This window comes from Urtica dioica, chromosome 10 (genome assembly GCF_054948205.1).
Source record: "Urtica dioica subsp. dioica isolate 48M chromosome 10, U.dioica_male_clone48M_v1_H2, whole genome shotgun sequence".
Classification (NCBI taxonomy): Eukaryota; Viridiplantae; Streptophyta; class Magnoliopsida; order Rosales; family Urticaceae; genus Urtica; species Urtica dioica.
The window spans coordinates 1,348,193-1,417,710 of NC_142765.1; the positions used below are offsets into that span (position 1 = coordinate 1,348,193).

At 39.4% G+C, this 69,518-nt stretch overlaps 3 protein-coding genes, 1 long non-coding RNA gene and 2 pseudogenes across 5 annotated transcripts; 3 read left to right on the forward strand and 3 right to left on the reverse strand.

The window, feature by feature from the left end:
* Positions 1 to 12,157: 12,157 nt before the first annotated feature.
* On the forward strand, positions 12,158 to 14,363 carry LOC149382887 (pentatricopeptide repeat-containing protein At3g53170-like). Its single transcript, XM_089628878.1, has 4 exons — positions 12,158 to 12,216; positions 12,523 to 12,582; positions 13,396 to 13,711; positions 13,837 to 14,363. The coding sequence occupies exons 1-4, from the start codon at positions 12,158 to 12,160 to the stop codon at positions 14,299 to 14,301; spliced, it is 900 nt and encodes a 299-aa protein (XP_089485004.1). The 3' UTR covers positions 14,302 to 14,363.
* A 2,004-nt stretch (positions 14,364 to 16,367) lies between these two features.
* LOC149382888 (uncharacterized) lies at positions 16,368 to 52,498 on the forward strand (annotated as a pseudogene).
* LOC149382889 (uncharacterized) lies at positions 43,828 to 45,365 on the forward strand. Its single transcript, XR_016301811.1, has 3 exons — positions 43,828 to 43,914; positions 44,043 to 44,104; positions 44,823 to 45,365. It is a non-coding gene; the product is annotated as an uncharacterized LOC149382889 (long non-coding RNA).
* Positions 52,499 to 54,348: 1,850 nt separating the features above from the next.
* LOC149382890 (purple acid phosphatase 17-like) lies at positions 54,349 to 57,654 on the reverse strand (annotated as a pseudogene). The gene is made up of 10 exons (XR_016301612.1): positions 57,111 to 57,654; positions 56,883 to 56,978; positions 56,494 to 56,631; positions 56,134 to 56,296; positions 55,859 to 56,027; positions 55,645 to 55,707; positions 55,180 to 55,538; positions 55,001 to 55,109; positions 54,760 to 54,890; positions 54,349 to 54,680 (listed from the first exon to the last, which is right to left on the reverse strand). The product of XR_016301612.1 is annotated as a purple acid phosphatase 17-like (transcript).
* LOC149382891 (putative disease resistance RPP13-like protein 1) lies at positions 57,133 to 59,236 on the reverse strand. The gene has a single exon (XM_089628880.1). It carries the CDS (start codon positions 59,185 to 59,187, stop codon positions 57,133 to 57,135), a length of 2,055 nt encoding a protein of 684 aa, XP_089485006.1. The 5' UTR covers positions 59,188 to 59,236.
* A 4,979-nt stretch (positions 59,237 to 64,215) lies between these two features.
* On the reverse strand, positions 64,216 to 65,406 carry LOC149382892 (putative disease resistance protein At3g14460). The gene is made up of 4 exons (XM_089628881.1): positions 65,078 to 65,406; positions 64,515 to 64,843; positions 64,364 to 64,401; positions 64,216 to 64,251 (listed from the first exon to the last, which is right to left on the reverse strand). Exons 1-4 carry the CDS (start codon positions 65,404 to 65,406, stop codon positions 64,216 to 64,218), a joined length of 732 nt encoding a protein of 243 aa, XP_089485007.1.
* Positions 65,407 to 69,518: the final 4,112 nt, after the last annotated feature.

Consider the following 69,518-nt stretch of genomic DNA (forward strand, 5'->3'; position numbering starts at 1 on the left):
ATCTCTAAGATTCCACAACGGTACTGTACCGTTGTGGAATCCCTAAGATTCCACAACGGTACGAGTACCGTTGTGGAATCATTACACAGCGGAGGATTCCACAACGGTACTGTACCGTTGTGGAATCCCTGTTTGTAGTAGTGATCATCTTCCATATCATTGTCGCTATTGTTTATCGTTGAACGAAAAACCTCACCATGGTAATACCATCTTTGATAGGAGGTCATTATTCCGTAGACAAACAAATGAGTTCGAACAACATCAAGAGAAAAATGACTATGATTTCCACATCGAACACAAGGACAACGAATAGATTTCACGTCCTCCATATTCTCTCTAACGAATTTACAAAACTCATCTACACCTCCTCGAGATATCTCATTTAATCTATTCTCCCACATCCATTTTTTCATCTTCAATGATAGAAAACCCTAGATTTTAAAACAAAAACCCATTCTAATTACCATATTATACTAGAGAAGCATATTCAAAGCAAGTAGGAGATTATTACTTACAAGACTTGGATGTGTAGTTGAGAGTAGTAACCAAGGATGGAGCTGAACGGGTCGGAAACAATCTGGCCGCGGGGCGTATGATCAGCTCGCGAACTTTCGCCGCGGCCAAATATATACCTGGCCGCGGCGAACTATTACACAACGGGACAACTGTCCCGTTGTAAAACTATGGAAACAATCTTGCCGCGGCGCGAATGATGTTGGCCGCGGCAAGATGAGTTCGCCGCGGCCAATACTATACGTTGCCGTGACTAAATAGTTACAGAGTCTCGGTATTTCTGGGGTGCAATCTTGCTGCGGCGACGCCTTATGTTCGCCGCGGCAAGATGAGGTCGCCGCGGCCAACTATATACTGTGCCGCGGCGAGATTGCACAACGGGACGGTTTGTCCCGTTGTGGAATACAATTCGCCGCGGCGACGTCTGACGTTCACCGCGGCGAAATGTCGCAGACTGGACACTTATACATTTCCCTCTCGATTTTTTTTCAAAAATTTCAGAAATTCTTTCTCTCTCTCTCTCTCTCTCTCTCTCTCTCTCTCTCTCTCTCTCTCCGACCCAAACCCACTATCTCTCTCTCCAACCCTTACCGCCGCCCCCTCCTTCTTCCTCTGCCGCCGTCGCCGCCCCCTTCTTCTTCCTCTGCCGCCGTCGCCGACATCACTCTCTCCTCTCTCTTCTTCTTCCTTTGCCGCCCTCACTCTCTCATCTCTCTTCTTCTTCCGCCGCCCTCACTCTCCCCTCACTCTTCTTATTCCTCCGCCGCCATCACTCTCTCCCCTCTCTCTTCTTCTTCCTCCGCCACTCTTCACAAACCCACTCTCCGCCTCCCTTCTTCTTCTTTCAAACCCACTCTTCACAAACCCATCCTTCACAAACGCCAAACATTCCCACCTACACAAGCCGACGTCTCCGACCACAACACACAAACTCCATTGACTCCCACGCCCCGTGCTCGTCGTCTTCACTCCGAGTAAGTGTGTTTTTTTTATTTAATTTGTAATTTTATGTTGAAATTAGGTTAGAATTGTGTATTTGTGTCTAAATTAATGTTGGATTTGAGTTAGAATATTTGATTACCTTGAGTATGAGTTGGAATTGAGTTAGAATATTAGATTGAATTTCGGTTTGAGTTTGTGTTGATTTGTTTTGAATTGAAATTGAATTTTGGTTTGAGTTTGTGTTGGAATATTAGATTGAATTTCGGTTTGAGTTTGTGATGATTTGTTTTTTCATAGATTATGTCTACTACTAGTACCGTTAGCGGTAAACGGAGATCCACCAATATCGATGGTCCCGGGAAAAGAAGAAATACTCTTATGCCCAAGGTTAATAAGTGTAAAACTCTTGGTAGGAAAATAAATGTATTATTTGATGAAAAAAATCAACCAATGAATAAGGAGGGAGATGAGTTGTCGAGTTATTTCGGCGTTTTAGCTAGAGAACACGTTCCGATTACGATGCTCGATTGGAGACTAAAAGAGCATAAACAACTAAAAGAAAGGATTTGGAATGAAATATGTGAAGCTTTTACGGTTCCTATAATATATAAGCATAATTGTCTTATGAGAGTTGGAGAAGCGGCGAGATTATTTTGACACGAGCTATACAACGATCATGTCAAAGATATCGTCAATGATCCAAGCGCCTTGAAGAGGCCGGAATAAGTTTTAAAACGCTATGGAAATATCACCGAAGAGGATTGGATAAAATTCGTTGAGTATAGACGTTCCGAAGTGTTCAAAAATTCATCGGAAAATGGGATAGAACTAGCCGGGAAGAACGTGTACAAATCTAGAACCGGTCGTAATGGATATCGCAAACTTGATAAAAAAAATGGTTAGATTTATTACATGTTTCATTTTGTTATCCTTGTTTTGTAATATAGCATTTAATTAATTAATTTGTGGATTGTTTGATATATAATATATATAGTACGAGGAAACGGGTCAATGGCCTACAAAGGAGGTATTATGGGTTGAGTCGAGAATGAAGGACGAAATCAACTACGAGGATGATAAATATAAGTCAATGGGAGAAAAAATCGTAAGTTTTTTCATTTTGAAATCATCAATTAAATATTATAATCTTATTATGAATTATATGTGAAGGGAAAGTTAACTCAAGAAGTTACGGATGAGTCAATGGGAAGTGTCTTGCAAGACGCTTTGGGAACTAAGGAACATTCCGGTCGTGTTCGTGGACAATCTAAATACTCGTCAAGTTGCAATTCCATATCTCGCCCTTCAAACTCGACCGATGAGGTAACTAAGTTACGTCGAGAAATGTGTGAGTTAAAAACTTTCATCATGAAAGCTTTAACTCAAAATGGTTTGAGCCTCAAAGATGCTAACGACGAGTTGCCGAGTGCTCTACGTCCCACAAATGAAGATGTTGAGTATGAAAACAATGTTGACGGTGAAGAGATGGCTAAAGGTGATGATGAAGAGATGGCTAAAGGTGGTGATGAAGACATATAAAACAACTTTCTTTTATATGTTTTATCTTCTATCAATATATAATATTTCATTTTATTAACTAATTCAATATTTTTTTTTCGTAGTTATCTACAATCCATATTATGCAAAAATAAGCGGAGTGAAGTAATGTGCTTTGTAGAAGCGGGTTTGAGTTGCTACCTCCAAACCAACAACGATGAGGCCCATTTGTCCGAACGAGTCAAGCAAATCGGCAAAATGGTTAGAAATGTAAAACCAAGACAACTAGTTTTGATGCCGTACAATTTAAATGGTCATTGGATGCTTGTTGTCTTCGATCTTTGGAAAGATCAAGCGATGTTCTTCGACCCGTTGAAGAATAAAATCCCAACCGATTTAAGAAACTTGATAAAAAGGTAAATTAATAACATGTTATTTGACATATTTCATTTACACCAATATTTGTTTTCTAATTTTTTATTGTTGTGCGTATAAGGATTTTTTTTGGATTTCAAGCTTGAGAACCAAGGCGCTCGAGACAACGGCCAATCAACTTTAATCACTTGTGCTTCGGCTCCTAGACAAATCGGAAACACGGAATGCGGGTATTATGTCTTAAGTTATATGCGTGATATTGTTGGAGTTGGTCTAGATAAACTACAATTGAAGAAGTCATATACACCGGATAACTTAGAAAAAGTTAGAGAAGAGTGGGTATTTTACGTACAAAGTTTTATAGAATGTGAATATTAGTTTGATTTTGGATGATGTAGATATTTTTTTTTATCTTTTGGATGTTTTTTGATATATACTTTGTTTTGGATGTAATTGATATGTTTGGATATTTGGTTTTGGATATATTATTTCATTTTCAGGTTTTTTAATTGGAAAACGGTAAAAAGAGCTCTCAGGTACAATTTGGCCGCGGCGTGTGATATGTCGTGCCGCGGCAAATTTTCCTGGGAATACAACCCGCCGCAGCGAAACATGTACCTTGCCGCGGCGAATTTTTTTAAAAAAATCAACATTAACTCGCCGCGGCCACGTTACGTGTTCACCGCGGCGAGATATTCCACAACGGGACAATTGTACCGTTGTGGAATACCTCGCCGCGGCAAACACGAAACGTGACCGCGGCGAGTTAGGCGAAAAAAAAAACTTTATGTCGCCGCGGCAACGTGTATCGTTCGCCGCGGCGACAAATTCTACAACGGGACATTTGTCCCGTTGTGTAATAGTTCGCCGCGGCGAACAATACACGTTGCCGCGGCAACTGAAATAAATTTGTGGAATTTTTCCACAACGGGATAGTCCCGTTGTGAAATCATGGAAATTTCCACAACGGGACGAGTCCCGTTGTGGAATCATTACTTTTCCACAACGGGACGAGTACCGTTGTGGAATCATTCCACAACAGAGGATTCCACAACGGTACAGAACCGTTGTGGAAGCTTTCCACAACGGTTCTATACCGTTGTGGAATCCCCAGTTTGTAGTAGTGAAGATAACTTGAATGGTCTTGATTGGCGAATCGTCGAAGAGTGTAATCATCGAAATGTGTGGGATATTCCTGATATTGACCTCATTCTTGATCAATCTTCGTCTTCAGTTCAGTTGTCAGTAGAACCGTCAGATTTAGATTCACTGTCGACGCGTCATCAGTCTGCGATACCAGAGCCCGTGAGCAACGAAGGAGTGAACTTGGAAAATATTGAAGAAGAAGAGTTTATCGATGACGAAGAAACTGAGGACGAAGATTTGATGGAAGAAGATGATTTGTCAGACGACGATGATTGATAGTATATAACGTTTTTCATTTACTTACTAAAATAACTTATTTAAATTATTACGAATGCATAACTAAATATAGTTTGTTTTGAATTTCAGATGGCTGCGGCTACAGGAGCTGGAGGCAGCGGAGGTGGGGATGACTACTTATCCCGTCTCCCGAATTATTGCGAGTCGGCGCCCGTACGCGATGGCGTCGAAGAAGAAGACGATGATATCGAACCGGCCGTGCGTGGGCCGACGGTCGGGCTTCGATCTGAGCGTGCACGGCGCCTCGGGGTGAAGGAAGTCGTTATTTATAACGAGGAGTTTCAGTCGTTCTTGCAACCAGAGCGAGAGATGGATCCGGATCTCGCGACGTTCGTGAACACGCTCGGGTTGGTCGTCCGAGACAAGATCTCGCCTACGGTCCCAACGTGGACGAATGCGAACGTGGGTAATTACAATGATAGTAAAATGTATTTTTATCTACTGTCTTTTCTTCATTTTCAATAATTTATGTTCTATATATTGTGATGGTGTTTTAGGTTTAGTTTTGAATATTGACTGAATAGACCTCTTGACCATTTATTTGTGCTACTAAGTTTTTTTTAGATTTCCATCATTATTTTAGTTCTATATTGTGATATTGTTATGAGTTTAATTCTGCATGCATATGGATATATATCTTTGATATTTTATTTGTGCCTGCTATTTTATTTCTTAGATTTTCATAATTTTAGCTTTATATTGTGATACTGTTATGGGTTTACTTCTTAATATATATTGAAGAGATATGCTGACCATTTATTTGTCCTAATAATTTTTTTTAGATTGGACTTGCTAGCTTACGGGTGCTGGTCTTGACTTTGGTTGTCTGCCTTAGAGCATTTTTTTTGCTTTATCACGTTATATACACGTAAGTTATTTACTTTATTTAGTAGTGAAAATTAATGGCGTAGATTATATTCTTTTTGTTTAGATTTATGTTACTTTTTTTATAAAAAAAATTATGTTACTTGCACAGCAGAAATAACAACTAAAATAAAATACATATTATAGGCAATAAATAAATTTAGACATTCACGGCTCAAATACTTTTTTAGTCACAATGCAGTCGTATAATTATTTTTTTAAAACTAATGCACTCATATATTTAGTAATTATTTCATTCACAGCTCAATACGAATTATGTCAAAAAAAACCTTAATATGTTTATAGTCAAATAAAGTTGATGATTAATCTGCTTCGTGTTTTTAATAATACATCTTAATTAAAAATACATTTGTACTTTCAACCTTTAGCAAAATATGTAATAGTGCTTAATTCCTCTATTATAATATAAGATGGTACTTTTATATGATTTTATACATTTTTAGTTCTTTAACTAATTGTTCTCACATGTTAATTTTTTTTTCTTGTACTTTTAAGCCATGGGAAAAAAACATACAGATACAAGTCATTCTGATTACTTGAAAACCAAACGTCTTAAGCGTAACAAAACTCAAACATATTTTTCGATGAATACTGATAACTCTACTATTGACTTCCTAGCCCCTAATATTGAAACACCCACTTCTTCCCGTGACAGTCCAACAACGGTATCGATGGATGTTGATATACAAATTATACATGAAGAACTACCGCCATTGGAAAACTCATACTTAGATTTGAGAGATTGTAAATACTGTTGCGAGTATTGTGGTGCATTGTTTTAGTTAGATGAAAGTTTAACCAACAGTAACCCACCAAAATAGGGCTGTGACCCGAACCCGCTGAACCGAGTAAACCGGCACTCCAATCCGCTCCGCTGACCCGACGAACTTCGACCCGCACAGACCCGATCAGTTTCGGATTGCACCAAACCGAACCGTCGGAGATCGTTGGACGGTTTCGGTTATCACTGACGGAGCAGCGGGTCAAACCGACCCAACCCGTATTGAAGAAGCCCTAAACCATTTTGTTTCCCATTTTATTACCTATATGTTCGTCGAACTTTTCTGACTCTGGGCGTCCAAATTTCATCAACGATTTGTCTTTGTTTCCATAAGTTAATATTCCTGATCTTTTTCCAAGAGTTTTTATTTTGAACGATGTATTCTCTGGTTGTGTTATTCGTAAATAATTCTTCCTTATAATTTTTTTTGTCAGAGTTTGATATGGGTGTTAACACACAACCCCAATTCGTCATCGTCGTCGCACTTCTCTGACCTTGACTGCCCGAAATTCGTCGACAACTATCTTTGTGTAAGTAATCATTTTTTTGAGCTCTATGTGCTCGATGTAATGACTATTTGTATTTCTGAGATTCATTAGCAATGTATAATGAATGTATAATGAAGTTTGTATTTATGAGACACATTACTACAATTCTATAAGTTTTAGGAGCTCCATGTGTTCGATTTAAGGTCTGTTTGAAAGCGTGGAATATAGTCAGCTTTGGCTCCACTATATCAAAGATCTGTTTCCTCATAATTTGGCTGAAGTTGTTTGTTTTCTCTTTGTTTCACTGCGTTACTTATAATCAGTTGTACTCTAATATTTTTGGTGTTTGTTTTCTCTTTGTTTCAGTGCGTTTATTCTACCAAACTATCCTCTGTATTTGGCTATTTTCTTTGTCTTTGTAACTCATAAATCATTCAACTATGGTTACTTATAATCTATTGTACTCTAATGTTTTTGGTACAATTTTATATTTTTTTGATCGAACTTGGTTACTGTTTTATGAGTTTGTAGAACTCTGTTTCTTTTGTTGTACTTTAGTGACTGTTTAGAGAACAAAGTAGCCATAAGTTATGAGATGAATATGAATATTGCAATATCAATATTGTGACTCCAATGTCTTTTTCTTAGATAAGTCTTTCACGATCATTTTATTGTAATATATATTTATTGTTTGTTCCTTTAAAAAAATATTTACTCTTTGTTCAATGATTTGTCTCTGTGTGTTTAGAAGCAAATATTATTTGTCTCCATTCAATATTAAAAACAAAAGCAAAGCTGGATATGCTATTTGTCATCATTTTTGGATTTTTTTTTACAGCTGTACACCAGAGCCATCTTTGGCTATTTCGACCCAGGCGAACAAGGAGGAAGTTGATTCTCGGTCTGTGTTTGTGGGCAATGTGAGTCATCGTCTTAATACATTGTGTAAATTAATAATTTTTCATGACTAATTTAGAGTAACATTGAGAGCCAAATGCTATGACAGTTTACACCAAGACCACTAATAATTGTTTCTTGTTATTTTTTATTTCTTAATACAGACCTTTGATTACAATGGATACTTTTTTTGGAGCCAATTTCAATAAGAGATCATGATAAAGATGATTGTTGCGATAATTTTATAACTAGTACGCAAGTGGACGTATCGAACAAGTAAAAGTGTTACGTAAGTAACGGATATCGATCCCACAGAGACTAGTTACTCTAGCGACGTTAAACAACCTAAAGCAAATTGATTTCACTATATTAAGATGGGAGGTGCAAGAATTAACTACAATAAAAATAACAAAACAGCAACATAAATTTAACACGAAACTTCAAATAAGAGAAAATGGGGGTCACGACTTCACTGGAAAATTAAGACTCGGGGGTTTCGGGTTCCTACAACTTGACCTACTCTACTCATGCTAATCTCATTCTCCCTATGATATTACTAGCCTCTCTCGAGTGATCTAGCAACCTACGCAATTGACGGATTATATATCCTCTCGGCCTCTAATCCTATTAAAACAATCGCGAGCAATAAACACGAGAATTCAAACGATTACATTAAGCTTAAGCCGTCTAGCAACCTAAGAACAAAACGAAGCATGAATTATGAGCATGAGTTTTCGCCCTCTCTCGAGTGACAGAAAACTCCCAAAAACAATCCTAAAGATGGTCAATCTAAAGAACGCATTAAGAACACATCCACACAAGCATGAACAATTAAGTAAATCAAAGCATAATTTCACCCTAACGAAACCCCCTAACCCAATTCACCCCGGCTACATCGCAACCCCGCTAAAAATCTAGCCTCTAATTGAATCCATAGTTAACAGCATAATGATCAAAACAATAATCAACATAATCATAAATAAGAAAAACACTATGAGATTCATGACGGGAAGAATAAAATAATCAATTAACGAAAAATTAGAGGAGTAGAGAGTAAGGGAAAGAAGGAAAAACTATTAAAAACGGGAGTTCACGGTTGCTTGTTCGTCGGATCGTCGACTCAACTTCGCTCCCAAACAAAAGCTCTCAAAGAAAAAGTGTAGCCAAAAGTAGAAAAAAAACTAGAATGAATTAATTAGGTTACAAGAGGTGTTTTTAGCCCTGAATGTGTGTTTTCGGAGTGATCTGAGCCTTCCAATTCAATCCAAGGGTCAAAAATCTTCAGAAATCGTTAATTTCCTATTCCACTAATCCGAAGGCGCGCGGCGCGCGGTAGTTGTTGCGCGGCGCGGGACTCAGCTCCAGGTTATGCGCGCTCCGCGCATAAGACTCTGTGCGATTTCGTGGTTTGTGTTCCCGTATGCGCGGCGCGCGACTAGAGGCACGCGGCGCGTGGTCTTGGATTCTGTCTTCCCGCGGCGCGCGGTGGAAGGCGCGCGGCGCGCGTAGTCGCCAAGTTTCTTGCCCATCTCATTTTTTACTCCATTTTGACCATTTTGACTCCGAATCCCATCATCTTTCCACGAAATTGATTGAAGACGCTCTAATGCTCCTCTGAACCTGAAATTACTCAAAAACCTACTAAAAACCATTAAAATACTTGAGAACTCGTCGGTTTTTGGTTCGGGAAATAGGAGTTTTACGCGTGATTAACGCACCTATCAATGATGAAACTACAACAGTCAAAGTAGTCAAACAATTTTGGGGAAGAGAAAGCCTAAAAGAAGATCCGAGGTATGAAACCATTTTGTCAAAACTTCAAATGGTTTGAGGGCTATTTGTAATTATTGTCTAGAGGACTTTGCTTGTCATGGAAAGAAGTATGGTACGAGCACTTTGAATTCTCATATGGGAAGGTGTAAAAAATTTCCGGGAAGGCAAGAGAAAGAAGATCCAAAGCAAACAGTTTTGGTACACAAAAATGAGAGTGGTGACGTGGTTAGTAATTTGACTATGGCTAACTTCACCAAGGAAAAAGGTAGGAGGGCTTGCGTTGAGTACATAGTTGGTTCCGAGTTACCGTTCAAGCACATTGAGAATCGTTTTTTCAAACAATTTTGCTTCACCATTCAGCCTAGACTTGCTCTTGTTTCTCGAGTTACAGTGGCTAGAGATGTGTATCAAACATATTTAGAAGAGAAAAAAAGTATGAAGACAATCTTGCAGAAGTATAGAGTGTCTCTAACTACAGATACATGGAGGTCTATTCAGAATCTAAACTATATGTGTGTAACCGCTCACTTTATAGATGACAACTGGAAGTTGCATAAGAGAATCGTCAATTTTTTCCTTGTTCCCAACCACAGAGGAGATACTATTGGAAGGGAGCTCGAGACATGTATCCGCGAATGGGGAATTACAAAATTAGTTGGGACGATTCACTTATGGAAGCTGCATTTATCTCAACATCAGCACAACTAAGACAACTATTTATTTTGCTTCTATTATTTTGTAATGTAAATGATCCAATAATGTTGTTCGATAAGTATTGGAAACTTATGACAGATGATATCATATTTAAAATTCGCAAATTATTTAACGATAACCATTTTCGTATACCAGATCATGAATTGCATGATTATGTATTGTATGAATTAGAAAAACTTTTGAATATGAATTCATCAAGTTTGACAAACTATAATCTATCTCTTCCCAAAAAATCATTACTTGATGACTTAAATAACAAATTTTTAAGAGATGAGTTAAACTGCGATACAAATAAATTAATAGAAGAAAATTTGAAATTAGTTGATCAGTTAAATGATGAACAAAAAGTCATCTATGAGAAAATTTTGAGTTCTATCACAAATCACAACCACAAACTATTTTTATTTCTGGGCATGGAGGAACCGGAAAAACGTATTTATGGATCACTATAATTACTAAATTGAGATCAAATAATCAAATTATTTTAGCTGTTGCATCATATGGAATAGCATCTTTATTATTACCAAATGGGAGAACAACACATTCTAGATTTAAAATACATTTATCTGTAGATAATTTTTCTACCTGTTATATAAAAAAACAGACACAGTTGGCAAAACTAATTGAAAAAACATCACTTATACTATGGGATGAGGCGCCAATGAATAACAAATATTGTTTTGAAGCTATAGACAAATCATTACAAGATTTGAGAAATAATTATGACACACCATTTGGAGGAATGACCATAGTATTAGGTGGAGATTTCTGTCAAATTTTACCTATCATATCATCAGGGTCTAAAGAACATATAATTGATGCAACTTAGACTAACTCTTATCTATGGAAACATTTTGATATATTAACATTAAAAAAAATGCGACTCTACCGACCTAATATGTCTTTAGAACAGAAAGAGGAAATTAAAGACTTTTCCACATGGATTTTAAATATTGGAGATGGTACTATAGAAGGAATCAAAGATTCAAAAAATGAAGATGCCACGTGGATACAAATACCTGAAAGATTTATACTACATTATGATTCTAACCCAATTGAAATAATTTCTCATTCGATATATACCGACTTGCTTACTAAATTCACAGATATTGAATATTTAAAACAACGCACAATTGTTGCCCCAAAAAATAGTACCGTTGATCAAATAAATCAGTACATATTATCATTAATTCCTACAGATTCAAGAACTTATTATAGTTGTGACACAATATCACCATCACATGGAAACATTGACGAGCTAAATCTTATATATCCAGAGGAATTTTAAAATACTCTAACTTTTAATGGGCTACCACCACATGAATTAACTCTAAAAATAGGAACGACAATCATGCTATTACGAAATCTAAACCAATCTTTAGGACTATGTAATGGAACCAGGTTACTAATCACACAATTAACAAATAGAATAATTGAAGGAGAAATCATCAATTCTGATAATAAGAATGAAAAGGTATATATCCCTAGAATAGAGATGACGGTACATGAATCAAAATGGCCTTTTGTTTTGAAAAGAAGACAATTTCTTGTTGAAATTTCATATGCAATGACAATAAACAAAAGTCAAGGACAATCTCTTGATAAAATTGGTTTGTACATAGAAAATGAAATTTTCACTCATGGTCAATTATACGTAGCTTTGTCAAGAGTAAAATCACCAAAAGCGTTATTTGTATTAATTCATGAATCTATGAACAAATATCCGAATCATGTAAAAAACATTGTTTATAAAGAAATTATCTATAATAAAAATAGCAAAAGATGCATTATGTTTCTTATGAAATCTATATTCGTGATTACATATACCATTATTTTAATATGACAAACAATGACAAAACCAATTAAATCAATAAGACCAAACCGACTGTACAATATGGTCAAACACAGGTTTGTAAAAGTTAGGTAAGCAAAGACCTCATTGTTTCATGGATTAGAAGTCTTGATCATGTTACGATCGAGTAAGGGGGTAAGTATTTAATATTTATATAATTTTCAAAGACACTCATCACTGTAAAATTTATTCTTATCATTATTGACTTTTAACCAGCATCAAATAGTTAATGTGTTAGAGACACTTTAATCACTCCATTAATGAAGTCGGATGATGACCACTCCGATATCAAATATCATTATTTTATGTAATATATAAATACTTTTATTTTTGTTAATAGTATTGTTAACTTTTTTTTTCAGTAACGGCCATCGTTCACCCAATATATACGATAACATCAAGGAAACAATAGATATCATCAGGTAAAAGTACTTTTTAATATTTATTTATAGAAATTTTAAATTGTGAATAAATTTATTTTGGATAATTGCAGCGAAATTTTCTCGGGGTCACATGTGTATAGTGACTTCTGGCTTTAGTTTATAATCCAAGTACAGTATTTCGTCTACAATTTTAATGTACGCAAAATGATAGATTATATAAAATTGCTGCAATTTTACCATTATTCTCATATTGGGTTACATCTTTTAGGCATCAAATCATGCACATATCTCTTCAATGTAAAAATCAGATTATTTTGAATTTGACATTCAATGATATCAATTATGTATAGAATAAGATTGTCATAAAAACATGAAGATTTTTTTCCCCGAAATAATTAATATAATCATGTTTCATATCAAATTAACACCCAATTTTTCTTTAAAAATATACTAAACAGTCAACCCGCGGCAACGCGCGGGCAACGAACTCGTACTTATCTAAAGGATATTGAAGACCAAAAATATAATAAAATACCTGTTTTTCAATTGAAACTATAAAACGTCGTTATTTTAAAAAAATCAAATTTATGTGGTTAACTTTTTTACAATTTTTTTTTAATAAGTTCGAAAATTTGGTAGTGCAAGTTGTTTATATTTATTCCAAAAAGGAAGAAGTGATATTCTATGGATTTAGGTCCAATTCATGTATAAGCCCAATATTCCAAAATATTAGCACAATACAAGAAGTAGCCGAAGAAAACTCTCTCTTTTTTAGACGGAAAATATAAAACAAAAAGTAATAATCTTATCCAACTACCAATTGTCGGATGGAGATTGGCGTCATTGAAACAGCCTCGAAGTCGGGCTTGTCGTTTGGAGCTTGTTTAACACCCACCAAGTGTTTGATAAAAGTCCGAAACGAAAATGCCTGTACTTCTTCAAGTCGCCGATTCTCTGCCGCGGCTCGTCCAAGCGGAGCGACGGAGGTCAGGGACGATCGAAGGCTCAGCAGAGCAAAGAGCTGTCTCTGATCTTGCGGACCGAAGCGGCGATTCTGAACATAGAGAGGAAAGCGAATTCGACAAAGTACAATAGATTGTTGCCCAAGGCAGTCTTGGGAGCTCTTGATGACGCAATCAAGACTAATTCATGGCAAACAGCTCTCAAGGTTTCTCTTCTTCTCTACACATCTCACGAACTCTCCTTTTTTATGTTATTGATTCTTTCTCATACTTGGAAGTCGAATAGAAAATAACAGCCTTGGAAAATATGAATTGCATTTTGAAATGCAAGCAAGGACGTAGGGCCCGCGAGCTCTTCGAAACGATGCTCTCCTCCGACAACCTAAAACCCGCCGTCGACGTCTGCACGGCACTCGTGAGCGCTTACGCGAACTCGGGCCTCCTCGACGACGCCTTCTCCCTACTCGACGACATGAAATCCGGCGTCTTCGACGACAGTTGTGCTCCCGACGTCTACACGTACTCGGTCCTCGTCGCGTCGTGCGGCCGCCAACGGCGCCTCGACCTCGTCCCGCGGTTGCTCGACGACATGTCGGTATGCGGCGTCGAGAAGAACGACGTGACGTACAACACGCTCGTCCACGCGTACGGGAATGCCGGGATGTTTGCGGAAATGGAGTCCGCGCTCGAGGATATGATCGAGAGCAACGTTTGTCGTCCCGACGTCGTCACGATGAATTCTGTCGTCGGGGCGTATGGGAACGCCGGCCGGATCGAGGAGATGGAGAGATGGTAAGGATGAATATACTCTCTATCTATTGTTTCGAAGCTAATCCGTGACTAAATTTTACGAGCAATACTATTTAATAGGCACGGCGAATTTCGAGTGATGGGGATCAAACCGGACACGAAGACGTTCAACATTCTGATAAAGTCGTTCGGGCGGGCTCGGATGTTCGAGAAGATGAACTCGGTGGTGTCGTTCATGGAGTCCCGTTTCTTCGGCCTCGACATCGTCACTTTCAACACCGTCGTCGACTCGTTCGGGCGCGCCGGCGACGTGGACTCGATGGAGAGCCACTTCAATGCCATGAAGCACCGAGGAGTGAAGCCCAACTCGGTGACCTACTCGTCCCTCGTGTCTGCCTTCGGGCGGGCCGGGCGGGTCGAACGGGTCGACTCGGTGATGAGACAAGCCCAGAACTCAGACGCGGCTCTCGACACGCCGTTCTTCAATAGTGCCGGTGCTTCTTGGCGATGAGGGAGAGAGAGTGTTGCCCCGATCATGTCACGCTCGCCACCATGGCTCGGGCCTTCGAGGCTCACGGAATGTCCGATGTCGCTCGCGATTTCGAGAAGGTCATGCTTTCGACCAAGGACTATTCCGATATCATAAAGTTTCTTCCGAGATGAGATGATTTTATTGTTTCACCGTTTTATTGCACATATTCACGAGGAAGGAAGTGACTTAATGTCGCAATTCAGGTCCATTGATAGGCCTTATGACATGCTCATAGATTTTTTCTTGCGTAGACTTTCTCAGGCTATCATGCACAAAGTCGAATATATTCAGTCCTCTCTGCAAAATACAAGCGGATGGCATGTTTGCAAGGTATACCACACAAACCCCATTTGTTGCAAGCACACTTCTTTTCCTTCAAGTCTACAACGTATTGGTCCCCGTACATGCCTCTGACTTGGAAAGCAAGATCACCACCATAATCCGCAATGCAATGTGTTGATTTTAGTTTTCCAGCAACTTAATTCTTTTCTCTTAGCCTCGATCCTCCTCATCATGTAGCACCTCACCATCTCGAGAAGGGTTATAATAGGTTTGTCACGAGCTTCTAAAATTGCAGAATTAAACAACTCACACAAATTGTTGAGAAGTATGTCACAAGTAGGAACATCGCTAAAATGTGATCGACTCTCCATTGCTTTGGATCAAGGGCAACAAGCCACTTCCATGCATCGTTGTCCAAATTTTTCATTTTTTCCAATTCTGCCTCAAACCTATTCAGATAACAGAGTTAAGCACACATACAAATATTGTAAAAATAATACATTAGTATTGAAATTACCTTGGCCTAATTGTGCTCTTAGCAGCTGCCCATAATATGATCTTTAATGCCAATCCCTTATGATTTGCTTTGAAGTTATTGTACAAGTATCGCATGTTAAAGGATCAACAATAGCCCAATAGATTTCTAAAGCCCAACAATTGTGAAAGCCCAATTGTCAAGAAGACTAATAAGCCCACTTGGAGAATAAGCCCATCATCTAGAAGTTTCTTAGATAAGTGTAGAAGTGTTAGAATTGTGTAGAATTTCTAGACATGTAAAGAATGTCCTAGAATGGTTTAGTTATCTAGACATTTTAGGAATTCTCTAGAAGATAAAAAATGTGTGGTCTACATTGTTTGGCCTCTACTATAAATACCCATCTACCTCCACCAAGTCTACCATCCAAAAATTTCAAAAAGAGTAGTAGTCTCCTAAAAGTGTCTTCAAAGAGTCCCAAAAGTGTTTTTGTAGTGTGAGTCCTAAACACTTGGTCTTGTAATCTCTCTTGAGTAGTCTTAATAAAAAGTGTGAGTGTTTCCCACAAAAGAGTTGTGTTCAACAATCCGGTATCAGAGCGAGGTTGTGAGCGAGGTTGTGAGTTTGGGTGTGAGTTTGGTTGTCGGATCTCTTGAAAGTCTTAGTATGCTCTGTGGCTGCGGCTTTGACTAATCTTCCACATCAGAAACGATTTCTTGAGATTGTTAGTGTGAGTTTTCTTTGTGCCGTGAGTAGTCCGTGACTCTGCAAGCTTTGTGTCGAAAACTAGCTTGTTTGGTATTACCGAGGTACTGCCAACATGATGGGTGATCTCCAAGTCGTCGGAGGAATTAAGAAACTCAACAGCAACAACTACAACACGTGGGCAACATGCATGATGTCCTATTTACAAGAACACACTACTACAAAACAAGGATTCTACAACGCTTAAAAACAGTTGTGGAATGATTCTACAACGCTTGTCAAGCGTTGTAGAATCCTGCGTTGTAGAAGCTTCTACAACGCTTAAATATCCGTTGTAGAATCCAAGAGGTTTCTACAACGCTTAAACATCCGTTGTAGAATCCAAGAGGTTTCTACAACGCTTAAATATCCGTTGTAGAATCCAACTTTCTACAACGGATATCTAAGCGTTGTGGAACCTCCTACAACGGTATACATCCATTGTGAAATTCTTAAATAATTAAAAAATCCCCGCTGCGGCGACGTATAATATTCGCCGCGGCGAGATTATTATACCACGGATATTATATCCGTTGTAGCATGAACTCGCCGCGGCGAATATTATACGTCGCCGCGGCGACGTCATATCTTAGCCGCGGCGACATGATTCTACAACGGATAATTATGCGTTGTAGAAAGGCAATGAATTTTTTTTAAAAAAACTCGCCGCGGCGAGACTAAGATTTCTAATTTGCCTGCTCTCGGTATCTTTTCTCGCCGCGGCGAATAATATTTCTCGCCGGGGCTCGAATTACTTGCCGGGGCGAGAAGTATAGTTCGCCGCGGCGAGAATCATTTTTTTTCAATCCAAAATCTGTTTTTACACGGTACTGAAACCCGTTGTAAAAAACTGGCACCTGAAAATAATCTTCAATCCAAAAAATAATATCTTCATCTTCAAAACATTCAAAATCTAATATGTACATCTACAACCAATCCATAATTCAATAAAAAAAAACTAGCTAATCATCACAGTTAATAAATGTTTGTACATAACTTACCCATTCTTCCCTAACTCTCTCTAAATCCTCCTTTGTATAGGATTTCTTATTTTCTAATTTTCCTACACCTCCTACGATTATATCACACATATAAGAAATCACAAAATACCCGCATTCCGTGTTTCTAGTTTGTCTCGGAGCGTCCCAAGCCTTGATGTACGTTGATTGCCCGTTACTATGGGCGTTTTGATGCTCGAGCTTGAAATCAACAAGAACCCTATATAACACGGAGATTATAAGAGAAAAAACCACTAGAACGATTTATAATAAAAATTATTTAAGAAATCAAAATATTACCTTTTTATCAATCGAGTTAAATCGATTGGGATTTTATTTCTCAACGGGTCAAAGAACATAGCGCTATCTCTCCAAAGGTCGAGGACAACGAGCATCCAATGATTACCTTTGTTATACGGCATCAAAACTAGTTCACCAAATTTGCAATGTCGTACCACGTTTCCAACGTCCTTGACTCGTTTTGACAAATAAGCCTCCTCGTCGTCATTTTCGATGTACGAACTTAAGCTCGGATTTATAAAACAATAGTTTCGAGTCTTCTTCGCCTTTTCTAGCCTCGAGCGTAGATAGCTATGACAAACAAATATTTAGTTGATCAAAACACTAAATATTGAATATTGATATTAAAAAACGCATATAAAGAAAACTCTTACTCCATATAAACCGTTATGCTCCCCGCGCCAATTTCCAAGTATTGCAAAAAATCGGAAACGTCTTCAAATGACACCGGAATCGGGATAGCCGCGAGACTTGGACTAACATTGACCATAATCACATCCCCTTCCGGTAACATTACTTTGTTGGCATGTTGAGCGAGCAATCGATACTTGGGATTAATCACCTTGTACGAAATCTTCTTAGCATCATTGATGCTAGCTTCACTCTCAAAACCGAGCTTTGAGAGTTGTTTGACAATCGGACCGCGACTCTTTATTCCCGTGTTCATTTCTATGAGTCTCTTCGGCCACGAGACAAACCCGCCTATAGCATCTTCAATGGTTTGAGCTTCTTCGGTGGGAATTGGCAATTTTGCTTTTTTAATCAAAACCCCCAAAATGGCCACGCGTAAATTTTCTTCCTCCAAAGGTGAGAAGTGAACTACGCCTCCATTCATGTACGATCGCCCATTTGCAACATGAATTGTGCCTCCTTTCACAACATCATCAATGAAAAGAAGACACTCGACGCTTTCATCCGAACTCGGTGTCACCGGCGTGGTTGGATTCAATGAGCAACTAGCACGAACACTATAGGGTTTTTCCACAACGACATGATCGATCTTCGGACGATCATCAACGATGTTAGGATCGATCTTCGGACGATCGCCAACATCGTCGTGTTCTAAGCAAATCACGAATATATATCAATATTTTAATACCAAAATATTTAGCTTTATAGATAAAAAAAAATAATGAACATACCTAAAGAGACCGCGTCATTAACGTGTTCTTCAACGTTTGCCATCTCTTCATCATCAACAACCTCGTCCTTGAGATTCTCTTCCACACGCTCGACACTAGGCGACTCGATATTAGCATCTCCGACATTAATGCTACCATTTCCACCGAAGGCTTTCATCACCAAAGATTTCAACTCGCTCATCTCCCGACGCATCCTAATTAATTCTTCGTTCGGTGTTGGGAAACAAAGTACTTGAAACACGAAGTGTGTTTGGATTGACCGCAAACTCGCGACGTTCCCAAAGCTTCTTGCAAAATGCTCTTTCCCGATTCCGGCACCCATGTCCCTTGCGTTTCTTGTTGTGATAACGTTTTCTACACAAAATTATTTTCAAATAAAATTACAAGATTAATTGTTATAACAAATGTAAAGTACTTACGATTTTTTCTGCCATTAGTTTGTCTTTCTCATCCTTGTAGTTATCTACATCTTTCATTCGCGAGTCAATCCAAAGTTCCTCTTTCGTAGGCCATTCCCCCGTTTCTTCGTGCTAGTAAGAAGTAATTATACAATAATTAAAAAACAATGGCAAATTTGGAATAACTAAAAAAAATAAATGAACCTAACCTTTTGTTGATCAAGCTTTCGATATCCATTTCGGCCCGTTCGAGATTTGTACACACTTTTTCCGGTATTTGCTTTCCCATGTTCCGATGTTTGTTTGAACACTTCGGTTCGTCTATACTCAACAAATGCTATCCAATCTTCTTCGGTGACACTTGTGTAGAATTTCAAAACACAAGCCGGTCTCTTTAAGACGATTGGATCGTTGATGATATCTTTGAGTAGATCGTTGTATAACTCATGACGAAATAACATTGCCGCTTCTCCGACTCTCATAAGGCAATCGTGCTTTTGTTCAATAGGAATCGTAAATCCTTCTAACATTTCATTCCAAATCCGTTCTTTAATTTGATTATTCTCTTTAGATCTCCAATCGCGCATCGAAAGTGGAACGTATTCTCTAGCTAGCACGCCAAAGTAACTCGACAACTCATCACCCTCCTTACCAATTGGTTGTCCCTTATCATCAAATTGTACCGGAATTTTTTTACCTAGAGTTTTGGCCTTATTAACCCGACTCATAAGAGTGTTTCTTCTTTTTCCTTTTTCATCAGAATTTAGTGCTAGTTGTCTTCTAATTTTTCTTTTACCACTATCGCTAGATGTAGTAGTAGTGGACGACATTGAATCTAATAAACAAAATTCAAAACATAATTTCAATTTTCAACTCAAATGTAATCAAAATTTCAACTCAAATGTAATAAAAATCCAATATAAACTCAACTCCAATCAATCTCAATCTAATATCAAATATATTTCTCAAATCAAATCAATATCAAACTTAAATTCAATAAACTCAAATCCAATACAATATCTTCCTAATTTCAAATCAATATCGAATTCACACTAAATAAGTCCATGTAAAAATGTTCAAAAACATTACCCGGAGTTGGACGAGCACAAGGGCGGCGAAGAGAAGGTGGTGAGATGAGGGCCGGAGAGGTAATGGTCGAAGGCGGCGAGGTGAGGGCCGGAGGGCGCAAGGGTGGGCGCGCGGCGAGGTGAGACCGGAGGGCGCAAGGGTGGGCGCGTGGCAATGTGAGGGCCGGAGGGCGGCGTGGGTGCGCGGCGAGGTGAGGGAGGGGGCGGGGGCGCCGAGAGAGATGAGTGATGTGAGGGTCGGAGAGAGAGAGAGAGCGCGCAGGGCGGGGGCGCGGGGGCTCAGCGAGGTGAGGGACGGAGAGAGAGAGAGGGGCCGAGAGAGATGAGTGAGGGTCGGACGGCGCGCAGCAAGGTTAGAGAGTGGCGGCGAGAGAGGGGCGGGGCGGCGAGAGAGATGAGTGGAGAGAGAGATGAGAAGAATGAAGTAGAATATGAATGAGAATGAGGGAAAATTGAAAAAAAACGCTAAGTATAGAATATGAAATGGGCGGGTAGTTATTAAAAATTGAAATTTTCAGATTTTAAAACGCTCCTACAACGCTTATTCTAAGCGTTGTAGGATCTCGCCGCGGCGAGGTATATTTCTCGCCGTGGCGAGATGCTTCTACAACGCTTAGAATAAGCGTTGTAGGAGCCTCGCCGCGGCGAAACCAAATTCTCGCTGCGGCGAAAATGTGCATCGCCGCGGCGAGGATAACCCTAGATGTCCTCGCCGCAGCGATTTACAAATCTCACCGCAGCGTACCTCTTCTACAACGCTTAGTTAAGCGTTGTAGAATCCTCGCTGCGGCGAATTCTCTTTCGCCGCGGCGTAAAATGTATGATGCCGCGGCGAGACTATATGTCTGAAACATGGTGCTCTCGGTAAGATTCTCGCCGCGGCGACGACGTGTTCCCGCCGCGGCGCATGACTCCTGCCGCGGCGAGATGTGTACCTCGCCGCGGCATGATAAACTCGCCGTGGCGATTTACAATTTTCGCCGCGGCATGATAAACTCGCCGCGGCGAAATTGTACCTCGCCGCGGCGTGATTTTGTCGCCGCGGCTACCTCAGTTTTTTGCCGCGGCGAGGATATTCTACAACGCTTATGGAAGCGTTGTAGAATGTCCTCGCCGCGGCGAAGTATAAACTTCGCCGCGGCGAGTGACACGAGATTGGTGATATAAATTCTCATTTCTCGTCTTTTTCACTTTGAACTCTCAAAACCTCACTCGAAAAAAGATTTCCAGTACGTTTCGTTTCATTCTACAGCGTCCTCGTTTACTAGTCTCATCTACACATTCAAATCTTGTAAGTTCTTCTTTAACTTGTTCCAATTGTTGTTCTCTTGATAGTTTATTAATTAGAATGGGCAATTTTTTGTATAATTAGGGTTTTTCTATGAAGATGAGAAAGTGGATGTGGGAGAATAGATTGAATGAGATATATCGGAAATGTGTACATGAGTTTTGTGATTTTGCTAGAGAGAACATGGTAGATGTGAAATCTATTCGTTGTCCTTGTATTAATTGTGGAAATCATAGACATTTTTTCGATTGATGTCGTTCGGACTCATTTGTTTGCATATGGAATAATGACCTCGTATCAAAGATGGTTCTACCATGGTGAGGTTTTTTGTTCTACGGCAAATGAGGATGATGTTGAAGATGATATTGATGATATGTGCGGAATGATGAACGATTTGGAGGACGATTTTGTTGAGCGACCTGATTTGTTTGAGTCCATGATGAATGATGCGGAGACACCATTATATGAAGGGTGTACAAGCTATTCGAAGTTGTCATTTTTAGTTACATTATTTCATTTGAAGGCGTCGGGGGGTTAGACAAACACTACTTTTACTCTATTGTTGGAAACACTGAAAGAAGCATTTCCGAAAGATAATAAAGTACCTTTTAAGTATGTATGAAGCAAAGAAGACTTTGGGTACATTATGCATGAAGTACGAGAAATTCCATGCGTGCCCAAATGATTGTGTTTTATATAGACACGAGTATGAAGATCTAGATGAATGTCCGACGTGCAAAGAGTCACGGTGGAAGAAGGGTAAAATTCCATGTAACGGGGTTAAAGGAGTTCCAGTTAAGGTACGTACATTTTCATCACTTGATTAGGAAATACATGTAGCTCATATTCATTATTTATTATTGATTTTCGTTAAATATATTTCAGTCGTTATGGTGTTGTCAATGGTGCCCACAAGAAGAGTAGTAGTGTCTATTTACGTACATTTGATATCATATAGTCTTACGAAGACTCTTGCTTGTAATTGCTTATTCATTAATAAAAAGTTGAAACGTTCATTCAATCTTTCTTTGTTTGAAGCTTTATGATAAAACCCTAGTCTTTTAGTCCATAAACAAACTTAACAACTTACGAAGAGACAAATGTAGATTTGCATGAACAAACTCTTCGTAGTTTGCTTAAAACGATATATTCGCAATCTTAGGGTCAAAGGACTATTGACCTCAGTATGATTGTTAGAAGAATCTATGATGTCTGGTTATGAGGCATTGAGAGTTAGGAACTCTATAGTTCTTCTAGGTATCTTCCGAAGGTACTGAATTGACCAGTGCACTTCTAGAGACAAGATAAGAACAAACCATTTAACCTCTTATGTCTCGAAGTCACTATGTATGAATTGCATCATGCTTACCTTAATCCTGAAATGAGACATGCCATTTCACACCTTAGTATTCTCATTTGAGAAAGTCAAAGTTCGGACTCACTATGTGATTCCGAACAAGGCCTATTGGTGAAGTACTAAGTTGTGAGTCTGTCATGAGTAACTTTGTGAAGTTCTCATAGATATGGAATTCATGTACAAGATTGCTGAAATGCAATGTATGTCACCTCATGCTTTGTTCCTTGGAGTGTGAATAAATGAACTGGCCAGTGTCCAAATTGAGTCCTGACTCTTTTGGATGAAACAATGTGACTTGTTAGCTCCTCGTCAATACATTGTTTCTAACTTATTCACAAGCGACAAAGGAGTTGAGGAAATAACAGCTAGAAGGGTAAAATGGTAATTTAGTAAATCCCGACTAGCTGATGACATTCATGAAGGGTAAACATAGATAATATTCAGTGGATCCGCTCATCATAATTAGGTCGAATTCATGAGTAGAAAATAAATTCATTTGAACCGAGAGATTTTCAGTGTCAGCTCTTTAGTGGAGTCAGTTGGCATTAAGCTAAACTTGGAAAAGGTTTGTGAACTTTTGAGTCCAAGTGTTTAGCTAAAGCTTTGTTCATTTGGGTCCATGAGGTCACTGTCACGAATCACATCGATAGGAATAGTTAAACTGGAAGCTAAGCCAAAACAAGAACGAAAATAGTTAAAAGGGTATTTTTGTCTTTTGAGACAAAGGATGAAATGAATGTCAATAAATTTTTTGACAAGGTCATTTTATGACATGTTTCACTCGGCCATGACTTGATCATTGGGCCTTGTGAATTAATTTCATTTCATAAGAATTTTATTGAAAACTCTTAATGGGCCTTTTTCATGTTCTCATGAATAAATGAAGAAGCTTCTAGAAGCTCCTTCTAGAAGTGAAATGGGCGCCCATAATACCCAAGGAAAGAGAGTTTATTTTGTGCATAAATGTATTTAGGTACTTGCCAAAAGAAAAAGAGGAAACAAATTTCCCACACATGCTTGTAGGAAATTCGGCCAAGTGAGAAAAGGGAAAGCCAAGGAACAAAAAAGGAAACAAATCCTAGCCTCTAGGAGGCAGCCTTGGGCGCCCAACATGGAATGGGAAATGAAGGATTTTTGCTCATGAATATGTGATATTCTATAGAAGAGGAAACTACCTTATTGAAGGTGAGACCTCTCCTATAAATAGGAGCCCCATTTCCTCACAATTCATTCATCCAAGTTTAAGAGATTTGAGAGACTCTCTCTCTAGAACTTGGCCGAAGTCCTCTTCTCTCTCTCTCTAGTTTATTTTCGGTTTTCTCTTGTCTTGGCACCTAGGTCCTCACTCGACCTAGTCTTTAGCTCTGCGACTTCGAGACTCGTTCTCAAGTCGTAGTGTTTAAAAGTGCCCACTCACTAATTCCTTCTTTTCGAGTGATTTAGTGATAGAAACTTTCGTGGTTGCTCGAGGTGCCGAGGAAAGAAAGAGAGACGTGCTGCGAGGGGAGACGAGCGTTGCAACTTTCCAAAAGCTTCTACAAGGTTCAAGCTTCAAGAAAGGTTAGTAACTTTAATAGCTCATATTAGTTTTTATTTACATGCATATGCTCTTGTCTAGGTTAGTAAAAACTAGTTTTACTTAAAAAGAAAATTTTTAAAATTCCGCCGCTTAACGAAGCGTTAAACTTTTTCTTAAACCCTAGATCGATTCCAACAAATGGTATCAGAGCTATGGTCAAAGGAATGCATGTGCATGTTTTTAAAAATTATGAGCTTGAAAATCGTTTTCGAAAGTTTACTAATTTTGTGACAAGTTAGAATTGTAATCTTAGATTTTTTTTTAATTTATTGCTCATGCCTTTAAATTAAAAACCATGTTGATTTTCTATGAGTTTGGGATGATGTTAAAACACATTAGAATCAGTTCTAAAAGTTTTTAATTTTTTATATTGAAAAACGTGTTTTAAAGGTTTGAGATTTTTCGAGTAAATTTTGTGACTAGTTTTATTTTCTTGCTAGTTTCGTTTATTTACTTGAATCGTTTTATGCATGTTGTTATTTCTTTTATTCTATGTTATTACCCTGCTAATAAAACACAAATGAAAGCTTAAACAACATCTTAAAACGTTCCGTTACACTCGATTCTTTTTCGCACCTAAAAGGACGAAGCTTTAATTTATTTCTTTTTCTTCGAGCTGGAATGTAAACCCGCATTAAAAGCGGCATAACTCTCTGCTCAGAAATCGAAATTTAATGATTCTTCAATCAAATTAAAGCTCTGTCTGTCCTCTGTCCAATGCCATCGGTTTCGGCTGAAAAGGACATCGGAGCCGCCAGATATGGCGATTTTACTCCGAGGTGCGCGGCTGTCTGAAACTCCAGTTTTTTAGAAATCCGGATTTTCAAACCCCACTACCATGAGTTATAGAACTCTAATGAGAAAATTTTCTTGAGCAAAAATGTTTTTCATATGATTATAAACATGATGTGTAAAGATTAAAAGTCTTGATTTTTGAAAGATTAATTGAAATTGAATTTTTACAAAACTAGTTTGAATTTTGAAAAACCGTTTTCACTTTCAAACTTGAAAATATTTTGTCATCCAAATCAAATAAGTTTTCAAAATGTTTTCAAAACTATATCTATATCACATATGTTCAAAATCTATATGCTCTTGAAATTTTGAGTGGGAGGTCTCTTTGTAGACAAAACCGAAAAATAAAAAGATGTGTAATCTCAAACTTTCAAGTGTTCGAGTGAGTTGAAGTTCACACTTCCCTCACGCACTTTCCCGAAATAGAAAATAGGAAAAGATCGAGTATGTCCCTTGTGCCTTTATGCACTAATACTGCTCTGAACATGTCGATCTAGGATTCTCTTCTAGTTGTCCGCTCTGTCGCTCTCTAACTAGCAAATCTGTTTCCGAACTTAAAAGAGTCGATGAACCAACTCCAAAAACTAAGTGGGAGGGTTATATTCGTTGTTTGTAACCCGCGATCCCCAACACTAGTGAAAGATGCAATAACGTGGGACTAAGAGCCGCTCTTGCGACCCTCACTTAAATGTGAGTACTCCAAGGCGTTATTGCTTCGATCATTGCTCAATGAGCTACGTCCGAGAGTGATGCAATGATGGCAAGGCCTCCCCTTGGGGGATTGTTTTTCAAAGCTGATCTTTTGGACTAAGTGGTTGGTTGCACACTTAGGCTCAATCCCTAGTATCCTTCCTTAAGGCTCTGCGAAAGGATGTGAGTGATCAAACCAATTTACAAGGTGGCTAGTCAAAATGATGTACTGACATCTTGGCTTAGCATTAATGATGTGTCATTTACTTATAAAAGGAGATTTTTTGCGGCCTTCTCTTGAGGGAGTAAATTATCGTTTGGTTTATAACACCTTTGGATTTTACAAAAGTCTTAATGAAACTTAAATCCTAAACCAAAGACTAATCATAAACTTGTTTCAACTTATATAGGCAATATGTCTCTCAAACATCTCTCAATCTTTCTTTCCTCGATCAAACTCGAAAACGAAAACTACGTAGACTCGAAACGTAACCTCGACATAATACCTACCGTTAACAAGCACAAATGGGTACTCACCACCCCGTGTCCTCCTCTGACGAATGATGATTCAACTCAAGAGGACAATGACGCCTTAGCAGCCTGGCTTCGATCCGATGAGATTGTGAGGTGCTATATCTTGGCATCTATGAACAATATGCTGAAAGAGCAACATCGTGACTTCGAGACTGCCGCTGACATGCTCTACAATCTTCTTGAGATGTTTGGAGGGCAAAGGCGTCAAACAAGGCTACAAGCAGTCCGACAGTTTATGAACTGTCATATGCAGGCTAGGACTCCTGTTGGAGACTTCATGATACTGATCATTAGTTTTCTGAATAAAATGGAAATCCTAGGATCTGAGATTGATGGGAAGAATATCGTAGATATGATCTTAGAAACTCTCCCCGCATCTCTTGATACCTCCAAGATGAACTACTCCATTAACAAGCTAGAGTACACTGTTACCAAGCTTATGGAGGAACTTCACACTGTTGTAGGTCTCACTAAGAGAAAGAGGAATCAAGGAGAGGCACATGCTACTGAGCAAAAGCCTCCGCCTCTGGAACTGTGAAGAGACCTTACAAGGCCGATAAAAAGAACCGTCATGCCTATCTCAAAGCAAAGGAACATAGTATTGTACTAGTTACCGAAGCATGCTTAGTAGCTGATAATGTATCAACATGGATTCTTGACTCCGCTGCTACTAACCATATTTGTTGTTCCTTGAATGGTTTCAAGAAAACCAAAAGCTTAGAGGAAGGCGAGTTCTGTTTCAAATGGGGTGATGGGAGCCTGGTGTCTGCGAAGGCTGTGGGATCCGTGATGCTGTCTTTTGAAGATCACACTTTAAACTTGAATAATGTTTATTTTGTTCCTACCTTTGGGAAAAACTTAATATCCGTTGCTCGTCTTCTTGAGCAAGATTATTGTTTAAAGTTCATTAAGAATGGAATTCGTATTTCGTTTCCTGATAATTCTTTTGTCACTGATGCATGTATGAAGAATGCTCTTTTCTACATCTATCCCACTCAACCTTCTCTTTTAGACACCGAAATAGATAACGATCTAATTAGGGAGCCAAAGAGGATCAAACTTTCTGAATCCTCCGATCTAACAAAATCAACACACCTATGGCACTTAAGACTTGGTCATATCAGTCTAGAAAGGATTAAGAGACTTGTGAGGGATGGTCCACTCCAAGCCTCTGCAATAGGTTCACTACCTACTTGTGAATCCTGCATAGAAGGAAAAATGACTAAGCGACCTTTCTCTGATAAAGGTCGAAGAGCCACTGAGTTGCTGGAACTAATACATTCTGATGTATGTGGTCCGCTCAGCCAACAGGCACGTGGAGGATACGAATACTTCGTTACCTTCACTGATGATTACTCACGATATGGGTTTTTCTATTTGCTCAAACACAAATCCGAGACCTTTAACGTATTTAAGGTCTTTAGGGCTTTAGTGGAAAAGCAAACTGGCAAAGTGATCAAAACCCTTCGATCTGATCGAGGTGGTGAGTATATGTCTGGAGAGTTCGATGACTTTCTTAAAGAAGAAGGTATTGCTTCTCAGCTTACCGCACCTGGCACACCTCAACAAAACGGAGTGTCAGAGAGAAGAAACCGAACTCTTATGGAGATGGTTAGATCAATGATGAGTTACTCATCACTCCCGCTTTCCTTTTGGGGATATGCCCTCGAAACAGCCGCCTACATTCTGAACCAAGTTCCGTCCAAGACGGTTCCTGGTACTCCTTATGAAAGATGGACTGGCCGTAAAGTAAGTTTGGGCCACATCCGAATTTGGGGTTGCCCTGCACATGTGCTAAGGCAAAAGACTAGCAAGTTGGCTAGTAGGTCAGAATTGTGCATGTTTGTAGGATATCCAAAGGAAACCAAAGGTTTCATTTTCTATAGTCCCGAGGACGATAAGACTTTCGTTAGCACGAATGCTCGTTTCCTCGAGGAGGACTTTATGAATGATGCAAAACCTAGAAGCAAAATTGTGCTTGAAGAAAAGTTGGGTGAGGAAGCTTCTACCTCATCTGTAAGAACTGTTCTTACCCCAACTGAAACACAACCTAACTCGTCAGAATCTCGTCAAGTAGTACTTAGACGTAGTGGGAGGGCTACTCAAAAGCCTGACAGGTACATGTCTTATGGAGACTCTCTTGTAGCCGTCTCCGACATGGATGACCCTGTTTCCTATAGCCAAGCGATGGCTTGTTCTGAATCAAACCTTTGGCTTGACGCCATGAAAGTTGAAATGCACTCGATGTATGTCAACAAAGTCTGGAAACTTGTAGACCTTCCTGAAGGGATTAAACCCGTAAGGTGTAAGTGGATATACAAGAAGAAAAGGGGTCCTGATGGGAACGTCAAGACGTTCAAAGCACGACTTGTGGCGAAGGGTTATACCCATCAAGAAGGGATTGACTATGAAGAAACCTTCTCGCCAGTCGCGATGCTTAAATCCATCCGCATACTCCTATCCATAGCAACAGCTCTCGACTATGAGATCTGGCAAATGGATGTCAAGACAGCCTTTCTGAATGGCAATCTTGACGAGCGCATTTACATGGCTCAACCAGACGGTTTCGTGGATAAAGGTCAAGAGACCAAGGTTTGTGAGTTGCTTAAATCCATTTATGGACTAAAGCAAGCATCTAGGTCATGGAATATTAGATTCGATGAAACTGTAAAGAGCTTCGGCTTTGAACAGTCAATAGATGAGCCTTGTGTTTACAAGTTAATACACGAAGGCAAAGTTGTGTTTCTGGTACTATATGTCGATGATATACTACTCATTGGTAATGACGTGGGTAAGTTATCTGAGGTTAAGGTCTGGCTAGCAAAGCAATTCGACATGAAGGATCTAGGAGAAGCCGCGTACATTCTGGGGATCCAAATCTTTTGAGATAGGAAAAACCGGACCCTGTCGCTCTCTCAAGCATCTTATATTGATAAGGTGATGGATCGCTTCTCGATGCAAGACTGCAAGAGGGGTCAAACACCCTTTAGGCATGGAGTTTCACTCTCTAAGGACCAGTCTCCCAAGACTGCACAAGAGATTGAAGACATGAGGAAAATTCCTTACGCCTCTGCCGTAGGAAGCCTTATGTATGCTATGCTTTGCACTAGACCTGACATCTGTTTCGCCGTTGGCGTAGTTAGCCGTTTCCAATCAAACCCTGGACCCGAGCACTGGATTGCTGTTAAGCATGTTCTTAAGTATCTTCGAAGAACTAGGAACTTGATGCTTACATACTCAGGTACTGACCTGACTATGACGGGATATACCGACTCCGATTTTCAAGCGGATAAGGATTCCAGGAAATCCACTTCGGGATCTGTGTTCATCCTTAATGGTGGAGCTGTTGTGTGGAGAAGTATTAAGCAATCTTGCATTGCTGACTCCACAATGGAAGCAGAATATGTGGCTGCTTGTGAAGCATCCAAAGAGGCTGTATGGCTTAGAAAGTTCCTTAAGTATTTGGAAGTTGTTCCAAACGTCGACGAGCCCATGACCCTTTATTGTGATAATAGTGGGGCTGTCGCTAACTCAAAGGAACCTAGAGGCCATAAGCGCTCTAAACATATTGAGAGGAAATACCATTTGATTCGAGAGATCGCGCAACGCGGAGACGTGGAGGTGAAGTAGATCTCTGGAAGATCCATTCACCAAGGCCCTAGCGAACAAGGTCTTCGACCAACATCGTGAGGGATTAGGCATGTAGGACTACTCACATCTTCTTTGAGTCAAGTGGGAGTTTGTTGTCAATGGTGCCCACAAGAAGAGTAGTAGTGTCTATTTACGTACATTTGATATCATATAGTCTTACGAAGACTCTTGCTTGTAATTGCTTATTCATTAATAAAAAGTTGAAACGTTCATTCAATCTTTCTTTGTTTGAAGCTTTATGATAAAACCCTAGTCTTTTAGTCCATAAACAAACTTAACAACTTACGAAGAGACAAATGTAGATTTGCATGAACAAACTCTTCGTAGTTTGCTTAAAACGATATATTCGCAATCTTAGGGTCAAAGGACTATTGACCTCAGTATGATTGTTAGAAGAATCTATGATGTCTGGTTATGAGGCATTGAGAGTTAGGAACTCTATAGTTCTTCTAGGTATCTTCCGAAGGTACTGAATTGACCAGTGCACTTCTAGAGACAAGATAAGAACAAACCATTTAACCTCTTATGTCTCGAAGTCACTATGTATGAATTGCATCATGCTTACCTTAATCCTGAAATGAGACATGCCATTTCACACCTTAGTATTCTCATTTGAGAAAGTCAAAGTTCGGACTCACTATGTGATTCCGAACAAGGCCTATTGGTGAAGTACTAAGTTGTGAGTCTGTCATGAGTAACTTTGTGAAGTTCTCATAGATATGGAATTCATGTACAAGATTGCTGAAATGCAATGTATGTCACCTCATGCTTTGTTCCTTGGAGTGTGAATAAATGAACTGGCCAGTGTCCAAATTGAGTCCTGACTCTTTTGGATGAAACAATGTGACTTGTTAGCTCCTCGTCAATACATTGTTTCTAACTTATTCACAAGCGACAAAGGAGTTGAGGAAATAACAGCTAGAAGGGTAAAATGGTAATTTAGTAAATCCCGACTAGCTGATGACATTCATGAAGGGTAAACATAGATAATATTCAGTGGATCCGCTCATCATAATTAGGTCGAATTCATGAGTAGAAAATAAATTCATTTGAACCGAGAGATTTTCAGTGTCAGCTCTTTAGTGGAGTCAGTTGGCATTAAGCTAAACTTGGAAAAGGTTTGTGAACTTTTGAGTCCAAGTGTTTAGCTAAAGCTTTGTTCATTTGGGTCCATGAGGTCACTGTCACGAATCACATCGATAGGAATAGTTAAACTGGAAGCTAAGCCAAAACAAGAACGAAAATAGTTAAAAGGGTATTTTTGTCTTTTGAGACAAAGGATGAAATGAATGTCAATAAATTTTTTGACAAGGTCATTTTATGACATGTTTCACTCGGCCATGACTTGATCATTGGGCCTTGTGAATTAATTTCATTTCATAAAAATTTTATTGAAAACTCTTAATGGGCCTTTTTCATGTTCTCATGAATAAATGAAGAAGCTTCTAGAAGCTCCTTCTAGAAGTGAAATGGGCGCCCATAATACCCAAGGAAAGAGAGTTTATTTTGTGCATAAATGTATTTAGGTACTTGCCAAAAGAAAAAGAGGAAACAAATTTCCCACACATGCTTGTAGGAAATTCGGCCAAGTGAGAAAAGGGAAAGCCAAGGAACAAAAAAGGAAACAAATCCTAGCCTCTAGGAGGCAGCCTTGGGCGCCCAACATGGAATGGGAAATGAAGGATTTTTGCTCATGAATATGTGATATTCTATAGAAGAGGAAACTACCTTATTGAAGGTGAGACCTCTCCTATAAATAGGAGCCCCATTTCCTCACAATTCATTCATCCAAGTTTAAGAGATTTGAGAGACTCTCTCTCTAGAACTTGGCCGAAGTCCTCTTCTCTCTCTCTCTAGTTTATTTTCGGTTTTCTCTTGTCTTGGCACCTAGGTCCTCACTCGACCTAGTCTTTAGCTCTGCGACTTCGAGACTCGTTCTCAAGTCGTAGTGTTTAAAAGTGCCCACTCACTAATTCCTTCTTTTCGAGTGATTTAGTGATAGAAACTTTCGTGGTTGCTCGAGGTGCCGAGGAAAGAAAGAGAGACGTGCTGCGAGGGGAGACGAGCGTTGCAACTTTCCAAAAGCTTCTACAAGGTTCAAGCTTCAAGAAAGGTTAGTAACTTTAATAGCTCATATTAGTTTTTATTTACATGCATATGCTCTTGTCTAGGTTAGTAAAAACTAGTTTTACTTAAAAAGAAAATTTTTAAAATTCCGCCGCTTAACGAAGCGTTAAACTTTTTCTTAAACCCTAGATCGATTCCAACATATGGTACATTCCTCCAATGCCGCGGTTTCGTCGAATGTTTAATAGTGTCAAACACGCGAAGAACATGGTTTGGCACTCCGAAAAGCGTATCGATGATGGTATGTTGAGACATCCTGCTGATGCTACACAGTGGAAATCATCCGATTTAGAGTATAAGAATTTCAGTGTTGATACTCGAAATTTGCGCCTTGGTCTAGCTTCTGATGGAATGAACCCGTTCAGCATGATGAGCAGTAAATACAGTGTTTGACCGGTTATACTTGTGAACTACAATCTCCCTCCAAAGCTATGTATGAAGAGAAAGTTCTTGATGTTAACGCTTTTGATTTCAGGACCGAATCCACCAGGAAATGATATTGATGTCTATTTGGCACCGTTGGTCGATGATTTGAAGATGTTATGAGAGAAAGGGATGGAAGTTAAAGACGCTTACCGTGGAGATTCGTTCAACTTAAGGGCAATGTTAATGTGGACTATTAACGATTTTCCGGCCTATGGAAACTTGTCAGGATATGTGAAATGCTCGATTGGTTGTCCGATTTGCATGAAAGACACATATTCCATCCGTTTGAAGCATGGTAAGAAAACTGTTTTTCTGGGTCATAGAAGAGTCTTACCAAGAGATCACTCGTATAGAAGATTGAAACAAGCATTTGATGGAAATTCAGAAGAACGACCCCCTCCTAGAATTTTGTCTGGTGAAGATGTCTATGAGATGGTTAAAAACGTCAATGAAGTGCTTGGGAAAAGAAAGCGGAGTGCTAGTAGTAAAGAATCGTTCAAAGAGAATCCTTGGAAGAAGAAATCGATTTTCTACGACCTTCTTTATTGGAAGACACACTACGTCCGGCATTGTCTGGATGTTATGCACATCGAGAAAAATGTTTGCGAATCGCTTATTGGTACACTTCTTGATGATCCAAATAAATCGAAAGACGGAATACAATCTCTATTGGATCTCAAAGGGATGAATATAAGAAGCATTTTGCATCTCGAGGAGGGGGGTGGGAAAAAAACAAAATTACCACCGGCAAAGTACACTCTAGATCGAAAGGAGAAAAAGAAATTGTGTAACTGGTTTGCTTCTATTAAAGTCCCCGAAGGTCATTCGTCAAACTATAAGAGGTTCGTGTCTTTGAAAGATTTGAGACTTATTGGAATGAAGACGCACGACTGTCATGTGCTGCTACAACAAATGTTGCCTCTTGCTTTGCGAGGAATTGGGCCAAAAGATGTGAGATTCGCAATATCAAAGATATGTGTATTCATTAACTCGATTTGCTCGAAGGTCATCGATCCAACTCGATTGGATTTAATGCAGTCAGAATTAGTGAAAACTCTGTGCTTGCTTGAAAAGTTCTTTCCACCTTCGTTTTTCGACATAATAATCCACTTAACCGTCCACTTGATACATGAAGTGAAATTAGGAGGGCCCGTGTTTTTACGGTGGATGTATCCAATCGAACGTTATATGAAAGTGTTGAAAAGCTACGTGAAGAACTACAATAGGCCGGAAGGAAGCATAGTTGAAAATTACATAGCAGAAGAGTCGGTTGAGTTTTGTTCTGAGTATTTAGCTAAAACAGACGAAATTGGGTTACCCAAGAACACCAATTTTGATTCAAAAGCTCTATCTACATGTATTTTTTTAACACTTTATTTGTTTATTTAAATTATATATGAACATTATTTTTAAGTATTTGTTTCATTATAGGTACTTATTCGATCGTCAACCGAAAAGAATGGGAGCAAGCAAGTCTCCATGTGCTACACAACGTTTCCGAGGTCACGCCATTTGTGGATATTCATTTGAATGAGTTGAGAGTGAATAATCCAAAGAAGGGTAGAAATCAAAGATGGTTGCAAGAAGAGCACAACCGTTTGTTTCAAAACTGGCTTGGAAAACGCTTATTTAAAGAGGCAGGACATTCATCTACGTTGAGTAAACTATCTGGCGGGCCTTCCTCAATGGTTACAAGGTACACTGCTTGGTCTGTTAATGGTTTTACATTTTACACAAGAGAACGAGACAACAAGCATCCCGTACAAAATAGTGGTGTTACATTGTTTGCCGAAGCTTTACATGTTTCGTCGGCAAAAGATAAGAATCCAAAACATGCTTTTATGAACTATTACTGATATATTGAAGATATTTGGGAACTTGATTATTGCGGGTTGCGAGTCGCATTATTCAAGTGCGAATGGGCAGACAATAATCACGTTAAAGTTGATAATGAAGGAGTTACAATTGTCGACTTTAGACGGATTGGCTACGAGAATGATTCATTTATTTTGGCTTCGCAAGCAAGTCAAGTGTTTTATGTTTCGGATCCATCTAATCCTGAGTTATCGTTAGTGGTTCATATGAAAGCGAGAAACGGTAACGAAGAAGAAGACGAAGACATGTCTAGCATTCCTCCGTTCACATCAGGATTACCGCCAATTGATCAAGAGATTGATGATTTTGATGATGACGATGTTTCACATCTACTTCGTAAGGATATAGATCCTATTTTTGTTTGATATTGAACATTTAGATAATGTATTTTCATTTTGGATTTTATGTTATTCTCCTGTGGACAACGTTATTTTTCATTCAAAATTTCTCTATACAATGTCATTTACATTAAAATTACATTTCTCCGACATCGCCGCGGCTGAGTATAACTCTCGCCGCGGCAGGAAAATCTCGCCGCGGCAGTGTACAACTCCTGCCGCGGCGACAAACTTTCTACAACGCTTAAACAAGCGTTGTAGAAACCTCGCCGCGGCAACGTATAACCCATGCCGCGGCGAGGTTAGTACGCCGCGGCGGGAATATCACGTCGCCGCGGCGAGACAAGTTCTTAAAATACACTGACTCTCGATATAAAAAAAAAACAAAATCTCGCCGCGGCAGTGTACAACTCCTGCCGCGGCGACAACCTTTCTACAACGCTTAAACAAGCGTTGTAGAAACCTCGCCGCGGCAACGTATAGTCCATGCCGCGGGGAGGTTAGTACCCCGCGGCGAGAATATCACCTCGCCGCGGCGAGACAAGTTCTTAAAAAACACAGACTCTCGGTATAAAAAAAACAAAATCTCGCCGCGGCAGTATACAACTCCTGCCGCGGCGACAACCTTTCTACAACGCTTAAACAAGCGTTGTAGAAACCTCGCCGCGGCAACGTATAGTCCATGCCGCGGCGAGGTTAGTAAGCCGCGGCGGGAATATCACCTCGCCGCGGCGAGACAAGTTCTTAAAAAACACAGACTCTCGGTATAAAAAAAAAAAACAAAATCTCGCCGCGGCGACGTAATATTTTAGCCGCGGCGTAGAGCACTCGCCGCCGCGGGGACTATACGGTGCCGCGGCTAGAATAGTCACGCCGCGGCGATAAAGGTACCTAGCCGCGGCGAAGAAGCACTCTACGACCTAATCATTCACTTTTTTCCAATATTTAACCTGTTCTCCAACTAAAAATGATCATTCAATTAAAATTTCTACAATCAATAAAACAAACCAAACTAGTCTTAAACATATAACATCAAGTTTCAAACATACATTAAATAAAACACACCAAACGAGTCTCAAACATAGACTGAAGTTTCAAACACACATTAAACAAACCATACTTGTCTTAAACTGGAAACAAATCAACTTAAATAAAACAAATTGTCTTAAAATTTTACTCGTCATTCGGTGGTGGTGGTGGTGGTGATGAGTGCGATAGTCAGGAGGTGTCATATGCGGTGGCCACTGTGGTGGTGCGTACGGATAGTCAGAGTACTGAGGATATGGAGGAAATAACACATGATTCTCTTGGTTGATGTCCCACCGAGAGTATAGATCGTTCAATTGATTGATGTGAGAGGCGCCATACTCCGCTTTAGCGATCCTGGTGAGTTGGTCACGCTTGAACACCCTTTTCCCTTTTTCAGTGACCCAATCCTCTCCCGGAATGCACAACACCCGTGACATCTCCTCACGGCTGCAACTTCTTAGCCATTCTCGATAGCCCTCGTTCTCGAAAGGCACATCTGGGGTCCCAAGAAGATCGTTGATAGCTTCGACACTCATATCGACCGGTTTCCCACGGACCGTCACAACATCACCTTTGGAGTCCGGCAAGTTTGCGTAGAATTCGTACACGAAGTTGACGTTCGCATCGAACTCGGGTACAGCACAGTACCTCCCCCAATCATGACCAACTATGCTGTTGCGGATTAGCTTTCCTATATCCGACGTATTGCTTACATTGAATCCTCTCTCAAGGATCACGTTACGCGGCAAGATTTTGTCGTAGCGTTCCTCCGCGACCTTGCTAGTAAAGATACTCGAGTTGTATTCCTCTTCGGGAAACTGTTGACGAGGTCGCTTGCTTTTTTCTTTACTCTGACCTCTGGAAGAGCTCGGAGCCGTGGAGCCCGCCGTGTTTTTAGTTCGACGCATTTTCAAGCTCCTACAAAACATAATCATAAACAATACTACAATTAACATATAACAAATTATATATCAATTCCAACTATATATATTTAAACATGACAAATTAAAACAATTCCAACAATCACAAATTCATAAACAATTCGACCAATCACAAATTCATGAACAATTCGATCAATCACAAATTCATAAACAATTCAATCTCAACATTAATCAACATAACCATTTTAACCACTAACCTATGTAACAATATGTCAAACACAATCCGGATATTTCAATTTAACTCAAATTCTCATTCAAATTCATTCTAAAATAAATTCATTCATAATATGTCAAACAAAATCCTAATTTCTTGTTCTAAAAAGAGAAAATCAAACAAAACCCTAAATTTGTGAATTAAAAAAATCAAACAATATGCAATTCGGGTAAACAACAAGAAATCCATATCAACAACACGAAATTAAATCAATAACCACCTTAAAAAACTTTTAAAATCATACCTTACAATGAGGCGGCAAGAGAGAGAGAGAGAGGCGCGAGAGGACGCACGGCGAGAGAAAAATGGCGGCGAGGACAAGGCGAGAGAGAGTTGACGGCGAGGACAAGGAGACGGCGAGATTTGGGGCGGTGAGGACGTGGCGAGGGATTTTGGAAGAAAAAAACAGGAGAGATGCGACCAAAAATGGTTGTCTCGTGTGTGGGTATTGGAAAAAATGAGAAAAAAACTTAAAACGGCATTTTATAGTGAAAACCTAAAACACCTCGCCGCGGCGAAAATATGTTTTCGCCGCGGTGAGATGTTCCTACAACGGATATTATAACCGTTGTAGGAACGTCTCGCCGCGGCGTGACATATTCTTAAAAAACTGCTTGGCCACGGTATCCACCTCGCCGCGGCGGAGAATATTTCTAGCCGCGGCGAGATATTTTCGCCGCGGCGACAAGTTTCTACAACGCCTTTGTTTAGTGTTGTAGAAACCACCCGCCGCGGCGAGGTATAAATTTCGCCGCGCGGATTACGTTTTTCTACAACGCTTTCACTATGCGTTGTAGTAAGTTTTCGTCGCGGCATAAAACACATGGTGCCGCGGCGTGAATTCTACAACGGATTGTTAAAGCGTTGTGAGAAATCTGAAATATATTTAATTCTACAACGATTAGACAGAAGGGTTGTAGAAACACCAAGTTTCTACAACGCTTAACTATATGCGTTGTAGAAACACCCAGTTTCTACAACGCTTAACCATATGCGTTGTAGAAACACCCAGTTTCTACAACGCTTATCCATAAGCGTTGTAGAAACACCAAGTTTCTACAACGCTTGTCATAAGCGTTGTAGAATCCCTAGTTTCTACAACGCTTGTCATAAGCGTTGTAGAAAGTGGGTTGTATAATCCAACATTTGTAGTAGTGACAAGACCTTTGGGAGGTCGTCGGAGGAAGCGAAACCACGCCACCGGAGGAAGATGCTAACGGCATCTTGCGCAAAAGGAGCATCAAAGCAGGCAAAGCAATGTTTTCCTTGAAGACCACCGTTGAAGAAGAGATGTTGGAGCACATTCGCGATATGAAGACGCCGAAAGAAGCATGGGACACGTTCGTGACGCTTTTCTCAAAGAAGAATGATATGAGGCTACAACTCTTGGAGAACGAGCTGCTATCAATCTCACAACACGACATGACGATTGCTCAGTATTTCCACCAGGTCAAGTCGATATGTCGTGAGATTAGCGAACTAGATCCGAAATCCGTCATCGGAGAAGCACGTATGAAGAGGATTATCATCCACGGGTTGAGACCGGAGTATCGAAGCTTCGTGATTGATGTACAAGGACGGCCCGTTCAACCATCACTTGTAGAGTTTGAGAATTTGCTAGCAAGCCAAGAAGCTATGGTGTTGCGATTTTTCCGTACGCAAGTGCACGTAGTGGCAAAAGTAGTAAAGCTCGTAAGTACGAGTCGATCCCACGAGGAAAATGTTTAATTAAATTGACAAGATTACTAGCACGAATTGAACCCGATGATTTGATGATTGTCAAAACGAACGAAAATTAAAAACAATTGAAATACGATAGAATATGATAATGAGAAAGCAAGAACTATGGTTTCACAAGTTATTCCTATGGTTTGGATTCGAAAATTAAGCACAAATTAAAACACACACCCCTATGTTTGCTAATCACGCTCACGATAATGGTAATCTAAGATTTCTCTCGAACATCTAAGAATCTAAACCTATGCCGGGATATCTTTTCTCGATCTCAACCCCTAAAAACAACGGTTAGCATTAAAAACAAGAACGTTCACACGACTCCGAAACAGCCTAGCTATGTCTAGCCTAGGAATGTATCCCGGTAAATTAATCCTTGTGCACGACTAATCTAATCTCTTCCGAGCATCAAGCAATCCTAATATCATGAACACGGTAGCTAAACGAATTCAAGCATTACACACGGAATTAAAATAAACAAACATGATAGAGCATATGAATATTAATTTGACATGATTGAATCCATAACCATATTCCTAACTCGCTACACCATAGCCCTTAACGAATTTAGTGCATGATTGAACGGAGAATAAATAGATATGAATATAAAGCAATCATGACTAAAACTGAATTATATTAATAAAACGGGAGTTCCAAAGATTCAGAGAATAGAGATAAAAACTATGAATGGTGAAAACGAGATTGTGGCGACGATGATCCTCTCTGAACGCTTCTTCTCTCCCGGGATTTTGCTGCCGAAAGAGAAAACAAACTAAAAACAAAAACAAAAGATATGTTTCTTAATAAACTAAAGTGTTTTTGTAGGTTTCCTAGGTTTTTTGGAGCTCATATGGGCCGTCGGATCGCATCCAACGGCTTGGATTACAATTAAAACGCGTGACAAAAAAAGTGGGAATCGGGGTCTGTGCGCCGCACAGGTCTTCCTGCGCACCGCACAGGTCTTCTGGGCAGCCTGTGCACCGCACAGGGGCCGCACAGGGTGAGCGCACAGGGCTGTGCACCGCACAAGACTCTGGAAGTTTGTGCATTGCTTGGTTTACCTTGAACCACCTATCTTCAGCTCCGGGTGTCGGAATTGAGATCCGAAAGATGTTCTGAACTCCTTGCGATTGCCCCGTCGTCCTCCGATGTTCTATTTGTCATTTTGAACTTCCAAACTCTGAAAATTAAGAAAAACACTCCAAAACACGTGAAAATGCTCTCAAATTAACTTCTTTTCACTTCCGAAAGTACAAACAAACACGTTTATAACGCGCTTATCAAATACCCCCAAACTTGAATTGTCGCTAGTCCTCGAGCGATAAAATCAACAAAAGCACACAAAAGCAATAAACCTAAAAATTGGTAGAAATTGGTGTTTCACGCCTCCACCGATAATCGCTTGCCTCAACCATAATGCGTAGACTTACATACAAGTGAGAATTCATGATTTTAAACTTCAAGTCAACTACTAAATGCGAAAGAAAGATTACAAGCTCGAGTTACCTTGACCGTTTTTCAATGCTTTCGTATCTCGCTCACTCTCGACTCCCAAGGCTTTGCAACTAAAAAACTTGTTGCGATTTTTCCGTACGCAAGTGCACGTAGTCGCTCAAGTAGTAAAGTTCGTAAGTACGAGTCGATCCCACGAGGAAAATGTTTAATTAATAATAGACAAGATTACTAGCACGAATTGAACCCGATGATTTGATGATTGTCAAAACGAACGAAAATTAAAACCAATTGAAATACGATAGAATATGATAATGAGAAAGCAAGAACTATGGCTTCACAAGTTATTCCTATGGTTTGGATTCGGAAATTAAGCACAAAACACACACCCCTATGTTTGCTAATCACGCTCACGATAATGGTAATCTAAGATTTCTCTCGAAGATCTAAGAATCTAAACCTATGCCGGGATATCTTCTCTCGATTTCAACCCCTAAAAACAACGGTTAGCATTAAAAACAAGAACGTTCACACGACTCCAAAACAGCCTAGCTATGTCTAGCCTAGGTGTAAAGTAAGGCTTTTTGTGTAACTCGTCTTGTGAACGTTGGAATCAATGAACGCGTTTTTTCCTTGAATCGAGTATTGTTGCAAATTATAATTTCACTAGAGCGTGAAATGGTCATAGATTTAGAAAATAAATATTCAAGGTCAATTAAAGATTTCGGAATGAGTTGAGAATTTCGAGTTGGACTCGAATGATTTTAATTCCCGAATAATATTTTCGGTGAGTCCTCGAGTACTAAGACTATCACCGAGATAAGAAGTTTCTTGGGTTTGGCAGGTTATTATAGAAAATTTGTGGAAGGATTTTCTAAATTAGCTATGCCATTGACACAATTAACTCGCAAAGGACACAAGTTTGTATGGTCTGAAACTTGTGAGAAGAGCTTCCAAGAACTGAAGAGACGTCTGACAACAGCTCCGGTGCTCACTATTCCTCAAGGAACCGAGGGATTCGCAATTTATTGTGATGCGTCAAAACAAGGATTAGGCGTAGTTTTGATGCAAAATGGTAAGGTTATCGCTTATGCTTCCCGTCAGCTGAAGGACTACGAAACCAAATATCCCACACATGATTTAGAGTTGGCAGCTGTGGTTTTTGCACTCAAGATCTGGAGACACTACTTGTACGGAGTTCATTGTGATATCTACACTGACCACAAGACGCTAAAGTATCTGTTTACACAGAAGGAGTTAAACATGCGTCAAGGACGCTGGATGGAATTATTAAACGATTACGACTTTGATCTGCACTATCACCCTGGTAAAGCCAACAAAGTAGCGGACGCTTTGAGTCGTAAGTCAGTTTCATCACTTTCTAGTTTGATTGAATCATCACCCCAACTAAAGGATGACGTTGAGCAGTTGGAACTCCAGCTAATCACGGGAAGATTGGCTGCTCTCAGCATGCGGCCGTTGTTGTTCGAACAAATTAAAGATGGACAATATGCTGATGAGTATCTGCTTGGGAAGATGTTTGACGCTCAGAATGGCAAAGAAGGTGAATTTAAGCTGGATGAAAGTGATGTTCTGCGATGCAATGGTAGAGTGTGCGTTCCATCCAATAAAGAAATCAGGAAACAACTACTACAAGAGGCCCATGGAACCCCATATTCAGTACACCCAGGCGTAACGAAGATGTACCATGATCTCAAAAAGGTGTACTGGTGGCCGGGAATGAAGCGTGATGTAGCTGAATTTGTTCAAAAGTGCTTGACTTGTCAACAAGTCAAGGCTGAACACCAAAGACCAGCTGGAATGTTGCAACCCCTTGAAATTCCGGAATGGAAATGGGATCAGATAATGATGGATTTTGTGTCTGGTCTACCAAAAACAGCAACCGGTCATGACTCGATATGGATAATCGTGGACAGGTTGACCAAATCTGCTCACTTTCTCCCCATTAAGACAACCCATACTGTTGATAAGCTAGCTGAGCTTTATATCAAAGAGATAGTTCGTCTTCACGGAGTTCCTCTTTCGATCGTATCAGACTGCGATACCCGCTTTACATCGAAATTTTGGACAAGCCTTCAACAGAATATGGGAACAAAACTGAAGTTCAGCACAGCTTTCCATCCACAGACAGATGGACAAAGTGAACGCACTATCCAAATACTTGAAGACATGCTTTGAGTCTGTGTTTTAGACTTTCAAGGTTCGTGGAGTCGATATCTTCCTCTAGCTGAATTCTCATATAACAACAATTATCAAGCGACAATTTGAATGGCTCCGTATGAAGCTCTCTATGGACGTAAATGTCGCTCTCCAATTCATTGGAATGAAGCCGGTGAAAGCAATCTAATCGGCCCCGAGATGTTAGAGGAAACAACTGAGGTCATTAAGAAGATTCAAGCACGAATGAAAACTTCCCAAAGTCGGCAAAAGAATTATGCTGATAAACGTAGAAGGCCTCTAGAGTTTGAGGCTGGAGATAAAGTATTCCTGAAAGTCTCTCCGATGCGTGGAGTTATGATATTTGGAAAGAAAGGAAAATTGAGTCCAAGGTTTACAGGACCTTTCGAGATCCTACAGCGTGTGGGTAAAGTAGCGTATCGACTAGCATTACCACCATCAATGTCCAACCTCCATGACGTGTTTCACGTCTCCATGCTTAGGAAGTATGTCTCAGATCCCTCACACATTTTGCAAGATCAAGAAGTTGATATTTCTCCAGAGGTTAGATATGAGGAACCTGCAGTTGCGATCTTGGATCGTAAAGAGAAGGTCTTGCGAAACAAGAGCATTCCATTAGTGAAAGTGCAATGGAAGAGGCATGCGAAAGAAGAGGCCACTTGGGAGTTAGAAAGTGAAATGAGAGAGAGATACCCTGCTTTGTTCTAGTTTCGAGGACGAAACTAAGTTAAGGGGGTAGGGATTGTAAAGTAAGGCTTTTTGTGTAACTCGTCTTGTGAACGTTGGAATCAATGAACGAGTTTTTTCCTTGAATCGAGTATTGTTGCAAATTATAATTTCACTAGAGCGTGAAATGGTCCTAGATTTAGAAAATAAATATTTAAGGTCAATTAAAGATTTCGGAATGAGTTGAGAATTTCGAGTTGGACTCGAATGATTTTAATTTCCCGAGTAATATTTTCAGTGAGTCCTCGAGTACTAAGAAGAGTCTCGAGAGTGAAAATAATTTCCGAAACACCTTAAATATATTAAAAATAAATTGGAATCAACGAGAAATTATTTCGGTTTATTTTCTAAATCGTTTCCATTTAATTATGGACGAAGTGGTGAGCATTGAGGAAAAATAGACCAAATTGCAACAAAAAGAAGTTGTTGTGGTAGAATATTAGAAAGGCAAAGAAAAATAAGGATGAAGTAGAAATTAGTAATATCCTAAGCTTTTCTTGAGTGTTCCTTGACTTGTGAATATGGGAAACAAAAGAGATAAGTTCATTTAACCTTATCAACGTCGGAACAAAATGGGAACACATTTGAGACAAACCAAAACACGCAGGAAGAAAAAAAAAAGAAGAGAAAACAAAAAAAAAAAAAAAAACAAAAAAAAAACAAAAAAAAAACCTTGCTCTGAGCGATTTTGAGAGCAAACCCGAGAGAGAGAGAACAACGACCGAGAGACGCCGGAGTGGTTTAGGTGAGTTCGTCCTCTTCTTCTCCTTCCTGTCGTTCAGCTTCTTCATCTCCATTTCTTTTTCTTTTCCTTCGTTCATCTTCTTCAATCACGCTGAAAATCGTTGGCTCCGATTTTGTTCTCTCCACAAGGTTGAGCGGGATTTCGTGGAGTAGGAGAAGCCGAGAGTTGTGGGTTCGTCTTCTACATCAAGGTAGGAAATCCAACTCATTTTCTTTGCTTCTAGTCCGATTTCTAGGTTTTACAATTAGGGGTTTTTGAGTTCATTTGGTTGATTTTGTGGGTTGCTTGTGTTTGGGCTCGGTTTGTGCTTGTAGTGAGTTGAAATTATTGAAGTTAGGTTTTTCAGATTTTCATGAGTGTTTTGGCCGAAAATTTGAAGAGAAGAATTGGGGGTTTTCATGTTGTGATGCTTGAATAAGTTGATTGATTGTTGGGTCTCAGTAATTCAGTGATTATTTGGATGGTTACTTGCTTAATTTCAAGATTTCTTGCTTGATTGGGATTACGGACGAATTTGGGCTGATTTTGGGGGTTTTGGATTTCAGAGTATTTGCTTGGTTTTGAAGTGGGTTGAATGGATTTTTTTTTTTTTTTTATGTGATTCTGTTTAGGTAAAGAACCTGGCTGAGATTATTTTGTTGTTAGTCGAGTCGGAGACTCGCTAGGATGTGAATAACATAGGTTTTTTTTTTATAAAATTTACTTGGTTGAACTTGTTGCTTGTCTTTGGTTTTTTTTGTTGTTGTTGCTGAGCGTGGGACGGGTTAGGATCGGGTGAGTGTTCGATTTCCGAATGCCTTGTTTGGGAATTGATTTCGAATCGAGAAACTCGGGTATTCTCGGTTCAATTTTTAATCTAACCATGCTCTCTTGTTGGTGCTGCGTGTCTCTCCGAGCTCGTACCGCAGGTACGAGGATGCAGCAAGGACGGTTCCGGCGAGTCGCGGGCGAGCAGCGAGGGCTGTTCGGGTTCAGCGACGAGGCAAAGAGGGGCTGTTCAGTTCGAGCGACAAGTCAACGGCTCGGTGAGATGTCTTGAGGCTGCGACAGCGCGCAGCGACGGTGCGGACACGGGCTGTGAAACCTCGGCGTGTCGAGGCAGAGTGAGTTACGCAGCGACGATGCGTTTGAGCAGCGACGGCGGCGACGACGAGTCGAAAATGCACCGGCTCCCGACTCTAATTGTTAACCGAGTCGTTTCTACTAAAAGTCTAACTATAATATGTAATATTATTTGTAAAATAGTTATGTACGTTTATGATACTAATCACGTGAGTTAGTGAGTTGTTTCGGGATTCAAATCGAGTGCTTCAGTAAGCTATGGTTCGTGGGTTCGAGATAAACCGAGAGTGTCGGTTTCCATGTGTTACGAGTATCAAACGTGTGATTGAATCCGAAACGTTTCCGTATCGTAATACTTTTCAAAAATAATTTTATAACCTATAAGCTTATGATTAAGTTTAAATTATTTTTGTTACAGCTTATAATTAAGCTAAACCATATTTTATGTATCTTATTATAAGTAATATGTTTTGAAAAATAATTAAGGAAGTGGTTTTAAAAATAAAGGTTTGTACAACCTTACTAATTATTATTCTTTCTTGATTATTATTTAAGCTAAGTATTCTAATTATTTTTAATTAATTATTTTACTTATTATAACATATTTCCATAATTAAGATTAGTATTATTTTCAAAACCTATATCTATAGTTTTTAAACGGGTTGTTTTACTAACTACGCTTATAGTCTAACCAACGGGTTATTCTAATTTCTATGATCTTAGAGGTAAGACTTTCTTGACAAGTCTAAGAGTAGTGATTTTGGTTATTGTGGATCGTTGTGGAAAGAAACAAGTTTTTCTCCCTCTCGGGTTCTTAACGTTGAGCTTCGGTTCTAGTTTTGGGCTCGGCCTAAGGGTTTTGGGTTAGTAAATGCTTCCTTAGCATAGCTAATCTCGAGTTTCATGTTTAGTCGCTACTTGTAGGACTTGTTCTCGCTCTTGATCACTGTTTCATGTGGGAATCGTGTTCTTGTTTTCTCTGATTCTCTTAAGTGAGAACGTATGTTTTGCGTGTGACAGATATGAGTTCCGTGCGTCTTGTTCAGTTTCTCTGGGATGAGAATTTGTAGATTAGTATTTCTGCGAGTGCATAACTAATGGTGTTCAACGCTCCATTTTATTCCTCAGATATTTTCAGCTATCGCCGTAACGATTAGGCGTTAAAGGGGGAAGGAGCTAGCGAATCAAGAGTCCATGTAAGTGGGAATTAAGTCAACTACTTACCAAGGGAATCACATGTTTATGTGCATTTTACTGTGTTAATAAGAAAGAGTAGTTGAAAGCCAATAAATTTGACAAACTAATCAAGATTAAGGCTTCGGCTACTATTATTGAAAATGTAGCTTCGGGTTTGTCCCGTTAAGTTCAAGCGTAACCCGCTAACAACCCAAGCTGTTTCTTATTTGATTAGTTAATCTTCCTTTGACTTACTAATTTTAGATTCACCCGATAGACGGGTTTACGAGAAAAGCAGGGGCAGACATTTCTCAGATTCCAGCTGAGATATCTGTTCTAGGGATTACAAGGGTCACACCTTGATTTCTCTTTCAAAATACTATGACGAGCATATTAAACAATATTTAATCGAGTTCTACTCGAAACGATGCTCTTCCCGTTGTAGTTTAGGGTTGTACTCTGATTCCATCGAGTAGCAAACATTTAAAAAGAACAGATGTCGGTGGTACCAGCAAGTCTGAAGACTTGTGTTTTTGTCAGAAAAACCTGACAGGCGCAGTGTTGTAAATGGTAACTAGCCGGCGTGCCGGGCACGTCTGAGCTTTCAGGGAGCTCTTGAGCGCCCCTATGTTTGGAGATAGTACCATTAGAGGATCCTAGACGAAGTTTAAAACTTGGAGTCACCCTCATGATTAAATTGCTCGGGTCTGAGGGTTGACTAATTGTCATTCTGAGGGTTGTTGCATTGAGTGGTTGGATGACCTGAAGATCGATGACAAGTTCATATGTAGTAAGTATGCACGTGCTTGCATATCATATGATAAGAATCATGTCTTTCATGCATATTTTATGTGTTATGTGCACGTCACATGTCATCTAGTCGCTTTTATTACTAGATAGACTCCCACTTGCTGAGTCTTTCGACTCATAGTTTATGACCCTTGGTAATGTAGGCAAAGGGAAGGCTTTACTCGGGTAGAAGGAGGAGATCTAATCCAGGCTTGCGTCGCTCGATCTGTGGCAATGAGAGTTTTGTTTTAAACGGGGAAATGGTGTTCTGTTATGTAACTAGTAAACTTATATTCTAGTTACTCGTTTTGTGTCTATGTTTATTTATAAGTTATATGTAAGATATGTTAGAAACAAACGAGTGTGTTTTGTTATGTATATAGTCGCTATAAGACTTGTATGTGAAATAAAAACGAATAATTTCCCGAAAATTCTATTACTTATGATATATGTCTTATAGCTATTTAATTTATTTCCGCTTACTATATACAAATGCTATGTTTATTTAAGTATTCTGGAGGAAAGAAATGTAAGTACGTCGCGGCTCGCGTGCGAGCTAGAGCTCGCGGGTCGTGACACTAGGAATGTATCCCGGTAAATTAATCCTTGTGCACGACTAATCTAATCTCTTCCGAGCATCAAGCAATCCTAATATCATGAACACGGTAGCTAAACGAATTCAAGCATTACACATGGAATTAAAATAAACAAACATGATAGAGCGTATGAATATTAATTTGACATGATTGAATCCATAACCATATTCCTAACTCGCTACACCATAGCCCTTAACGAATTTAGTGCATAAATTGAACGGAGAATAAATAGAGATGAATATAAAGCAATCATGACTAAAACTGAATTATATTAATAAAACGGGAGTTCCAAAGATTCAGAGAATAGTGATAAAAACTATGAATGGTGAAAACGAGATTGTGGCGACGATGATCCTCTCTGAACGCTTCTTGTCTCCCGGGATTTTGCGGCCGAAAGAGAAAGCAAACTAAAAACAAAAGCAAAAGCAAAAGATATGTTTCTTAATAAACTAAAGTGTTGTTGTAGGTTTCCTAGGTTTTTCGGAGCTCATATGGGCCGTCGGATCGCATCCAACGCCTTGGATTACAATTAAAACGCGTGACAAAAAAAGTGGGAATCGGGGCCTGTGCGCCGCACAGGTCTTCCTGTGCACCGAACAGGTCTTCTGGGCAGCCTGTGCACCGCACAGGGGCCGCACAGGGTGAGCGCACAGGGCTGTGCACCGGACAGGGCAAACGCACAGGACTCTGGAAGTTTGTGCATTGCTTAGTTCACCTTGAACCACCTATCTTCAGCTCCGGGTGTCGGAATTGAGATCCGAAAGATGTTCTGAACTCCTTGCGATTGCCCCGTCGTCCTCCCATGTTCTATTTGTCATTTTGAACTTCCAAACTCTGAAAATTAAGAAAAACACTCCAAAACACATGAAAATGCTCTCAAACTAACTTCTTTTTACTTCCGAAAGTACAAACAAACACGTTTATAACGCGCTTATCAAATACCCCCAAACTTGAATTGTCGCTAGTCCTTGAGCGATAAAATCAACAAAATCACACAAAAGCAATAAACCTAAAAATTGGTAGAACTTGGTGTTTCACGCCTCGACCGATAATCGCTTACCTCAACCATAATGCGTAGACTTACATACAAGTGAGAATTCATGATTTTAAACTTCAAGTCAACTACTAAATGCGAAAGAAAGATTACAAGCTCGAGTTACCTTGACCGTTTTTCAATGCTTTCGTATCTCGCTCACTCTCGACTCCCAAGGCTTTGCAACTAAAAAACTTGTTGCGATTTTTCCGTACGCAAGTGCACGTAGTCGCTCAAGTAGTAAAGTTCGTAAGTACGAGTCGATTCCACGAGGAAAATGTTTAATTAAATTGACAAGATTACTAGCACGAATTGAACCCTATGATTTGATGATTGTCAAAACGAACGAAAATTAAAAACAATTGAAATACGATAGAATATGATAATGACAAAGCAAGAACTATGGATTCACAATTTATTCCTATGGTTTGGATTCGGAAATTATGCACAAAACACATACCCCTATGTTTGCTAATCACGCTCACGATAATGGTTATCTAAGATTTCTCTCGAACATCTAAGAATCTAAACCTATGCTGAGATATCTTCTCTCGATCTCAACCCCTAAAAACAACGGTTAGCATTAAAAACAAGAACGTTCACACGACTCCGAAACAGCCTAGCTATGTCTAGCCTAGGAATGTATCCCGGTAAATTAATCCTTGTGCACGACTAACCTAATCTCTTCCGAGCATCAAGCAATCCTAATATCATGAATACGGTAGCTAAATGAATTCAAGCATTACACACGGAATTAAAATAAACAAACATGATAGAGCATATGAATATTAATTTGACATGATTGAATCTATAACCATATTCCTAACTCGCTACACCATAGCCCTTAACGAATTTAGTGCATGATTGAACGAAGAATAAATAGAGATGAATATAAAGCAATCATGACTAAAACTGAATTATATTAATAAAAACGGGAGTTCCAAAGATTCAGAGAATAGAGATAAAAACTATGAATGGTGAAAACGAGATTGTGGCGACGATGATCCTCTCTGAACGCTTCTTGTCTCCCGGGATTTTGCGTCCGAAAGAGAAAACAAACTAAAAACAAAAGCAAAAGATATGTTTCTTAATAAACTAAAGTATTTTTGTAGGTTTCCTAGGTTTTTCGGAGCTCATATGGGCCGTCGGATCGCATCCAACGGCTTGGATTAGAATTAGAACGTGTGACAAAAAAGTGGGAATCGGAGGCCTGTGCGCCGCACAGGTCTTCTGGGCAGCCTGTGCACCGCACAGGGTGAGCACACAGGGCTGTGCACCGTACAGGGGCTGCACAGGGCAAACGCACAGGACTCTGGAAGTTTGTGCATTGCTTGGTTCACCTTGAACCACCTATCTTGAGCTCCGGGTGTTGGAATTGAGATCCGAAAGATGTTCTGAACTCCTTGCGATTGCCCCGTCGTCCTCCGATGCTCTATTTGTCATTTTGAAGTTCCAAACTCTGAAAATTAAGAAAAACACTCTAAAACACATGAAAATGCTCTCAAACTAACTTCTTTTCACTTCCGAAAGTACAAACAAACACGTTTATAACGCGCTTATCACATGGATAAGCAAATGGGAGGCATCACGCTGAAGAATGAAGAGGAGGTGCTCTTCACAAGTAAAATTCGAAGCAACCCTAAGCCGCCCACTAAAGGAAGAAGTCATCAAGGAACCATGCAACCTTCGAGAGCCCAAAAGAACGACAATAAGAGTTCTCAAGGGAAGAGGTTCGAAGGCAATTGTTACAATTGGGGGGAAGAAGGGCCACATGTCAAAGGATTGTTGGTCCAAGAAAAAGTCCGTCGAAAGCAATGCGGCAACGTCCAAAAAGGAGGCAGAGGATGACTGGGATGCTGAGGTGCTATGTGCCATAGAAGAAAACGAGCTAGCACTCATGGCGGTGATGAGAGACCAGATCGACTATGAGAATGACTGGATAGTTGATTCTGGATGCTCAAATCACATGATTGGCGATCAGAAGAAACTGCGAGACAAGAAAGAGTACAAAGGGAGTCGCGTGGTACGGACAGCTAACAACTCACCGTTGCCAATTTCTCAGATCGGCAACACGAAAATTATGCCTGGTAATGATTCTGACATGGTGTTCTACACAATGTCTATCATGTACCAGGTATAAAGAAGAACTTGTTGTCCGTATCACAAATCACATCAACGGGCAACTACGTCTTATTTGGGCCAGAAGATGTGAAAGTCTATCAAGACGTCAAGATCTCGGGAAAGCCAGTGATGGAAGGACGGAAGGTGGAGTCTGTCTATGTGCTCTCAGTTGAGTCTGCTTATGTAGACAAAACCCGGAAGAATGAGACAGCGGATTTGTGGCACGCAAGGTTGGACCATATTGGCTATCACAAGTTAAAGGTGATTATGGAGAAATCCATGGTCAAAGGCCTACCTCAACTTGAAGTCAAAACAGATATCGTTTGCGCTGGATGTCAATACGGAAAAGCTCATCAGCAACCGTACAAGGAGTCAAAGTTCAGAGCAAAGAAGCCATTAGAGTTAATTCACTCTGATGTGTTTGGTCCTGTCAAGCAAACATCAATCAGTGGGATACGGTACATGGTGACGCTCATCGACGATTACTCGAGATATGTCTGGGTGTTCTTCATGAAAGAAAAGTCTTAAACGTTCTCAAAGTTTCCAGAATTCAAGACCACGGTCGAAGGAGAACTGGGAATAAAGATCTGTTGTCTACGCTCAGACAATGGAGGAGAATACACATCCGATGAATTCAATCGGTATCTGCATGAGTGCGGGATACGTCATCAGTTTACATGTGCCAACACGCCACAACAAAACGGTGTAGCGGAGAGAAAGAATCGACATCTTGGAGAGATTTGTCGCAGCATGCTACACGCGAAGAATGTCCCAGGAAGATTTTGGGCGGAAGCCATGCGAACTGCTGCCCATGTGATCAACAAACTTCCCCAGCCAAGGTTAGGTTTCATTTCATCTTTTGAGACATTATGGGAAATGAAACCAACGGTTAGCTACTTCCGAGTATTTGGCTGCGTTTGCTACGTATTTGTGCCTAGTCATTTACGTAGCAAATTTAACAAGAAAGCAGTCAGATGCATATTTGTTGGATACGACAATCAAAGAAAAGGATGGAAGTGTTGTGATCCAACAAGTGTGAAATGTTACACCTCACGAGATGTAGTGTTTGATGAAGCATCTTCGTGGTGGTCCTCGGAGAAGAAAGTCTTGCCAGACTCGAACAACATTGAAGAAATCCTCCAAGAGAAGATGGGGGAGCAAACCACACACATATGGTCAAGTGTTGACGCGCCTGAGAACCCAAGCGACACTGATGTTGAAGAGCAAGAAGTGGCTCAACCAAGCGAAGATGGTGAGACAGAAACGCCGCCTCCCCAGCTCAGACGGACGGGAAGAATCCGGAAGCCAAATCCCAAGTACACCAATACATCAATTCTAGAAGACGGTGTCAAAGAGCCAGAGACATGTGAAGAAGCTTCACAACATTCAGCTTGACAGAAGGCGATGGAAGAAGAAATCACAGCCTTGGATCAAAGCCAGACTTGGGAGCTAGTGCCAAGGCCAAGAGATATCAAGCCCATTTCCTGCAAGTGGGTTTACAAAATTAAGTGTCGCCCTGATGGATCAATTGAGAGATACAAGGCTCGCCTAGTAGCTCGAGGATTCTCTCAACAATATGGACTAGACTATGATGAAACGTTTAGTCCAGTGGCGAAGATCACTACTGTACGGGTCCTACTAGCACTCGTGGCAAGTAAAGATTATAAATTGTGGCAGATGGATGTGAAGAATGCTTTCTTGCACGGAGAGTTGGACCGAGAGATCTACATGAACTAACCAAAGGGATTCGAGGATGCAACTAATCCTAATCATGTGTGCAAGCTAAGGAAAGCTCTTCACGGGTTGAAGCAAGCACCAAGAGCCTGGTATGGAAAGATTGCTGAATTTCTCACTCGAAGTGGTTATTCAGTTGCACATGCGGACTCAATCCTGTTTACCAAAGAGAGAGAATGAAAATTGGCGATTGTGTTGGTATATGTGGACAACTTGATCATCACTGGGGCGAAATACGAGAAATCCAAGACGAGAGAAAATCTATCAGTCCGCTTCCAAATGAAAGAGATAGGAGATCTTAAACAATTCTTGGGGCTAGAAGTTGATCGCACAAAAGAAGGGTTGTTTCTCTGCCAACAAAAGTACACAAGAGATATACTTCAGAAGTTCGGCATGTTGGAGTGCAAGTCAGTCTCATCACCGATGGAGCCGAATTCCAAAATTTGTGCACATGAAGGCAGGGAGTTGGACGACGGGACGATGTATCGACAACTAGTAGGTAGTCTTATCTACTTAACTTTAACTCGGCATGACATTTCTAATGCAGTTGGGGTAGTGAGTCGGTACATGCAAAGTCCGAAGAAGCCTTACTTGGATGCGGCCCAATGGATCCTAAGATATGTAAAAGGCACAATTGACTACGGTCTTTTGTACAAAAGAGGCGAAGATTGCAAGCTAGTCGGATATTGCGATGCTGACTATGCAGGAGACCACGATACCCGAAGATCAACCACTGGGTATGTGTTCAAACTCGGATCGGGAACAATCTCTTGGTGCAGCAAACGACAACCCACTGTGTCATTGTCCACAACAGAAACGGAGTACAAAGCTGCGGCTGCAGCAGCTCAAGAGAGTACGTGGCTAATACTCTTAATGGAGGATTTGCACCATAAAGTTGACTATGCGGTCTCACTTCACTGCGACAACCAATCTGTGGTTCGCCTTGCAGAAAATCCGGTGTTTCATGCTAGAACAAAGCATGTGGAGGTGCACTACCATTTCACTAGAGAAAAAGTTCTTAAGGAAGAGATCGAGATGCACCAGATCAAGACGGGTGACCAAGTGGCAGAATTGTTCACAAAAGGGCTGAGTACTGGAAAATGCGAGAACTTTCGAAGCCAGCTCAACATGGTACGGAGAATGAGGGCATGATGGGGAGTGTTAAAGGATCAACAATAGCCCAATAGATTTCTAAAGCCCAACAATTGTGAAAGCCCAATTGTCAAGAAGACTAATAAGCCCACTTGGAGAATAAGCCCATCATCTAGAAGTTTCTTAGATAAGTGTAGAAGTGTTAGAATTGTGTAGAATTTCTAGACATGTAAAGAATGTCCTAGAATGGTTTAGTTATCTAGAAATTTTAGGAATTCTCTAAAAGATAAAAAATGTGTGGTCTACATTGTTTGGCCTCTACTATAAATACCCATCTACCCCCACCAAGTCTAGCATCCAAAAATTTCAAAAAGAGTAGTAGTCTCCTAAAAGTGTCTTCAAAGAGTCCCAAAAGTGTTTTTGTAGTGTGAGTCCTAAACACTTGGTCTTGTAATCTCTCTCGAGTAGTCTTAATAAAAAGTGTGAGTGTTTCCTACAAAAGAGTTGTGTTCAACATCGCACGCAGAATCGATGTTGCACCTCCTCTCCACAAAGTGTCCTAATAGATTCAAGAAGCCCTTTTTGGCGATCTGAAATCCATGTTGAAATTCTGATTAGTCGCGAAGACAAGATGTCGCACACAATGTCGACACAATGTGTTGACAATGTGTTCGACAACTTGCTTTAACACAGATTATGGATAAACAACAAACAGTGCAATAAACACAGTACACACGATATGGTTACCCAGTTCGGTGAAACACACTTACGTCTGGGGGCACTCTGCCAGTGGAAATGATTTCACTATCTTGTAGTCAATAGTACACACAAGGTTTATATATGATTACAATCTTCAAATCAATAAAACCTAGAGACTATTACCACCAGTGAATACCTAGTCACGGACTCCCCCTGAAGTTGAGCTCCGTCTCAATTCCACCCTTCGAGCAACCGCCTGTGCTCGGATGACTTTCAGTCCTCAGCTGTTCGTGAACATTCAATCACGCGAACACAAAACCCAACTCTCACAGACACTCAATCTTTGTGGAATAGTGTTTGAGAGAATACACCGCAATCAACAAAAGATTTATGCCCAACACTTCTGATGGGATGGTGACCAACCACAATCTTCCACGTGGCAGACGATTCCCCGATTCAACATCCTATCGCAGATTTTCGAGATTATCAGTACTACTACATTACTAAATTAAAAAAAAAATAATATAAAAAAAGAAAAGTCACCTCCAATATGGTGGAGATATAAGGCTTGCGCGACGAAATGCCTCGCCAATCGTAAGTATGATCTTCCGTTGCAGAGAAATACATGTCAACGAACGGTGTTCTGTCTACGAAGAAAAACTCTGCCACCACCTCTGCACGAATAATTACATTACTTATATTTTAATTCATTGATGATACGACAAGATTCACTAGCAGTAGGAAGAGAAGTTGGAACCACCGAAAAAAGAAAAAAAAAACTGACCGGCGTCGACCACAAAAGATCTCAAGCACGTCCATCGGCTATCGATTTCTTTAAGCCAAGGGCTGAGTTGGGCCTCGGCGTCCCCTCTGTAATCAATGATTTCCCAAAACTGGCCAATAACTTTCAAAATTAGACCCAAAAACAAAACAACACGACGTTAAAAAGATATTGAAACTTACCACTGTACCAAGGCCTTTGAAGGCTCTTTGCGGTGTAGATTTTTGTGAACGATTCTTCAAATGCAGTGTCGTGCTCGCTCATCAAACCGTCGTCGTAGAAATTGTCACCGGTTGATACTACGAAGTTGATTCCTAGTTCTTCTCCAACATTTCCCATCTTCGCATGATAAAAAACCCCAAGCTAAGTTGACAACGAGGCTCTGCTTTGTTCATAGAATATGTGTGAAAGCCTTCTCACCACTCTCCAATGATTTCACTCGCACAATAATCTTGTCGCGAAATCGGCGTGGAAGTTTGAATCTCGACAGCATAACTTCCGTTCTGATGCACTTTTTTTTGGCTCCAACCAAATGATGTCACTGATATATAAGAGTGTAGAATTAAAGAGAAGAGAAAAATGTAAACTTAATGTGAGATTATTCGTAAGCTAATTAACTATATCAGCGAGAATACAAAAACACTCACGAGGGCAGCGATGTCATTCTCCACCAGCGCAAGTGATCACCATTCTCTGTGATCATCAAGATTCTTTCAAAAAAAAAAAAAAAAAACCATCATCAAGATTGCCCCTCCATTTGAACCACAATTTTGAGCCTTTGCATCAACTTGTTCTGAATAATACGTATACTTTATAATTATAATACCTCGATGAGATATATTTCTGCAAAAGCCTACGTACCTAATAGAGCTCGGTATAGGACCACGTCCACGTGGACATGGCATTCCGTGAAGCTTGAGACATTATGATTACAATCCGTAGTACACAATTAATTACCTTGTTTCAATATCTGCACAAAAGTTTCAATCTTGATAGCTTTCTTCAATCAACAAGTATTGGATCCAACTACCTGATTATCACCATAGACAAAACAGTGAACAATAGAATAGAAAATATATTTTCCATTTAGATATCAAGTCATTAAATTGTTGAGATATTTGAATGCTTGTCCGCACCTATGAATAGTAGTCAAATTACACCAGTCTTGCTCCAAATGATCAAATGATATATTCAACATTAATTCCTTGACTTGAATTACGGCCTCCTTGACTAATAATTTCTTGCTGAGGCAGATATTAAAATTAATAGTTGGTGAGTCTGAGGCCATGCACTGAGTATCTACAAATAGAAAACCAATCAAGAACACTTTTTTTTTTGTAAAACATCTACTTGAAATAAATTATTATAAAAATTAGCAGTAAAATATATAGGAAATGGAAAAAAGGATGCGCCAGTACATATACATGATGTATGTGGTAATAATACCATGTACATATCTTATCAGAAAATGCAAAAAGAAAAAGGAATACTTTTACCTGTCACTAAATGATTTAGCTTGCCATTTATCTTTCTCACACCGTTGCTTCAATGGTATCAAAAGAGCTTTGTTTTGCAAACACCGTCCTCGATTGACTTGATTTCCACAGACACAACGATTGAAGACTGAGCCACATCTTAAGAGACAAAGTTTCAAAAAAACCAAAATCAATCAATTCCGCAAGAGAAACAATTTCAAAAATGTCAATTGCCAAGTCCGATTAAAAAATAATTCTTAACAAAAGAAACCCAAGTAAAAGCACAATGGTCATAACAATAAACCCAGTTCTTAAGCTCTCAAACCTAATGTTTTACGATCCCAGTCCTTCAATTCCCGGACCAAGCACGTCAAATTTAATAATAACAATTCAAAATCGATTCCACAAACCTTATCGTCGATCATGAGAATCATCGAAACCAGGTGCTTGAAGGTTGACCTCAAGAACCATAACACTATGCAAAGGCGCACGGGCTTGCTTTGCCCCTTTACGAACAAAGAAACCAGCATTAGAGTTTAATAAAATTTAAATGGTAAGGGATCGTCAGTAGTAATAGTAGCATGTATATAATTTTATCAGAAAAATTAAAAAAAAATAATAATAAAAGAATAGTTTACCTTTAAGTAAATGATGATGAAATCATGAAATATAGACGTCCGGGATGTGGGCAATCTTATGCCCTTTCTCACACCGTTGCTTCAACAATGGATGGCATCCCTCGATTCTTAAAACAGAGAGAGAAGCGGGCAAGCCTTGTTCGGGCAAACACTGAAGCTGACGGCACCACCGAATGGTCAACTCCTTAAGGTTGGTGAGTTGTTGAAAGGCCTCGCCGTTTAGGGCCAACAGATTGCTACTACCCCAGATCACAATCTCAGTCAGAGTGGTGGGGAGCAATATTCCATCACCAGGAAACGAATCCCCTTTCCAACTCCAGATATCTAATTGTTTCAATGATGGGAGTCTGTGTAGATCACTCTCCAAAAGCTTTTCGCAATTCCATATGGTAAGATCTTCTAGTTTAGAGAGAGAATCGGGGTGTACATGACAAGCATCCGACGTGTTTGGTAAGCTCATCTTCAACTCCGGACATACACGTAAACATAGATTCCTCAGCCTCGGGAAAACTAGTGTGCCATCTCCACCAAATGACCACTCCTTCCACCGTGGCATACGATATATCTCCAGTTTTTCTAAGGATCTGAAAGAGGTGCCACTAGTACTGCTGCCACCGTACAACTCATCACCCACACTCACCACGCTATCAAACCCACCTATTACAAGGACTTTGAGGCATGGCAATTGTCCCAACGGAGGCAAAATCAAACAGAATTCACAATTCTCTAGGCGAATCTCTACTATGTTGAAAAATGAATCGTGTCCCACCCAATCTGGAAATGTCGTGCCTCTGTAATACTTTATTTTGAGAGATCTCACATTTGTATGAGGCCGAAGTGATTCCAATATTTCTCTCTCTCTCTCCGAACTTACATTGTCGGGAAATTCTTCACTCCATTCCAAAGTCAGATCCGTAATGCCCTTCTGATTCTTCAAATCAGCCTCCAAAGCCTCATTCGCATCACCCACATTTTCAATACTCGAAATCTCAAGTCTTCCCACGAAAGGTTGAAGTGGTTTCACTTCTTTCATATTAACCCTTGTATCTTTCATATTTTTTACTTGGAAGTTCATTTCTTTTAGAGGTGTTCCAGAAATATCCAGATGCCGCAAATTGACAAGCCTTTCCATGTTTTTGGGCAATGCTGTAAGATTACGACACTCCGACAACAGTAAGGTTTGCAAGTTGTACAAACTACATATTGAAGCAGGTAATTCTGTAATCTTAGAGTAGGACAAGTCCAAGTACCTCAAATGTATCAAATCATTAATTGAACAAGAGATTGATCTGATTTCTGAACCACGTAAACCAAGAACTCTTAAGCATCTTCCTGATGTCCAAAAGGAGGATTCAGGAGGCAAGCAAGAACTAATAAACGTGCGCCAATACTTGGCATCACATATACGCTCAAAATCTTTAAACTTCTTGCTATATGATAAATGACGAGTATGCCTTGGAATGCTATGCAAGTCATTGCTGTCATCCAGCCTGAAACAAAATCCACGGGATACGAACATGGCCAAATCGTGAACAAGGTCGTGCATGAGGAAAATCGAGTCATCTTGACTACTTGACTTCTGAAACAACGACCTCGATACAAGATCTTCAAAATAGTCTTCTCCAACTTCCTCCATCGTCATAGATTTCTTATCACTCTGCAAAAATCCTTCAGCCATCCACAACAAGATTATCCTTTCTCTCTTAAACTCGTAGTCTTTCGGAAAGATGGAGCAATAAGAGAAACATCGTTTTAGATGTGTTGGCATGCGGCGATAACTCAACCATAAAGCGGGAAGGATGTTCTTTTCTTCACTATACAACTTATTCCACGCATCACTTTCGAGTATGTTTTCCCATTTCCTTGATTTTCGTTCGGAACGTAATAGACCGCCAAGAGATTTTATAGCTAAGGGAAGACCTTTGCACTTCTTCACGATCTCTCTTCCAATCGCTTGCAATTTTTGATGTGCATGAGCGTCTTCGTTGTTTATAAAAGCATGTCGTGAAAACAACCGCCAAGACTCTTCGGCCGACAAATCAGCTAACGGATACGTAGTAGTTTTTCCAATTGCCATAAGCGAGGCAACTTTTTTGCTTCGTGTTGTCACAATGATCTTACTTCCTTCCGCTTCAGATTCGAAAGAGCTCCTCAAACCATCCCAGAGAAGGTAATCCTCATTCCAAACGTCATCGAGAACCAGGAGAAATTTCTTCCCTCTCAAGGAATCTTTCAACTCCTGTTGAATCTCTAACAGCTCTTCAAATTGACAATTTTGCGACGTGACCTTTTCCAAGATTAGCTTTGTAATCTTATCGACGTCAAAGCTTTGTCACTGACCTCAAGACGTTCCTCAGATCACCTAAGACATCAACAACCGGTTTCTTTCCATGGAACAATTTGGGAATCTCTTTCGGAGCCAACCTGTCGAACAAAACTTGAAGAAAAGCAGAGAGAAAAGCTCCTCCAACCAGCAGATCAGCCATCTCTATCACTTACACAGGTTAAGATCCTCTCTTATCTACCAAAAATGATATATAGTTAGAGTAAGACCATTCGAAAAGTAATTAATCCAGTTATACTGTTGCTTCCCCACAATTTATCGTAGCCTAATAAAAATAAAAATAAAAATAAAAACTAACCAGGAAAACAACGTTCCTCCGTAGAAGATGATTTCTTGATCTCGCCAAAAGATAACGGGTTGCTCTATTTTACACCGAACCAAATATATAATCAAAGTAAGACAGTATGCATTGAGTAATTAATTTGATTCTAAAGTTGCCTTCTTAACAAGTTTCTATAGCAAACTATATAGAATCAATAAGACAGTATTCTATTTCAAAAAAAGAGAAAAAAAAAAAAAAAAAAAAAAAAAAAAAAAAAAAAAGTAAGACAGTATTCATTGAGTAAGTTTTTATTTATTACGAAGCTGCCTTCTTAACAAGTTAACGTAGCAATAAAAAAAATTATGTAACTACATTAAATATTTACCAAAAAAAAAAAAAAGAACTCACCAGAGAGACGAAGTTGCTACGCAGAAGATGAATAGTTGAAAATCTCCACAAAACTATGGCAATTGAAATTTGAATGAGTGTTGGTTCCTATTTACTTTTACTTGCACACAATAATTCATTGTCTGTCTGTTCAGTCCCTACCACGTTTGATGAATTCACACAAATAGTCAAGACGTACACACACACACGAGAGAGGGTCCATTATTTGATACTAGAGCACAAAAAGTGGGTCCCACTACTTTCAAAAATTCTCAGTTTTTTAACCCATTAGCTCTGGTAACGCTGACATTGCTTTTTTTATTTTTTTTTTAATGTGAAGGTTAAAACAATAATTCACTGGCCGGCCAGTGGAAAAACAAGAAATATCACTTTTTTCAATTTGTTTTTTGGAAGGGCATTTGCTGAAGCACTGGAGCTGGTAGGTACCACAATCAATTTTTTTCATTAATGTAAAAGCTGAATAAGCAACCAGTAAACAAGGTCATAAAAGATGAAACGTAACAATCAGTAATAAAGTTTTATACATATAATTTTTGTGTGATAAGCGTCACGATTTATATTTATGTGTATCTCGTACATTTTAATATCAGAGAAATCTCACTGTATATTTCATGAACATTGAAATCAAAATCAACTATGATTTGGTCAAATAATTACACTATTATATTATGAAGGAGCCGGAGTTTAGACATCTAACTTAATTGGACTTCTTATATTAAATTTTAAGCTCAACTATAAAATAATTAAAAATATAATTTGATAGATTTGTAGAGAAACGAGGAAAGAAAGAGAGAAAAGAAAAAAAGGAAAGGATCCAAAAGGGAATAAAAATCCTAATTTGTGCCTAAGAGATTTTTATTATTATTTGTAGTATTTCACTGATGCATTATGCATAGTAGGATTGTAATTGTTGTAGATATTTAAAAAAATAACATGTCTAAAATATGATCTCACGTCTATAACCCTAGTTTAAAATTATTATGCATAAATAACATTTTTATTATTATGCATAGTAGGATTGTAATTGTTGTAGATCTTAAAAAAAAAAAAAAACTAAATCTATTAATATGATCTCACGTCTATAACCCTTTTATGAAAAAAATAAAAAAAACGCGTATTAAGGCTCTTATAGTGTGCTAAGGATAATAACATCCTACAAAGTTGTCCATTTCACCTTCCATGTTTTATTTTTTTGCTCAATTTGTGATACTTTGAGGGGCACAGTATCTATTATTATTATTATTATTATTATTATTATTATTATTATTATTATTATTATTATTATTATTATTATTTCCAAGACTAAAACTTCAAATTGACCCTAGTTGCTAAACTTTGAAGTTAGAAGTCGCTATTGGTAAACTATTTTGTAACGTGTTACACATGGATGATTACTTTGTACATCGTCATCTCTTCATTTATTGGGTCCAACGAAATGAATGCTATTAATTTCTCACCGCAAAAACAATCAAGTGCCTTGACTTTTATCAACTCATCACTTCCAAAACTATCAAGTGCCTTCAGTGTAACAAAGTTACACAAAATTATTCACCAGCTCTTTGAAAAGAAAGATATTTTTACTTCACAAGTTAAATATGAGCCAAGTACGTAATTTGGTTTGGATTACCTCTTATGTGAGATCTTTGAAATGAACAACTTGCGCCAAATAATTCATTAAACAAGTAACTTAATGCCTACACCGTGACAAGACATTATTAAAAATTGTAACATTTGTTCGAGTCGAAGCCGCAAAAAGTTATTCAACCAAGTTTAAGACCCGAGTTACTTTCGCCATTTTTTTAAAGCGCGAACTGAACTAAAAATAACAGTTTTAAGTTCCAAAAATCATGGAGATACGATCGGATTTGGTTTCCAGATCGTTCTAATTAGTGGAGATTCTTTTATTGACCCCTATAAACCCCCTTAGGGTTTTATTAGGTCAATTGGCACTTTTAGGTCAATACACGCCGACTTTAACCTTGAACCAGCCTCTCTGTTAGGAGATCTTCATCGACAATTGGTTCAAAGAACTTGTTGTTGCTGTCCATGATTCATACAGAAGTTGTGAGTGCGTGTTTTGTGTTGATACGCTGAGAAGATCTCCGGGAGAGGATCGTGCGATCTTCGGGAGGAAGTGGTGCGTGAAAAAGAGAGGGAGTCTCTGGTCTGAAGGAATCTCAGATTGTCATCCATTGGAGAAGTCAGAGAAACTAGACGTTTGAGAAATGGTCTACAAACCTAAGTCATGTACCTTTGATTATTGAGATAGTGGACCGCTTCACCACCGGACGTATCAATCCCCCTGAGTAGGTTGTTTATACCGAACATAGTTATTAATTTCGTGTGTCCTTCATTGTATTCTGTTTGATTGATTGTTTAATTGTCGATTTAATTAATACTGCTAAAATCAATCAGTTGTTCGACAAGTAGTTTCACGGACATAGTTGAACAACCTTCTCAGTAATTTAAAAAAACAAAAAAATGTAGCCTTTCAGTAAATAAGTAAACTTGGTCATAAAGGGATGAAACGTAAACAATCAGTAATAAAGTTTTATACATATAGTATTTTTTGTGATAAGTATCACGATTTATATTTATGTGTATCTCGTACATTTTCATTTTTAATATCAGAGAATTCTCACTGTATATTTCATGAACATTGAAATCAACTCAAGTATGATTTGGTCAAATTATTACACTGCTATATTATGAAGGAGCCGGAGATGCAGGAGTTTAGACATGTCAAATAAATAAAAATAGGATCTACTAGGAAAATAGCCAATTTAAACGTTTGACATTGCTAAATAGCCAATGTTTGGTAAATTTTAAGTAAATAGCACTTCCATATATTTACGGACGTAAATCTTAGGTAAATAGTCACCTCCATATAGTAGGTCACATCATCATTTATGGCTATTTACCTAAAATTTATCAAACGTTAGCTATTTAGCAATGTCATACATTTAAGTTAGCTATTTTCTTAATTTTTTCATTAAAAATATAATCTAGCTAATAGATTTGTAGAGAAACGAGGAAAGAAAAAGAGAAGAAAAGAAATATAAATTAATACATATAGGTCAAAAGTCAAATGCATATTTCACAAAGGGCTCATTAATATATTTGTTTTTATTACATTTTTAGTTCATTTTGGTAAAAAAAAAAAAAATTGTTTATGTTTATATGAATGGACAGTTTAAATAACAATCATATGTTTATATATAAAAGACATGGGATTAAGCATATGTGTGAATATTGCGGTCATCTCATCAACTCTTGGGACATGGTGGACGGGCCTGGTGTCGTCCACGTGGCGTACCGTGAATGGCTCAACCTCGGTCAAGTTGCCACGATCTTCACTTGCTTCGTCATCAAGTACGCCAGGCACTCTTTGATTCCTTGAAATATAACCTTCAGATGACGAAAACACCCTTCCGCCACCCTCACGTCTTTCAAGGGTATACCCAACATCCTCGAGAAAATTGGAGAGATCTCGCCAACCTCTGCACTTGATTTTCTATCTTTCCAAGTTTGATGGAGCTGGGTGAGAGCTATTATTGATCTTTCAACACCAACATTCGGATTTCTATATAGTTTTTTGTTTTTTTTTTAATGAAAAATCAATATGTGTTATATCATCTATTTCTTGTTTGATGGCAAACACTGAAGCCGAGGGCAGTTGTAAATGAACAACCTCTCAAGGTTGGTGAGTTGTTGAAAGGCCTCGCCGTTTAGGGCCCGCGGAATGGTGGGGAGCAATATTACAACTCATCACCCATCCTCACTATTCCAATTTTTTTTTATTTCAATCCTTCACTTCATCACCTAAAACACGCACCCATCCTCACTATTCCAATTTTTTTTTTTATTTCAATCCTTCACTTCATCACCTAAAACACGCTGTTAAGTTTCTCAGCTTTATATAGAACATGAACTTCAAAACCCAAATCAACCAATTCAACAAAAAAAAAAAACACTCAAATAAAACCAACCCATACTTGATTCCAAAAGCGTCGATTGACGAGTCCAATTAAAATACATAAGATACCCAATTAATAATAAAAGCACAGTAGCTGTAATGGTAAACCTAGTTCTTAAGCTCTCAAACCTAACATTTTATCATTCCCGTCCTTCAATTCCCAGACCAAGAACGTCAAATTTAATAATAACATTTCAAAACCGATTCCACAAACCTTATCGTTAATCATGAGAATCATCGGGATCACGTGCTCGAAGGTTTACCTCAAGAACCATAACAGTATGCAAAGGCACAACGAAGTCTGTGTACGAATCATAACCATCACTAGAGTTTAATAATAGTAGCATGCGCATAATTTAGCTGAAGAAAACAATAATAAAAGAATAATTTACCTTTAACAAAATGTTGATTTACCAAATAAAGACTTTAGGGATGTGGGCAATCTTATGTCAATCTTGCCCTTTATACACCGTTGCTTCAGCAATGGATGGCATCTCTCGATTGTCAACTCAGAGAGAGAAGCGGGCAAGCCTTCTTTGGGAAAACGCTGAAGCCGAGGGCAATCATAAATGTCCAACTCCTCAAGGTTGATGAGTTGTTGAAAGGCCTCGCCATTTAGGGCCAACAGATTGCTACTATCATTGATCTGAATCTTAGCCAGAGTGGTGGGGAGCAATATTCCATCACCGGGAAACGAATCCCCTTCCCAACCATCGATATCTAAGTGTTTCAATGATGGGAGTCTGTGTAGATCCCACTTCAAAAGCTTTTTGAACTTACTTATGTAAAGCTTTTCTAGTTTAGAGAGAGAGTCGGGGTGTACATGACAAGCATCCGACGTGTTTGGTAAGCTCATCTTCAACTCCGGACAACCCACTAATCATAGATCCCTCAGCCTCGGGAAAACTAGTGTGCCATCTCCACCAAATGACAACTCCTTCCACTATGCCATGTCCAATATCTGTAATCTTTCTAACGATCTGAAAGAGGTGCCACTAGTACTGCTGCCGTACAACTCATCACCCACACTCACAACGCTATCGAACCCCTGTATTTTAAGGTGTTTGAGGCATGGCAATTGTCCCAGCGGAGGCAAAATGCAACAACTCTTACAATTCACTAGGCAAATCGATACTATGTTAGAAAATGAATCGTGTCCCACCCAACCCGAAAATATCTTGCCTCTATAATACTCTATTTCGAGAGACCTCAAATTTGTACGAGGTCGAAGTGAATCCAGTATTTCTCTCTCTCCCTTCGAACTATTTGCATCGCCGGCAGATCCACCGCTCCATTTCAAACACATCTGTTATTTCTTTATTATCCTTCAAATCAGCCTCCAAAGCCTCATTCGCATTACTCACATTTTCAATACTTGAAATCTCAAGTCTTCCCATGAATGGTTGAACTTGTTTCACTTCTTTGATATTAACCTTTGTATCTCCATATTTTTTACTATTTTACTCAATGTCTGCAAAGACTTCATATTTTTTATTTGGAAGTTCATTTCTTTAAGAGGTGTTCGATAAATATCCAGATGCCACAAATTGATAAGCCTTTCCATGTTTTTGGGAAACACTTTAAGATTACTACACTTCGACAGCAGTAAGGTCAGCAAGTTGTACAAACTACATATTTAAGCAGGCAACTCCCTAATCATTGAGTGAGATAAGTCCAAGTACCTCAGATGTATCAAATATTTAATTGAATTAGAGATTGATTTGATTTCTAAACGTCGTAAAACAAACACTCTAAAGCATCTTCTTGATGTCCACAAGGATTCGAGAATGAAGCAAGAGTGATAAATAAAAGAATTTTGTAACTGGATAAAAGTGTGCAAATACATGGTATCACATAAACCCAAAAAAAAAATAACTTTGAGCCATACGATAGATGACGAGTATGCCTTGGAAGCCTATGCAAGTCATTGCTTTCATCCAACCAGAAACAAAATCCACAGGATACGAACTTGGCTAAATCGTGAACAGGATCGTGCATGAGAAAAATCGAGTCATCTTGACTACTTGACTTACGAAACAACGACCTCGATACAAGATCTTCAAAGTAGTCTTCTCCAACTTCCTATATCGTCATATATTTCTTATCACTCTGCAAAAATCCTTCAGCCATCCACAATAGTATTATCCTTTCTCTCTCAAACTCGTAGTCTTTCGGAAAGATGGAGCAATAAGACGTTTGAGATGTGTAGGCATATGGCGATAACTCAACCATAAAGCGGGAAGGATATTTTTTTTCTTTACTAAACAACTCCTTCCACACATCACTTCTGGGTATGTTTTCCCATTTCTTTGGATTACGTTCAGTGCGCAATAGACCGCCAAGAGATTTGATAGCTAAAGGAAGGTGTCACGACCCGCGAGCAACAACTCGCCCACGAGCCGCGACCGATCAACTCTCATATCATACATATTAAACAATAGATCATAATGCTTTTATATATTAAAATAGTTTGCGAAAATCCGGGAAATTTTTCGCTTTTATAACTTAGAGTCTTATAGCGACTCTTATACAAATACGTTCCGGAACGTTTTAACAAAAGATACTAACCCCCGGTTAAGAAACCTCATAGCCCATAGGTCAAGGCAATGCGCGCTCGGTCTCGGTCTTCGTTTCTGTTGCTCACATCGCCGCCTTACCCGTATCTACATTACCAAGGGTCATAAAACTATGAGTCGATTGACTCAGTAAGCGGGAGTCTAACCTATGAAAGTAAAACATCTAATGCAGAGCCATGTGACGTGCAAACAATCACATAAGAATGCAGGATGCCATTGCCGCTAATTCTCTAGCATGTATAATGTGTGATCACATCCTAGCTAACACTTGTCACTCCGCAAGGTTATACATTTCTCTGTTCTAACCTCCGGAATGGCAAGAGACCAACTTCAGACTTCGAGCAGCCGTCTTCCGCTGGCCTAGAATTTTCGTTTTGTCTGGGATCCACTAGTATTATAGTTGGAATTTTCAGTCTGAGAGCGAGCTGGGCGAGCTAAGGAGTTGCGAGCTGCGAGCTAAGTTGAGCGAGCTGCGAGCTAAGGAGTTGCGAGCTACGAGCTAAGGAGTTGAGCGAGCTGGTTTGGTGCTTGCGTGACTTGCAATTGTTTACAGCCTTTTACACAACTTGAAAATTTTCTTGTCGTTTTTTATTTTGTTTGCATAAACGACCAGTCGTCTGTGAGACTTGGTTTTAAATACTGATGTGATGTTTTACTTTTGAATTGAATGAAGAAATTTACATTCGGGATTTTCCCAAATTCTCTGAATTCTCTCTGAAGCTTTCTTCTTCTTCCCCATCGAAATCTCAGTTCCCCTGTTAAACACACAAGCCTTCGAGACTGAAGTACCTTGTGATGCAAGAAACAGATCAATACAAACACAATGTACAAGAACGTAAAAGATAATGTAGGAGCACACCGGATTTTATCCTGGTTCGGTCTTAAATGACCTACGTCCAGCCATGGGGTAGTTCCACTATCAACGATGATGAACAATACAAACCAACAATACAACCGGAAACCTTCAATCTGATATCATTCGATGTCCTCTCTCACTCGATGATATTCTCTCAGCTTTTTCTCTCCAATGTAATCTCAGATAGTTTGTGAATATGTTCTGTCTATAAAGGTTACAACAAGCTCGTATTTAAAGACCCCTGCTACGCTGACGTGTCCTTCAAGTAATCTCTCGCTGATGATCCAACGGTCTTCAGAATCCGAGAAACTTGAGTCACGCAATCACCAAACCAGCTCGCTCAACTCCTTAGCTCGCAGCTCGCTCAACTTAGCTCGAAGCTCGCTCAACTTAGCTCGCAGCTCGCTCAACTCCTTAGCTCGCCCAGCTCGCTCAATAAACTGAAACTTGCTGATGAAGCTTTAGCCGTCAGATGAGGATCTCTTGATGATTTCAAACACCTCCACTTGTATGCTACTTAATACAACAATTCTCCACCTGATTGAACATCATCTCTCATCATTTAGTGGAAAAACCCCGTCTTGATCTACTCCTCAAAACCACAGCTTCCAATATTGACCAGCCTCAAGCAATGACTGAATTTGTTGTTTGGCAGTGGCTTTGTCATCATGTCAGCTGGGTTGTCTTCAGTAGACACCTTCTTGATCTTCACCTCTCCCTTGCTCACAATGTCTCTGACAAAATGCAGCTTCACATCAATGTGTTTGGACCGCTCATGAAACACCTGATGTTTAGCCAAATGAAGAGCACGTTGACTGTCACTGTGAATGATCACTTGAGGCTGCTTGAAACCTAGTTCTGATATGATTCCCTTCATCCATAAGGCTTCCTTTACAACTTCAGTGATTGCCATGTATTCAGCTTCAGTAGTGGATAGAGCCACAACTGACTGAAGAGTTGATTTCCAACTTACAGCTCCACCACACACTGTGAACACATATCCAATTAATGACTTTCTTGTGTCAATGCTTCCTGCATAATCAGAGTCAACAAATCCTTCCACCTGCACTTTGTTAGTATCACAACAACCATACATAACTCCATGTTTAAGAGTACCCTTCAGGTATCTCAGAACCCATTTGACAGCATTTCAGTGTTCCTTGCCAAGATTTGACATAAATCTGCTCACAAGACTAATAGCATAGGCAAGATCAGGTCTAGAACATATCATGGCAAACATGAGACTACCTACTGCACTTGCATATGGAATCCTGGCCATGTCCAAGATTTCTTCTTGTGACTGAGGACTTTGAGCACTTGACAGCTTGTAGTGTTGAGGTATAGGTGTTGTCACAGTCTTTGATAAAGACATCTCATATCTGTCTAAGACTTTTCCAAGATAGCTTTGCTGATAGAGGCACAATTTCTTGTTCTTTCTATCTCTAATTATCTCCATGCCAAAGATCTTCTTAGCTGGTCTCAAGTCCTTCATCTTGAACCTCTGATTGAGTTGTGCCTTTAACCTGTTAAAATCAGACTTTTCCTTGCACACAAGTAACATGTCATCTTTTCACCTTTTGAGCCAACCTCAAAACCCTCAGGTTGCTGCATAAAAATATGTTCTTCCAGGTCTCCATACAAGAAAGCTGTCTTGACGTCCATTTGATCTAATTCCCAATCAAAATGTGCACACAGAGCTAGTATAGTCCTGATAGATCTGTGTTTGACCACAGGGGAATAGATTTCATTGTAATCTATCCCCTCAGTCTGAGAGTACCCTTTTACCACAAGTCTGGCTTTGAACCTTGGCTCTTCAACTCCTGGAATTCCATCTTTTAGCTTGAATATCCACCTGGATCCAATGATCTTGTGTCCTTCAGCTTGTCAACGATAGACCATGTCTTGTTTTCCTTCAGAGAGTCGATTTCTTCAAGCATAGCAGATTTCCACTGTTTGCAGTGACTTGACTTGCACGCTTCTGTGTAG

What these genes read in the sequence shown, in the direction of transcription:
- LOC149382887 (XM_089628878.1), top strand. Translation starts at nt 12,158, where the DNA reads ATGACAAAACCAATTAAATCAATAAGACCAAACCGACTGTACAATATG. An exon ending in TACAATATGGTCAAACACAG is followed by an intron (nt 12,217 to 12,522) that starts GTTTGTAAAAGT and finishes TTTTTTTTTCAG; the next exon opens with TAACGGCCATCGTTCACCCA. An exon ending in CATGGCAAACAGCTCTCAAG is followed by an intron (nt 13,712 to 13,836) that starts GTTTCTCTTCTT and finishes TTGAAATGCAAG; the next exon opens with CAAGGACGTAGGGCCCGCGA.
- LOC149382892 (XM_089628881.1), bottom strand. Translation starts at nt 65,406, where the DNA reads ATGTGTTTGAAATGGAGCGGTGGATCTGCCGGCGATGCAAATAGTTCG. An exon ending in ATCCCTAAAGTCTTTATTTG is followed by an intron (nt 64,402 to 64,514) that starts GTAAATCAACAT and finishes ATTCGTACACAG; the next exon opens with ACTTCGTTGTGCCTTTGCAT. An exon ending in ATACTGTTATGGTTCTTGAG is followed by an intron (nt 64,252 to 64,363) that starts GTAAACCTTCGA and finishes TGGGAATTGAAG; the next exon opens with GACGGGAATGATAAAATGTT.
- LOC149382891 (XM_089628880.1), bottom strand. Translation starts at nt 59,187, where the DNA reads ATGGCAATTGGAAAAACTACTACGTATCCGTTAGCTGATTTGTCGGCC.